The 72,089-nt window shown below is 45.7% G+C and overlaps 1 protein-coding gene across 1 annotated transcript; it reads right to left on the bottom strand.

Moving 5' to 3' along the window:
• Positions 1 to 21,879: 21,879 nt before the first annotated feature.
• On the bottom strand, positions 21,880 to 50,509 carry HAPSTR1 (HUWE1 associated protein modifying stress responses). The gene is made up of 4 exons (XM_002826106.5): positions 49,273 to 50,509; positions 48,551 to 48,631; positions 38,315 to 38,590; positions 21,880 to 24,920 (listed from the first exon to the last, which is right to left on the bottom strand). The coding sequence occupies exons 1-4, from the start codon at positions 49,496 to 49,498 to the stop codon at positions 24,676 to 24,678; spliced, it is 828 nt and encodes a 275-aa protein (XP_002826152.1). The 5' UTR covers positions 49,499 to 50,509; the 3' UTR covers positions 21,880 to 24,675.
• Between the last annotated feature and the right edge of the window lie 21,580 nt (positions 50,510 to 72,089).

Here is a 72,089-nt window from a genome sequence, read left to right as displayed (position 1 = left end):
CCGGCTAATTTTTGTATATTTATTAGAGACAGGGTTTCACCATGTTCACCAGGCTGGTCTTAAACTTCTGACCTCAGGTGATCCACTCACCTCAGCCTCCCAAAGTGCTGGGATTACAGGTATGAGCCACCGTGCCCAGCGAGTGGATGGTTTTCAGTAGCTAAACTTGACCTCATCTAGCCAAGGTCCTTCCGGCAACCTCTATCCCTCACTCTGTTCTTGCCATACTGCCTTCCATCCTCACCCTCAAACCATCAGCACATTCCTGTCCCGGGGCATTTGCACTTTCTGTGTCCTCACCCCATAACTTCCTCACTCCCTCGCCCCCTTCAGGACTTTGCAGAAGTGTCCTTTTATAAAATTACCACTTGCTGTTTCCCATTCTGCCTCTGAGGGACTGAATTTCCAACTCCCCATGGGATGGTATAAGGAGATGGGGACTTTGGGAGGTAACTAGGTTTAGAAGAGGCCATAAGGGGCTTGGCCTAGTGGCTCACACCTGTATTCCCAGCACTTTGGGAGGCCAAAACAGGAGGCTCACTTGAGCCCAGTAGTTCAAGACCAGCCTGGGTAACACAGGGAGATCCTGTCTCAAATCAAAATAATTAAATTTTTAAAAAATAAAAATAAGATAGAACAGGGCATGAAGGTGGGGCTCCCATGATGGCCTTAGTGCTCTCCTAAGAAGAGACACCAGAGTGGCCAGGCGCGGTGGCTCATCAGGAGTTCAAGACCAGCCTGACCAACATGGTGAAACCCCATCTCTACTAAAAATACAAAAATCAGCCAGGCATGGTGGAGCACACCTGTAATCCCAGCTACTTAGGAGGCTGAGGCAGGAGAATCGCTTGAACCAGGGAGGTGGAGGTTACAGTGAGCCAAGATCGCACCACTGCACTCCAGCTTGGGCAACAGAGCGAGACTCTCTCAAAAAAAAAAAAAAAAGAGACACCAGAGAACTTGCTGCCTCTCCTAGCCATGTGAGGACACAGCAAGAGAGCAGCCATCTGCAAGCCAAGAAGAGGGTCCTCACTAGAACCTGACCATGCTGGCAGCCTGATCTCAGACTTCTGGCCTCCAGAACTGTGAGAAAATTAATGTCCATTGTTTAAGCCACCCAGCTTATGCTGTGTGTGTGTGTGTGTGTGTATATGGAGAGAGAGAGAGAGAAACAGAGAAGGGCAAGGTCTCACTTTATCACCCAGGCTGGAGTGTGGTGGCACAATCATATCCTACTGCAGCCTCAACCTCCTGGGCTTAAGCGACCCTCCCACCTCAAAGTCGCAAGTAGCTGGAACTACAGGCACGTGCCACCATGCCCGGCTAATTTTTTTTTTTTTTTTTTTTTTTTTTTTGGTAGAAGGTGTCTTGCTATGTTGCCTAGGCTGTAAACTGAGTATCTTCAACTGCTATATAAGATAGCACCTCTTTCCCATTCTCTGCTTTTTCCCTATAGCACCTACATTCTTCCAATTTGCTAAATGATTCCCTAATTTTTTAATGTTTATCTGTAGACAGGCTCCTGATTCATGAAAGACAGAAAGAAATATTTGCTGGATGAATGAATGAATGAATGAATGAATAAGTGGTCTCTTTTTCTGAGAGAGATATGGGGAATCTCACTAAGTTGCCCATGCTGAACTTGAACTTCTGGGCTCAAGCAATCCTCCCGCCTCAGCCTCCTGAGTAGCTTGGACTACAAGTGTGCACCACTCTGCCTTGCTAGAAAGAATGATCTTTATGCCTCGATCTTTATGCCTCATGGTGACTCTATGATTAGTAATATCATTCACTCTATTTAAAGATGAGGAAACTGGACTGGGTATGGTAGCCCATGCGTATAATCCCAGCAGTTTGGGAGGCCGAGGCGGGTGGATCACCTGAGGTCAGGAGTTCAAGACCAGCCTGGTCAACATAGTAAAACCCCATCTCTACTAAAAGTACAGAAATTAGATGGGCGTGGTGACATGCACCTATAGTCCCAGCTTCTTGGGAGGCTGAGGCAGGATAATCGCTTGAACCTGGGAGGCAGAAGTTGCAGTGAGCTGAGATCACACCACTGCACTCCAGCCTGGGTGACAGAGCAAGACTTCCTTTCAAAAAGTAAAAAGATGGAGAAACTGAGGCTCAGACACCTGAAGTAAATTGCCCAGGATCACACATCCAGGAAGTGGGGAAGCCAGGATTCTTACTTGGGGGTGCCTGGCTGCAGAGTCCAAGCTCCCCCACGCCCACATCGAGGCGGGACTGCAGGACAAGCATCACCAGGGTGCAGTTTAGAGGAATGGCCTTGAAATGAGTGGCAAATCCTGCTCAGCCCTGAGACCCAAGAAGACCTTGGGCATGTTCCTTGTCCTCAGCCTGCTCACCTGGAAAGGGTACATCCTGGATTCATCCAAAGATGCTTTCCTGCACTAAACATCTCGGAAGATTCATGTACGATTCAACCATCACTAAGTGCCAAGCACAGCACTAAACACCCTAAACAAATTCCCTCTCCTAATCCTCAGGAGGCGGGTACCATTCATAGCAGTCTCACAGATGAGGAAACCAAGGCACTGAGCAGTCACATGACTTGCTCTAGGTCACACGTCCAGTGGGTTCCAAAGCCAGATTCCAGCAGGTGGCCCAGAGGCCTTCCCTCTCAACCTCATAGCTGTGCAGCCTCCAGGCAAAGCCTTTTCCCAAAGTCCTGCTCAGCCACCAGGTCCAGAGGACCTTGGACAGGTTCCTTGTTCTCAGCCTGCTCTCCCAGAAAGGGCACTGTCTGGATTCATTCAAAGAGCCTTTCCTGCACTCAACATTGCATAAAATTCATGCGCAATTAACTGGTGGCTCCCCTTCTATGTTAAGAAACACTAAACTCAAGCTGTTAAGGAGACACAGAGCGGGATACGAGAAAGTCAGAAAGAGTCAGGTTCGGCCCAACGCAGTGGCTCACGCCTGTAGTCCCAGCACTCTGGGAGGCCTAGGTGGGCAGATAACTTGAGGACAGGAGTTCGAGACCAGCCTGGCCAACATAGTGAAGTTCTGTCTCTACTAAAAATACAAAAATTAGCTGGGTGTAGTGATGCACGCCTGTAGTCCCAGCTACTTGGGAGGCTGAGGCAGGAGAATCACTTGCACTTGGGAGGTGGAGGTTGCAGTGAGCTGAGATCATAGCAATGCACTCCAGCCTGGGCAATACAGTGAATGAGACTCTGTCTCAAAAGATAATAATAAAATAAAAAATAAAATAACTGCTTTATCCCGGTATTAAAATATTAGTACTTACTGGTTTTTTAATCAATGTAGAGTAGTAACAGGCATTATATCTTCTTCCCAAATGTTATATTTAATATTGTTAAATGTTTGTGGTTATTAAATGTTAAAAGTAACGATATTGGCCGGGCACAGCGGCTCATGCCTATAATCCCAGCACTTTGGGAGGCTGAGGTGGGCAGATCACGAGGTCAGGAGATCGAGACCAGCCTGGCCAAGATGGTGAAACCCCATCTCTACTAAAAATACAAAAATGAAATGAACCCATCCATAGGTTACAAAGCACAAAGTTAAACTAGCACCATTGGCTCCTGAAAAAAAAAAATGCCCAGATATGTTTTTGGAAATGGAGAAAGACCTGGAAAAGAATGTGACTAAATTGTTTTGATCAGTCCTATCCTGTAAGACCTAGCAAAAAAAAAAAAAAAAAATTGTTTTGAAAGCTGGGTTTCAAATGTGGCACAATTAAGCTATGTATTTGTAAACACGGCTATTGAAAAGAATGTATGACTTTCCTCCCAATTAAAATACCATGCAAATGTGATGCAAATGTGTAAGGCTGAGCTTTGTCAGCTAAAACTAATTAACAGAACAATTCAAATGATATCATTTCTAGGTGAATTTGTTGTTTGTGATCAGACCATTTTCCTTTTTTTTTTTTAGACAGAGTCTAGCTCTGTCGCCAGGGTGCAGTGCAGTGGCGCAGTCTCAGCTCACTGCAACCTCCGCCTCCCGGGTTCAAGTGATTCTCCTGCCTCAGCCTCCCGAGAAGCTGGGACTACAGGCATGTGCCACCACGCCCAGCTAATTTTTTGTATTTTTAGTAGAGACGGGGCTTCACTGTTAGCCAGGATGGCCTGAATCTCCTGACCTCGTTATCTGCCTGTCTCGGCTTCCCAAAGTGTTGGGATTACAAGCGTGAGCCACTGCGCCCAGCCAGAATTTTTAAAAGAAGTTAACAACATGATCATTTGTTTGTTTGTTTGTTTGGTTTTGTTTTTTGAGACAGAGTCTCACTCTTGTTGCCAAGGCTGGAGTGCAATGGTGCGATCTTGGCTCACTGCAACCTCCACCTCCCTGGTTCAAGTGATTCTCCTGCCTCAGACTCCTGACTAGCTGGGATTACAGGCGCCTGCCACCACGCCCGGCTAATTTTTTGTATTTTTAGTAGAGATGGGGTTTCAGCATTTTGGCCAGGCTGGTCTCAAACTCCTGACTTCATGATCTGCCCGCCTCAGCCTCCCAAAGTGCTGGGATTACAGGCATGAGCCGCCGTGCCCAGCTACTTGATCTTTTCTTTTTTCCAGAACTCATCCCTAGAGTTTTCATTGGGACTAAGGGACAGTTATTATAACATGATGCTAGATAAGCTAAAGCTAATAATAAAAAGCTAGCTTTTACTGAGCGTTTACAATATGTCATGACTGCAATAGGCAAGTTGCACACAGTATCTCATTTAATCTTCCGGAGAAAGCTATTAGTGCATTATTAGGATTAAGTTCAACTATGGGTCACAGAGACCCAAAATGACAGTGGCCTAAAAAAAACATAAAAAAGATTCTATGAGCTGGGTGCAGTGGCTCACACCTGTAATCCCAGCACTTTAGATGGCCAAGGCAGGCAGATTACCCGAAGTCAGGAGTTCGAGACCAGCCTGGCCCACATGGTGAAACCCCGTCTTTACTAAAAATACAAAAAATTAGCCTGGCGTGGTGGCATGCACCTGTAGTTCCTGCTACTCGAGAGGCTGAGGCAGGAGAATCACTTGAACCCGGGAGGTGGAGGTTGCAGTGAGCCAAGATCACACCATTGGACTCCACCCTGGGTGACAAGAGTGAAACTCATTCTCAAAAAAAAAAAAAAAAGATTCTATGACATAAAAATCTGGTATGAGGTAGTGCAGGGCTGGTGTGATGGGTCCACAGTGTCAGGAAAACGACTTTCTTCTGTCTTGTTGCATGTTCTTCATTCTTCATTCCAAAAATGACGTCTTGTTCCAGATGGCTGCTCCATCTCCAGCCATTGCACCTGCAATCCAGATCAGTGGAAGGAGGAAAGAGGAGAAATAGGGCAACACTCTAAAGGACTGTCCCACGGTTTTACCCATATCCCATTGGCCAGAATGTACCACATGGCCACACATAGTTGCAAGGGAGGCTGGGAAATGTAGTCACTATTCAGTGTAGCCATTTGCCCCAGCTGAAAACCAAGGGGGAATGGGTCTTGAGGGATCATGAGTATGAAGTTTTTGCCACAGGTAGATCCTATCTTTAATCCCCTTTTACGAATGAGGAAACTCAGAAGTTAGTGACCTGATCAAAGTCACAGTGTGAATAGGTGATGAACTGTGAAATATTTTGTGACACTTTTCTTCATGCACCTTATATTAGTAAAGTCTTAGTTATTAACCCTTCAACATTGCCCAGGAGACAAAAACACCACGTTGGCTGGTCGCAGGGCTCACACCTGTAATCCTAGCACTTTGGGAGGCCTAGGCAGGTGGATCACTTGAGGTCAGGAGTTCGAGATGACCCCGTCTCTACTACAAATACAAAAATTAGCTGGGCATGGTGGCACTTGCCTGTAATCCCAGCTATATAGGAGGCTGAAGCAGGAGAAACGCTTGAACCCGGGAGGCAGAGGTTGCAGTGAGCTGAGTTCACGCCACTGCACTCCAGCCTGGGTGAGAGTGAGACTCCATCCCAAAAAAAAAAAAAAAAAAAAACCACGCACATTTAAAATTTTGCTCTTTATACTGAAGTCATTGCTTATTTTATCAAATAGAAATTTTTCAGGGCAGCTATTCCTGAGGCAGAGAATGTGTGCAGACTAACAAAAAGATGGGGTTTCTCTATCTCCAGGGAAAGGAGGGCAAAGGGGTCCACCCGGCTCATGCCCAAGGAGGGCTTAGGGGTCTGCCTTTCTCATGCCCAGGGATGGCTTGTGAGCTGCTCTGATGCTGCTTTCCCCCATCCAGGCAGGGCTCCCTGTGGCCATAGCTGCAGCATCACTGCCCTCTACAGGCCGCCTGGAACCCCGACGTGGGAGCTCAACCACAGCTGCGTCTACACCAGGGACAGGGGACAGAGCGATGGAGCCATGCTTGCTGGTGGCAAGCATGGGGAAACTTCAGTGGGAAGAGCGAAAAAGGACAGGGAGAGAAGTGGGGAGATCGATGAGGAAAGATCATGATTGCGAGAAGCGTGGGAGCAAACTGGGCAGCGGGTCAGGGAGGAACATGGGAATCAGGACTACGGGGCTCTGTGGAGTCACACGGGGGGCTACCTTCCCCCACATGCCAGAAAATCCAGAGTGCAGAAGCCCATTTAGGCACTGTCTCTCCTGCCCAGCCGGGCCTCACTCATTGCCAGCTCCACGTCAGCCCCTCTCTTGTATCAAGCGCTGTGCCAGGGATGAAGGATGCAATGGTTCAAGAGAGAGAGGGTCCCCACCCAACCCCTAAAAAGGGAGCAGGACAATGACACCTAGAATTCCATGAATAATGATAAGCTGGGACAAGCATGATGAAGGCAAAGAATGGGGGGAAGGTGGGAAAATTCGCAGGGGCCTGGGTGGGACCTGGTTTGAAACAAAAGCTGAAGATGGATGAGGACCCGACCAGGGGAAGATGGAGTGGGAGAGGGGCAAGGGGAGCCCCCAAGACCGAGGGACCAGCAGGTGCGAAGACTCCAGGTGAGCTAGGACTGAGCCTGCCCATGGAGAGGAAGTGGGGGCCAGGGTGGCAGGGGCAAAGCGGACACTCCAGAGAGCCACGGGCAGGGACGGTGTCCCAATCAGGTCTATTCTCAGGAAGGTTTAGATTTAGATTTCCATGGCTTCTGGGTGGAACACGGGTTGGGAGCAGGCAGGACAAGAACTTGTCAGGGGGCCATTGCAGATGTTGGGTGAGGGGGCACGTTGGCCCAAACCAGGTCAATTGTGGAGGGGTGAAGAGAGGCGGATGGACTTGAGGGCTATTAGGACAATGAAAGCCAGAGGACTGTGTGTACATGATGGGAGGCCCCACATGGGGGGATTAAGAGTGTGGGCTCAGGCAGGTGCCGTGGCTCACGCCTGTAATCCCAGTACTTTGGGAGGTGGAGTCAGGAGGATGGTTTGAGACCAGGACTTTTTTTTTGAGACAGAGTCTCACTCTGTTGTCCACGCTGGAGTGCAATGGTGCAATCTTGGCCCACTGCAACCTCAGCCTCCCAAGTAGCTGGGACTACAGGCGTGTGCCACCACACCAGGCTAATTTTTGTATTTTTAGTAGAGATGGGGTTTCACCATGTTGGCCAGGCTAGTCTTTAACTCCCAATCTCAAGTGATCTGCCCACCTCGGCCTCCCAAAGTGCTGGGATTACAGGCGTGAGCCACCACGCCGGGCAGAGACAAAGAGTTCGAGACCAGCCTGGGCAATAGGGTGAGCCCTCTTCCCTATAAAAATAATAATTTCTTTTTGTTTGTTTGTTTTGAGACAGAGTTCCACCCTTGTGGCCCAGGCTGGAGTGCAATGGCGCAATCTCGCCTCACTGCAACCTCCACCTCCCTGGTTCAAGTGATTTTCCTGCCTCAGCCTCCCAAGTGGCTGGGATTACAGGTGCCCGCCACCATGCCCAGATAATTTTTTTGTATTTTTGGTAGAGACGGGGCTTCACTATGTTTGCCAGGCTGGTCTCAAACTCCAGACCTCAGGTGATCCACCCACCTCCACCTCCCAAAGTGCTGGGATTACAGTTGTGAGCCACAGAGCCAAGCCCAATTTATATATTTTTTTAATTTAGCCGAGTGTGGTGGCACACGCCTGTAGTCCCAGCTACTCGGAGGCTGAGGTGCGAGAATCACTTGCGTGAATCACGGGAGGCGGAAGTTGCAGAGAGCCAAGACTGCACCACTGCACTCCAGCCTAGGCAACGACAGACAGAGTGAGACTCTGTCTCAAAAAACAGTAACAACAACAAAGACCAACTTAAAGAGGCTCCTACTAGCCAAAGATGGGACCATTTGGGCATCAATAAAGAAATAACTGCATACTAAATATGTTTCAATCCATGGGTTTATAACAATGTTAAAAATATTTTTTAAATGCTCACTGGTCCCCACTGGAAAATTCTAGTGAGCCAATTCATTTTTTTTTTAAGGGGGAAAGAATCAAGTATTTATCCTTCCTTTTCTTTGCAAACTGCACCGCTGAGTAATCAAATGGGAGATGAGGGAAAGTCTGTGTGCACAGAACTCCTCCATCTAATAAATGAAAAGGAATAATAGAATGAGAATACCATCACTTTGCAACCCCAGATGAATTCGTGGATCCAGGCACTGCACACCCACAGCTGCTGCCATCCTCCGAAGAGAGACAACCAGACATTATGCGCATCCTGACGGGACGACACTATACCTCCTATGAGGCAGTCTTGCCAGATCAGTCAAATTGGAACCCGAGCAAACCTCTGTACTCAAGGCCGGGCGCAGTGGCTCACATCTGTAATCCCAGCACTTTGGGGGGCCGAGGTGGGCAGATCACTTGAGGTCAGGGGTTCGAGACCAGCCTGGCCAACATGGGAAACCTTGTCTCTGCTAAAAATACAAAAACTAGCCAGGCGTGGTGGCGGGCGCCTGTAATCCCAGCTACTTGGGAGGCTGAAGCAGGAGAATTGCTTGAACCTAGGAGACGGAAGCTGCAGTGAGCCAAGATAGCTGCTACTGCCCTCCAGCCTGGGTGACAGATCAAGTCTCCATCTCAAAAAGAAAAAAAACACCACATAACCTTTTCAAGCCTCCTCTATGTTGCAGCACGTGTCAGTACTTCATTCCTTTTTATAACTCAATAATGTTCCATTATATGGATAGGCCACTTTTGTTATCCACTCATTCACTGGTGAACACATGAATTATTCCACTCTGGGGCTAATATGAAAAATACTTCTATGAACATTTTTCCATTCGTTTTTCTATGAACATATGTTTTCAATTCTCTTGGGTATATACTTAGCCCCAAAGTTGTCTGATAGCTTTTCATCGTTCTTAAAATGAAATCTGAGCTCTTTGTCCTGACCTGTGCTGTCTGGCATGGTCTGAGCCCTGCCTGCTCCTCCCTCCACTTCATCATCCACTCCCCTCCGGCTTCCCCAGGGGCTCCAGGCACTTCCTCCTGGTCACTGACCCAGGATCTTTGGCAGGGCTGTTCCTAACACCAGTATTTAGCTGTCTGCTATCATTAGCCTGTCAACAGCACAGAGCAGAAACCACATCCTGTCTGTTGCAGCGGGGCCCAGAGCCTGGCCGGTGATAAGAGGTAAATGAGTATTTGATCCTCAGTGTCCTCATCTAAACTTTGGGTTAAATCAGAGAGATTCGTAACCTCGGTCCATGGATACAGGAGTGAGCTTCAGAGTCAAGAAACCTACTGAAATGTCTGTGTATTTTTCCAGGGAGACGGTCTGCAGTTGTCGGCAGATTCTCAAAGGGTCGATGCCAAGCCCATCACCACCAAATCATAAGTATCCCGGGTCTAGGTCAATCATTTTCAAACTTCAGTGTGCATCAGAATAACCTGGGAAAAGGTCGGGGGCAGTGGCTCATGCCTGTAATCCCAGAACTTTGGGAGGCTGAGGCAGGCGGGTCACTTGAGGTCAGGAGTTCAAGACGAGCCTGGCCAACATGGCGTAACCCCGCCTCTACTAAAAATACAAAAACTAGCCGGGCGTGGTGGCAGGTGCCTGTAATCCCAGCTACTGGGGAGGCTGAGGCAGGAGAATCACTTGAACCTGGGAGGCGGAGGTTGCAGTGAGCCGAGATCACACCACTGCACTCCAGCCTGGGAGACAAAGTGAGACTCTGTCTCAAAATAATAATAATAACAACACGGGAAAGTCTTTAAATATTTAGATATTCAGCACCCTTCACCCCCCAGCATGGTCTGACTTGCGTGTTTGGGATAGGCCCTGAAATCTTTATTACTAACCGTCTCCTACCTTGGACGTCTGACGCAGGTCCAAGGACCATATTTTAAGAATGTTACCCCAAAGATTTCCTTGACCTACCTAAGAATCAGTATAAGGCATCTTGAAGTGTCTTTGTAGCACTGACACTCTCAGAGGCTTCCAGAAAACAAACGGCCCTTTCAAGGGTGGAGGGTGCAGTAATGAGAAAGGCTTCTCTGTCCCTGGGGCTGGAGCTCAGCACTGGGTGAGGGGCTCCAAGGGTCAGGTGCCCTGTGCTCCAGGAGCCTCTAGATGGCAGTGCCCAGCCAGAAATAGAGCCAGAGGGGGCGGATGCAGGAGGCTGTTGAGTCCTGAGGCTGCACATGGGACGGTGGGGAAAGCCCAGGGGCCAAAGCCCCCACAACCGGCCCCAACCAGCTCATAGACAGGTGCAGCCAGGCTGGAACCCCGGACCTCAGACACTTGTGAACTGAGTGGTGAATGGAAGGGAGGAAGATCATATGAGAGTTTCAATTATGAATGATAGTAGCTAACAAGTATTGAAAATCTGCTGCCAGTCACTGTTCTCTGGCCAAATTGAGACCATACTGTTTATATTTCTCATGATATTACAAGCATTTTTCCGTGTCTTGAAATATTTTTCAAGGCCAGGCGAGGTGGCTTATGTCTGTAATCCCAGCACTTTTGGAGGCCGAGGTGGGAGGATTGCTTGAGCCTAGAAGTCCGAGACCAGGCTGGACAACATAGGGAGACCCCCATCTCTACAAAAAAAAAAAAAAAATTTTTTAAATTAGCTGGGCATCGCGGGGCACCTCTGCGGGCCCAGCTACTTAGGAGGCTGAGGCAGGAGGATTGCCTGAGCCCAGAAGATGGAGGCTGAAGTGAGCCCTGATCATTCCATTGCACCCCAGGCTAGGTGACAGGGAGCAATCTTGTCTTAAAAAAAAAAAAAAAAAAAAAAAAAGTCTGGGCTTAGTGGCTCATACCTGTAATCCTAGCACTCTGGGAGGCTGAGGCAGGCAAACTGCCCGAGCCCAGGAGTTCAAGACCAACCTGGGCAACACAGCAAAACTCCATCTCTACTAAAAACACAAAAAATTAGCCAGGCATGGTGGTGCCTGCCTGTAACTCCCAGCTACTCAGGAGGCTGAGGTGAGGGTCACCTGAGCCTAGGAGGTCGAGGCTGCAGTGAGCCTCAAGGTTGGACCATTGCAGTCCAACCTGGGTGACAGAGTGAGACCCTGGCTCAAAAAAAAAAAATTCAAGAGTATGCTTTAGGCCAGGCGCAGTGTTTGACGCCTGTAATTCCAGCACTTTGAGAGGATGAGGCAGGCAGATCACAAGGTCAGGAGTTCCAGACCAGCCTGGCCAATATGGTGAAACCCCATCTCTACTGAAAATACAGAAAAAAACAAAATTAGCCGGGCGTGGTGGTGTACACCTATAATCCCAGCTACTCAGGAGGCTGAGGCAGAAGAATTGCTTGAACCCGGAAGGCGGAGGTTGCGGTGAGCCAAGATCGTGCCACTGTACTCCAGCCTGGGCAACAGAGGGAGACTCCATCTCAAAAAAACAAAGGGTATGCTTTATAAAGGCTCCATAATTTTCCATCTAATGAAACTAATAAGATGTGATGAACCAGTCCCTATTATTAGGGCTTTAAGTTATTCCTCACTGTCTTCCACTCCAAGTATCACACTTCATATTGTTGCATTAGAATCCTCTTTTGGCCAGACGCGGTGGCTCACGCCTGTAATCCCAGCACTTTGGGAGGCGGAGGCGGGGGATTCAACTGAGGTTCAAGACCAACCTGGCCAACAGGGAGAAACCCCGCCTCTACTAAAAATACAAAATTAGCCAGGCATGGTGGCACATGCCTGTAATCCTAACCATTCAGGAGGCTGAGGCAGGAGAATAACTTGAACCCAGGAGGTGGAGGTTGCAGTGAGCCGAGATCGCGCCATTGCACTCCAGCCTGGGCAACAAGAGTGAGACTCTGTCTCAGGGAAAAAAAAAAAAAAAAAAGAATCCTCTTTTAAGGCTGGGCGCAGTGTGGCTCACGCCTGTAATCCCAGCACTTTGGGAGGCTGAGGCGGATGGATCACCTGAGGTCAGGAGTTCAAGACCATCCTGGCCAACATGGTGAAACTCCATCTCCACTAAAAATACAAAAATTAGCTGGGCGTGGTGGCAGACGCCTATAATCCCAGCTACTGAAGAGGCTGACGCAGGAGAATCACTTGAACCTGGGAGGCAGAGGCTGCAGTGAGCCAAGATTGTGCCACTGTACTCCAGCCTGGGCAACAGAGCAAGACTCTGTCTCAAAAAAATTAAATTAAATTAAAATTTTTTTAAAGGCATAATTCAGTGGAAAAAGCATCATCAGGAAACTCTTCTCTCTCTCTGCTTAGACAGGGAACCACCACCATTTATCTGAAGTGAATAAAAAGCAAAGTTAAACACATAAAAGTGACCCCACATGTCATTCTCCTGGATCACATGCTCCACGGAAGCAAGGGTTGTGCTCTGATCGGATCAGGTAAAGAAATGTTGCACAGGGGAAGAGGGCCTGGACCTTATAGAGAGAAAATCCTAAGTGAGAGTCACAGCTGGGCATCTCAGACAAATCACTCCACCTTTCTGAGCATCAGCAGAACAGGCACAAACACGTCCCTTGGGGATGTGCACGGAAAGCACCCAGGAGCCGGCCGGGGAATGAGGTTATCAAGATGACTGGTGACTGGCCCCTCGCATCCCACTGTGGGCATTTCATGAATTTTTGCAGGATTGGTGGACTTCCTGTTTGTCTCATCCCCACCCTCCTGCCTGCAGAGAAGCCGGAGCCTGCTTTGCACACAGCCATAGGTTTGTCTGCTGCCAAAGGATAACAGGATTACAGCCACAACCAGGAGCCCTAGGGTCCTATAGAACACAGCCCCAAAGGGCAGGCCCAGGGCACCATCAGGACCCCATCTGGTAGTGTGGAAACGGGAAGATGTTTGGGGCGGGGGGAGCAGGTTCTAAACCCAGAGAATAAGCACCTGCGAGTACAGTTCACTGATTTCTGAGCATTCCAGCCCAGAACCCCAGATCCAGGACAGGCGAGGGAGCTCATTTTAGAGATGGGGAAAGTGAGGCCCAGAGAGCTGTTTCCAAAGGAGCATGGAAGCGTACCTGCCCATTTTCCCAGGTGTCCTGACCCAAGAGAAGCCAAAGCCAGCCCTGTCCACATATGTGCTTGGTGGGTCAACGTGGTCTGTTTTTAAACACACGGGTTTGAGGGTCCTTAAACAGATGTGCACTCTGCAAATCGCTGTGGTCTCGGGCTGCCAGCTCTGCTCACTTACCTAATGCTGCCAGCATCTGAATGCACCACCCCAAGCAAACACGATGCATTTTCACAATTAACTTGGGATTTTAACACCCAGTTTGAGACAAAAGGCAGCAGAGGCCCAGACAGGGCAGTGAGTTAAACAAGGTTAGCAAGTAAATGCCCAGCCCTACAGGTCCTTCTGGGCACAAATAGCTCAGTGAACCAGACTGGGCACTCGGAGACGGAGAGGTGGTTCCTCAGGGGAACTGAAAATCCGGGTGGGGAAAAGAGGAGGTGTCTGGGCTGTGGAATCTGGCAGCAGGCCCCCCTCGCTTCAAATCCTGACTCAAGAAGTTCTGGGCCCATTTGTCAGCACCCCATTTGCCACCAGGGGCCTCCCAGCACAAGCCCTGCCGTGGGAAAACTGTCGCTTTAAGGCTCTGGTGGGCGGGCCCAGCCATTTCCATGGAGCGGACTCTGAGCTGTTTCTGTCATTCAAAAACCAAGGCCCAAACAGGAAGTGAGTCACCACAGGAAAACGCAGGGCTCCCAGCCTTAGGGGGCTCGAGGCTGACCTCAGATGCCCCCGTGGGGGTCAGGCCTTTGTGGGTGCATGGCTCTGTGAGTGGGGAAAGATTATTTCGGCATTTGCTGACATCATTGAATGGTGTGTGACTGAGGGGAAGGTCTCTAAGTCAGCCCAGGTTCATCTGAGTCCACCAGGGTCAAACAGGTTTCATGGGCGTCTTTGGGTCACTGGCCAGGCAAAGCCAGGCCCTTAAAACAAGAGGTTGTTAGCTGGGCACTGTGGCTCACACCTGTAATCCCAGCACTTTGGGAGACCAAGGCAGGTGGATCACCTGAGGTCAGGAGTTCAAGACCAGCCTGGCCAACATGGTGAAACCCCGTCTCTACTAAAAAATACAAAAATTAGGGCCAGGCGCAGCGGCTCACGCCTGTAATCCCAGCATTTTGGGAGGCCAAGGTGGGTGGATCACCTGAGGTCAGGAGTTCGAGACCAGCCTGGCCAACATGGTGAAACCCCATCTCTACTAAAAATACAAAAAAAAATCAGATGGGCGTGGTGGCATGCACCTATAATCCCAGCTACTCTGGAGGCTGAAGTAGGAGAATCACTTGAACCCAGGAGGCGGAGGTTGCAGTGAACTGACATCACACCACCGCACTCCAGCCTGCTAAATAAAAATTAGCCGGGTGTAGTGGGGCACACCTGTCACCTGTAATCCCACCTACTTGGAGGGCTGAGGCAGGAGAATCGCTTGAGCCCAGGAGGCAGAGGTTGCAGTGAGCTGAGATTGTGCCAGATGCACTCCAGCCTGGGCGACAGTGAGACTTTGTCTCAAAAAAAAAAAAAAAAAAAAAAAGAGGTTGTTGAAAGCACACTCAGAACCAACCAAATGTGTGATGTGCTCGCAGTCCTGTGAGTTAGCTACCTTTCTCATGCCGACCTTCACAGATGAGAAAACTGAGGCTCAGATTAAGTTATCTGCCCAAGTTCCTACCAGCCCACACTCCCCAATCCCCTCCTGAATTTGAACCCAAGCTTGGGCTTGACAAGAAATGCTCATGAGTACCTTTCAGACAGGACAGAAGCCAGACAGATCTGTGCACCCCCCAAACCTTTCAGACAGGACAGAAGCCAGAAAGATCTGCGCACCCCCCAAACCTTTCAGTGCCTCAGCCCTCTCATCTGTAAGCTGGGAATCCCCTCATTCAGCTGGGTGCTGGTGTCTATTCAGTGCCAGGCCAACAGTGAATGCACACATGCAGACCCTGCCCTACAGCAATAGCAGACCTAAAACACCAGGAAACCAGCAAGGAAAATCTTCACAAGGTAGAATGAGAAACAAGGGGCCCAGAGACTCACACAGGAGGGGAGGGTGAAGACATGCCTGGGAGGACACGACATCAGATGAGCCAGAGTAAGGCGGATGGCCTTTCCAAAGAATGGGCAGAAGGACGTCCTGGGAGCAGATGTAAACCACAGTAGTTGTCAAACTTGCCGCTGAAGTGAATGCTAACAAGGGAGGCCTCTGGAGAAGGTTCCATTCGGCAGACCAGGCCCTGCTAGGTCACACCTCGGAAGGAAGGGAAATCGCCAATTGCTGGACCCACTGAAAGCCCTGGCCCTCCCCAGGGTCAGAAGGCCCAGCTCAGCCACCCGGGGCTTGGAAATAATCCACCCCGTCCCAGTCGGCTCCCCCAGCAGCCTATGCAAGGACAGCAACCACGCCCTCGGGACGTGCCGGCTGCCCAGGCTTCAGCAGCCGGCGCAAAGGCCCAGTGAAGGCTCCAGAAGCCAAGCTCGGCAAGTTGGTTTAACATGGGATTGCACTGGGCTGCATCGGTGTCCTGATGTCAGGTCACAACAGCTTCACAAGAGCCCACCTGTCGTTCTGCGCGTGGGTTAACGTTGACGACAGTGCAGAAACAGTTCCTTTCAGCTGGGTCTGTGACGAACCAAGGAATGAGTATCACCTAGGCCATTCCTGGCGACTGTCCACCAAGCTTCCTGCCGACCTCAGTGAACTCCCTCCTCCTCCAGAGCCCCTCTTCTCACCTGGGAATGGCCTCTTCTCATCTCGGGATGGTTCACAATTGCCCGACTGCTCCAAGTCACCCGTGGAGAAATGGAGAGAGAATGCCATCTTGTGGCCACATTGCCAGGATTAAAAACTTGTCGAGTGCCAGGTACCCTTCTAAAGTGTTTTGGGCAACACCTCATTTCATCCTCACAACTTTTATCATCCTCTTTATGGATGGGGAAACCAAGGCAGAGTAGCTAAAGAACTTGCCAAGATGGGCTAGTGACACAGCCTTTAAACCAACAGGCAGGCTGCACCCGGAAGCTCAGGGCACAGCTGCCATCACAGCCTGTGAGGGCTCCCCAAGGGCCCGCTGGGTGTCCCCAGGGCACAAGGCAGGGGTCCAATCAGTACCCAGCCTGGGGCCACGTAGGGGCGCCGTTGACTCACGCAGGCTGTCTCATTGCGTGAATGGAGATATCAGAACCTGCCCGATAGGGTTGGCATAGGCATTAAGCACTCGGTAATCCTTAGCTTTTTCACTGCAATATCCTTTACATAACAAAAGATGTAGTTCTGCATAGACTGGTAACAAGGCTCCCATCTACTTGAACAGGGAAAGAAGTGGAGTGTATAAGACCGTTTGGTATATGGTTTTCTAGGAATACAGTATACTCCCCGGACTGATATTTTGTAACGTATCACCAGTAGCTCCTGGCCGGGTGGGTAGATTTGGGGTCTGTAGGAATATGGGCAGAAAGCTGCTGCACATCACAGGATTCCAATTAATAAGACGGCTGACGTAGTGCTTGAGGATCAAGGGTCTTTTCATTTTCTGCCGCATCCAACTGCCTTGACCTTGGTCCAGCTTCCCTCGTAGTTGCAAGAGGCTGCGGCGACTCCAGGTTCACCTGCAGGTGACATCTGGGAACAGGAGACCCTCCAGAAGACTTCACCTGTACCTTCCTGTACCATTTCCCCCCTCCCTCAAGTAGTCCTAACCCCAAGTGTAAACAGAGGTAAAGAGGTAAACAAGTAGTAGGACTTAGAACTTTTTTTTTTTTTTTTGTATTTTTAGTAGCGATGAGGTTTCACCATGTTGGACAGGCAGGTCTTGAACTTCTGACCTCAAGTGATCCACCTGCCTCAGCCTCCCAAAGTGCTGGGATTACAGGCGTGAGCCACCACACCTGGCCAGAACCCATTTTTAATTCTTTAATTTGCTTTTTTTTTTTTTTTTTTTTTGAGATACCATGTCCTACCCAGACCTTTGGATTCAGCATGTGTGTCCAGGTGGGAAATCCAGAAATCTGTAAATTAAACCTCCCTCCAGGAGACAAAACCCCACCAGCTTCCAGGTTCAGGGAGTTGTCACCAAGGCACACCTGCTGGGTCATCTCTGGTGAGCCATGTGACTCACCACGCCCTGGGGCCCATAGGTGCCAACTTCCTCCTGCCAAGCCAGTCAAACACCCTGGCCCAGAGGAACGCACTGACTGTGCTGACTTCCCCAAAGCCCAAGGGACTGAGGGTGGGTGGCAGGCGGCCCAAGAGTAGGGAATGAGTCCTCTGACAGCCCCATCTGTCCTCAGCCGCAGGGCTGGCCCCAAGGAGCCCAGTGCCACTAGCCACCCGCCCAGTTAACAATCTGCAAAGGAGCAAAAGCAACATTCCCTCTGCAGAATGTGCCAAAGGTCCTCTACTGCTGAAGCATGGAAAATCTTGGTGCCTGGGCCCCACCCCAGAGTCCCATCTAGTTTTTCTGGGGTGCCACATGCCCAGTGGCAGATTCTAACATGAAGGAAGGATGAGAAACAAAACTAGAGAGCAAAGAGGAGACGGGGGAAACTGAGGCTGGAAGCCAGTGCAGAACCCAGGAGAGAGCCCTCGGACTCTGAGAAGGGAATCTTATCCAGCCATGCCACGACAAGCACATTTAAAGGCTAACATCTGAGTCCTCACTTCACGCCAGGCATGGTGCTAGGCATCTTCCACACCATAGCCTTGAGGCAGGGCCCCGGGAGGCAGGCCGCCAGTGGGACTGTCACCTACACCCTACTGACCCCAAAGTCCTTCTCTTAACCACCACCCTAGTTCTCGACAGACCTAAGGCCCAGGAAGAGGAAAAATAGGGAGTTTCTTGTGAAAACCTAGAAAACTTCAAGCCACCTTTTATGAACTCATTCAAGAAATGTCTATACCTACCCTGTGCTGCACGCTGAGGTCCAGAGAGCCCAGGTTTTCAAGCTGGCTGTGAAATCAACACAGTTGGTCACATACAGCATCCTGTTCTGTGAAACAGCAAGAAGCTATAAAGTGCATTTGACATAGAAAGCTAAGAACTGCTGAGACCTGTTTCATCAGTTCTGTGTGTGTTCATTCCCAAAAGGTGTGGCTGGGTAAAAGATCTTGATGGGAGAGGTATTTCTTAGCACAGATCATAGTCCAGCATGTCTGAGAAACACTGAGGATGGGCAAGAGGCGAGCCTTCCTGTGCCCAGTGCAATTGTGTACACAAACACAGTTCTATACAACACTCACATTAACCTAAGAGGCCCCAAACAGCAAGTAAGAACTTCTTGGTAGTTACAAATTTCTACATACACGCTGAAATCAACATGGCCACGGTGATCTTGAGACTCACCATGGGGAGAAGAGATTCGGAGTGGTTAAGCTCCTGCCCACTACACTCAAGGACAGTTTAGCAGGTGATCCCCTTTTCTCCAGGGAACTTCAGCCCTGACACCACCACTCCTGAAGAAGAGGTATGAATGGTCTGAGAATCCTTCCCTAAAGCTCTAAGTTATAGTGGCACATACCTTGGTGGGTTTATAGAGGGCATTCAGATTATGAGTCCACAAGCAAATAGTACTGAGTGTTGAGCCCACTGGACCCACAGGTGCCAAAAGCAGCCCAGTGGTAGCTGGCTGCCCCAGGCACCCCCAAACCCTTCTTCCAGGGTCAGGCTGCAAAACTCTTGTCAGCCAGCTGAGCCCTCCTTGTTGCTGAAGCTGGAGAAAATCCCAGGCCTTCTGAAGCTCCCAAAAGCAATTCCACTAAGTGATGAGAGCCCTAAACACTTCCAGCAGCAACTCAGAGAACACGCCCACCAGGCCTAAAAAACAAGCAAATGCTATAGCCCTCCCCAAAAGCGGCAGTGCACAGCAACCACACTAGCACCCCATACTCCCTCTACTTGGGCTAAAGAGGAGTAGCTTCCCCGCTTGAGGGTTAAGTACTAGTGAAGTGAGGCAGCCTGTACTTGCCGGCCTGTGGCATCTCCTAGGAGGGCATTCAACTTCAGTTCCAAAAATTAAAATCTCTCACATGTGAACAAGCCCCTTCCCTGAAAACTCACCACTTAGTTTGTTACCTATCGAGGCTGCAGTGAGCTATGATCGCGTCACTGCACTCCAGCCTAGGCAACAGAGTAAAACCTGTCTCAAAGAAAAAAGAAAGCGCGAATTTTTCTTTTTTTTAGAAGGAGTCTTGCTCTGTCGCCAGGCTGGAGTGCAGTGGTGCAATCTTTGCTCACAGCAACCTCTTCGCCTCCCGGGTTCAAGTGATTCTCCTGTCTCAGCCTCCCGAGGAGGTGGGACTACAGGTGCGCGCCACCACGCCCAGCTAATTTTTGTATTTTTAGTAGAGACAGGGTTTCACCATGTTGGCCAGGATGGTCTCAATCTCTTGACCTCGTGATCCGCCCGCCTCGGCCTCCCAGTGCTGAGATTACAGGCATGAGCTACCACGTCTAGCCAAAAAGGGCTACTTTTTCAATGGCATGTTAAGATATGCTATTAGCCACACTCCAGAGTTCTCCAGGGCTCTGCTGATGGGAGAATTATAAATGGAGATGTAAATGTATCCAACTTCCAAGGAACACAAGTCACTAACATTCACATTTTTTATTTTTCTATTTTTTCTATTTATTTCACAGCTGATAAAACTGAGCCCAGAGAGGCAAACTTACCTAGGTTCCCAGACCTGGTAGTAGAGTCAGCATTCAAACCCACGTGATATCAAGCAAAGAGTCTTCCTTCATACAAGCAGGTAAAAAACAGATTAAAACTGAAAGGTCACTTCTGCCAAAGGAAGTATAAATACCCAACACTGGCTACGATGTAAGAGAACAGGCGCTCTTACTTTCTGATGGAAGTATTAACTGGTACCTTGCAGAAAGTACTTTGGCAAGACCCATCAGTATTTTATAGATGAATTCCTTTGACCCAGATAGTTCATCTGCAGAAATTTGTCATAGAGAAACTTAAAAAATAGGCCGGGCGCAGTGTCTCATGCCTGTAATCCCAGCACTTGGGGAGGCCAAGGCGGGCAGATCACTTAAGGTCAGCAATTCAAGACTAGCCTGGCCAACATGGTGAAATCCCGTCTCTACTAAAAATTAAAAATTAAATTAGCTGGGCGTGGTGGCGCACACCTGTAGTTCTAGGCAGGAGAATCGCTTGAACCCGGGAGGCACAGGTTGCAGTGAGCTGGGATCGCACCACCGCACTCCAGCGACAGAGACTCCGTCTCAAAAAACAAGAAAAAGAAAAAACTTCACTGCTGCATTACTAATTATAAAAAATCTGTAACCTGCATCAAGGCTCATCTGTACAAAGGAATACTATTCTGTCATAAGATTTCACCATATTTGAAATCCAGTATCTAACAAAAATACAAAAATTAGCCAGGTGTGGTGGCGGGCTCCTGGAATACCAGCTACTCGGGAGGCTGAGGCATGAAAACTGCTTGAACCCAGGAGGCAGAGGTTGTGATGAGCCAAGATCGTGCCACTGCACTCCAGCCTGGGTGACAGAGTGAAACTCCATCACCAAAAAAAAAAGATTTCACCATATTAATTATAATATATAAAAGACCTGTATATACCATAAGCTGCTGTGTGGCTTGATTTTTGCTGTTTTAAATCTTTTTTTTAAGCACTAAATAAAAAAACATGAGAGGCCACTGAAAACTTGACTTGCCACATCACAGGCTACTGTCTACTGAACTTCACAAGGAGCCTGCAGGTCCCATTATAGGAAGTAAAACCCTGGATCTCAGCCCATCAAACCCAACAGTACAACACATGGTCTGACAGCCAGCCTGGGTGCTCGGGCCTGCTCCTCTCTCAAATGCTGCCCCCACTAAAACATCACACACCTCAAATATTCCAAAGGGAGGCTAGAAGCTGGCCTTATGGGGTAAGGTCATCTAAACCATCAAAGCCGACAACTTTCAAGAAAGGGTAGCAGGTACCATGAACACTTCTAACTTTAAACAAGGGGTTCCTCTGGAAGAACCTTTCTAGTCACTTCATTCCACAAGCCCAGATTGTATCTCTGAAGATTCCCATCCTCACCATAACTAAATACTTCAGTCATCAATCTAATGAATGAAGCGCCAGGTTATAACATACTACAATGAAGTAAAATGCAATGAGATTAATCTGCTAACGTAGTCAGCACTAGAGGTAGTAGCCAGGCCAAAAACTTTATCATTCTGTTCATAATTTTCTAAAATTATGGCCCCATTTCAAAATCATCTCTTGGCGTCTTGCACTGGCCTCTGAGGTTGACTAGCCCTCTGGGTCGGATGTTGGCCATCCCTCTCACTATAAAGGAAGTTAGCCAGTTTTCACTGTTGAATGGAAATCTTCAGGCCCAAAGCCACAATTATTCGAGTTTAATGAGTTCCAGTAGCCCTTAGAAAAAAAAATTTAGAAAGCTAACTCTTTTTTAAAAGCCTAAACTTCATTTGATTGCATCAAAAAGTTATTCAGATGTGATGACCAAAACAAAACTGCAGACAAGCCCCATGGTTTTTTTGTTTTTATTCATTTTATGATTAAGGTGTGTATCACTACTCCAGTTGGGTAAACCACATTGAAGAATCTGACTGCAGGTCTTTAGATTCAGCCAAATGCTTTCCATAAATTTTGCTCTATAAAATATTAAACATTATAATACTTCAGCCATGCTCAGAACGCTGCAGTCTAAGGATGAACTTCAACTTGCCCACGCCAAGTTAGGGCAACAGGAGCAGAACTAAGGAGCTATGACGTCTAAAAGAATCAGAGAATCTGGCTTAAGACGAAGACAGGTTCTGCTCCCCCAAACTAAACTGTCTAGTTTTTAAATCCACCCTTAACTGTTCAAGAAACTGAAAAAGTCAACTTGTTTTTAAAGTACCACACAGGTATGCAATCTTCCATGATTTGTTTTGCATCTAAACTAGCACAGGGAAACACTTGAAAAATCTAGCTGTCAGAAGTTTTTCCTAAGAGAAATCATTACGCTTCTACGGCTGAGCTTCATGTTTATTCTGTGCGTGGGGGAAAGGAGAGAGCAATGGGACGGAGAAGGGAAAAGTTGCGACTGGGTGACAAATGCATTAGGTGCATTTGAAAGTAAATGCAATGGAAAAAATTAACAAATGCTAAAGTTTTGTAAAAGTTTAATGAAGCCAATAAGGCATATAAATTGTGTTCTGGCAGACATTAAGACCTGCTTCTCTTACCAAAGAAAATGGCACATGTTTTATCAAAATTTGACAATTCAGAGTAAAGGGTACTGAGATTAAGCTTCAGAGCACCAACTTAAACAAAACAACCAAAAAATTGTTATCCAACGTGGAAAGAGGAATGAGAACCAAGGCATAAAGGGGAATTAAATATGTGTTCCTCCATCTCAAAATCCTTTTAGGAATAGGAGTTCTGGCCACTTGTGAGCAACATATTGCACCACCAAACCCCAATTCCAGAATCTAAATTTACAACGATAGAAAAACAAAGGTAACTCCAAATGCATGTCTTGTATATTCCAAAGGGAAGCTTGAAAGTATTCATAATACATAGGCTTGTCTGTTTCGGGTAAAAGGACAGATTGCTATAATTCTTCCTGCTATTATAGTCAAACAAAAAATGATCCACTTTTGCAAAAATTTAGAAATATCTCACTTTCATTCCTAGTTTTAGTATGGAATTCACTTTTTTAAATAAGGGCTACATCTATAATGAATACAGAACTTCAATTCACACAACATTTCTAACATTCCATTCACATCCCACCCAGTCAATGAATGAATATTTATGGTTAACTCAGCAAAGTTTCTTCACAGAAAGATATTATTAAATGGCTGAAGAAATTGCAAACTTTAACAAAGTGCTGTGAGTAATTACTGGAAAAACCCTTACACTGATTTGCAATGGTCTTTTAAGGATAAAAATAGGAAGTAACTGATACTGGACTACAAGTTTGCAAGGAAACATTTTTCACTGTCCTACTTGATATATAATATAATAATATGATAGAATAAATTACAGTACCTGGCAGGCTGACATCAGTTCTTCATCTAAAAAAACACTATCATTCAGTTCAGGATATTAAAAATGAAGATGAAACATGCTCTAAAACATTGTAGCTACAAGAGGTCTTATATTTACTCAAAAGAGGAATCTATTGAGAACTTTTATTTAGGTCTACCTAACAGCTAGAGAATCTCCATGCGATTCCATCTTTTCCAGAATGAGATTCCAAACTGAACTTTTTAGGAGAGGGATTGGAGGGACAGGGAGAGTTGGGTTTTGCTATTTTAAGTTGCAATCACATTATTAGTAGATAAAAGAGAGCTTTATCATCTTCCACCCATTCCAATGGAAACTGCACTAAGCAGGGACTCCATGAAAAATGTAAAATGATAGACTAGAAAACCTATCCCACCATCCATCTCCCTCTCCCTCTCACTAATACTGAACCAAAAAGGAAGCCCATTCTCAAAGTTCATGACCTCTCTACTTTAGGTCACCTTGAATGCAGTCTACATGTTTACATTTACCATAAGGAAAGTACCCCGCATGGGAAGTAGTGTTTGTCTTAAAACTGACTACTTTAGGCCTACAGGGTTAATCTGGGGGCAGTTTAATAATAATATTGCTACTTTAGAGCACTAACACACACAAAGTGAATCCAATAAAGCTCTGTGCATTGATTCAATATTTAGTATTAATTGCATGACCATCATAGCACCTCTTTACATCACACAATCACCAGAATTAGAAACTGCTTTGAAAACTAAAAACAGGGCACAGTCCAATAATTAGAATTGCACACTGTTACTATATAGAAACCAGGTGCATGGTACAGTGCAGCTGCAAAAATGGAAGCCAAATCATGTTTTTAGACAATTTTAGGAAACTGGCAATACTGTTGAAGCAAAATACTCAACACAGCAGGAAATGGACCCCAAAAAAAAAAAAAAAAAAAAAAGCATTCTATAACCAAATAAACATCTGATATTCCTTTCCCTTTGAGAATAAATACAGTTAAGGTCACTTTTAGCCTTGGAACGGATATATGTTTGCCTATGATGATCTTGCTAACGACTACACAATATCTGATGTCCTCTGCTAGGATTATAGTTTTAAGAAAGCCATAATTACAAGAGGCATCTACTATAAATACCTAGAACTTCCTTTTATGGCAACCACTATAGAATTCACTTGTCTTAAACAGTGAACAAGGGAAGATGGCCTCATGTTTCCTTTGCAATTATAGTATATGTTGAGGATCAAGTGGCTTTCAAGCAGCATGGTGGGTGTGAAAATGTTTGCAGTTTAGATCATTCTGTTGCGTTTATGGGTTGGTGAGTCTGTAATGACATCGCCACACTGGGCTGAGGTACGCTTTCTAGTTCCACCATTGTCCAAGTGGAGTGCCATTTCTTCTGATATGAAAGTGTTCAAATCGACATCATGGAGTCCATTTCTCCTTCGACTAGCATTCGATCCACTGCTTACATGTGTAGGAGAGCCTGGGGTACTCGAACGCACGCTTATACTAGCCATTGCACCACTAAGACCTAGGAAGAAGAAAAAAGGTTTTAGAGTTGCTCAATTATTTAACCCTTTTGAAAGCAACCCACTTACTTTCCATGTTGTCACAATGTCAAAGCATGTCTGCCTATTTTCTTTATAAGGGATTACTAGTAAGCAATTAAGTTTTATTCTGGAAAAACATCATATCATCTGGCCTTGACATATATTTTATTGGTAATACTACCAATATCTACAGTATTGGTAACTACCAATTACTAAAAGTTACTATGTGTCAACCACTGTGCTAGGTGTAAAAGTATCTCATGAAATTCTCCCATCTATGAGGTAGGTATTGCACAAAATTTACAGATAAGGACAGGAGACATTTGCTTTAAAGACAAGACATTTTTGGTTATCCAAAGTTACCATTCCAACAGACCCCTGTGATGAGTGTGTATGTGTGTGATGTATTCAGGAGAGCCAGAAATCACTTCCAGGCCTAGGTGGGCTTGTTCCAACATCCCCTCTAGATAAGGTGATCACATAACTTGCCATCCAAAACCGATTACTGTTGAACCCGGAAAGAGTCACTGTTAAAATTTCTACTGGGACATCAGGTACAAAGTCAGTCTGCCCTGGACAAATCAGGCTACGTGATCACCTAAGGTCTGGAATGTATTTGGTAGATATCCTTCAGGACAGCCTCAATCATGATCCTCTCTAATCCTTCAGGGAAGCGGGGAGGGGAGAGGGTTGTGAAGAATCCTGCTGCTTTGTTTTCAACATTAAGAGTTACTGAATCCAGGGTCAGGCGCAGTGGCTCACACCTGTAATCCCAGCACTTTGGGAGGCTGAGGCGGGCAGATCTCTTGAGGTCAGGAGTTCATGACCAGCCTGGCCAACATGGTGAAAACCGGTCTGTACTAAAAAATACAAAAATTAGCCGGGCGTGGTGGCAGGCGCCTGTAATCCCAGCTACTCGGGAGGCTGAGGAGGAGAATTGCTTGAACCCGGGAGGCGGTGGTTGCAAAGAACAGAGGTTGCACTCCAGCCTGGGTGACAAGAGCAAAACTCCGTCTCAAAAACAAAAGAAAGTTACTTTACTGAATCCAGAATATACCCAGCACTCATGGATACTCATTCCTTTCCTTAAACTCTTACACAGTTAAGGAGCCAAACTTACATTCCACCCCTAAATGTTCAGGATAAACCTGTGAAAGGCATGAGTCAGGCCAGGAAACATGAACCACAGTGTTGCATTTTTAAAAACCTACCGTCACTGGCAGTGATCTTCTGCCTTAGGAATTTCCCCTTCCACTATTCTCGCCTCACCTAGGGATCTGTTATTGCTTGACTATCAATTAATTTTCAAAGAATAGGACTTATAAGATTTTCAAGTAAGCTTAGAGGTTTCATTTGACAGGGCCCCATTCTTTCTAATCATGAACTCCCTAAATATGTAGTTTAAATTTGAATTTTAAGTTGAAAAGCCTCTGCCTCCTATCACATCAAATCTATTACATTCCCCTTGACGTTTCCCTCCACCAAATATTCTGTGAATGTTCTCAAATCCATGGCCTCCACTATCATCGCACATGCTGACAATGTCCTGCGGGCCACACCTCCCTTCTGAGGTGCTCAACTCCACACTCTAGGTGCCCCCATTACTTTCTGCACTGATTCAACCAATCCCCTGGCTGCACTCCCTGCAGAAGACACATCCTCCCTTCCCGCTGGTGGTCAGAGGAAATCACACTGTCCCTCTTTAGCCTCTCAACCTTTCCAAGGCTAACACCTATTAAAAAAAAAGAAGCATTAACATGAGAATACTCCCTGCATCAGGTACTATGTCAATTACTTCCTATGACACCTATAATATCTCCATTCTGCAGGTGAAAATCCAAGTTTAAAAGTTAATTCATCCAAGGTCAACAGGTAGTAAACAAGAGACTCCCACTCAAGTGCAATCTATATTCCTATTCAGTTATTCTGATCCTCTTCCAAGCCTAGAGTATTTTAGCAAAAAGGTGGCTTCAGGTTGGTCCTAGGGCCAGCCTGCCTCTTAAGCCTCATCTCTTTTGAACAGTTTCTCTCCCTTCCCTTCCTGCCCTCTTCACTTCACCCTTAGACCGAGTCCCCACTACCAACATCATGCAATTTGCAGCTCTCTGAAATAGTGAGGCCTGCAACTATCTGTCTCTTCCAACATTTGCAAATGTCTGTCTCTCCTAACATTCACTCCCTGAGTGAGCCCACCTGTTCCCCAGCACCTCCCTTCTGAGGCTCCTTCCCTGCTTCTCCTACCTCTCCATTTTAGTTTCCTGCTGGCTCCTCTTTCCTCCTCCTTGAAATTGAAACTCTCCGCTCCCTCCTCAGTCGCCTTGGTGGGGTTCCCTTCTGCCCCTGAAAGGCTGGTGTCACCCTGGGTGATATCCTCAACCCCTACCTTACCCACACACACATTTCCCAAAACTAGACTAATGAGCTCAACGGCCCTCCCAGATTTCTAACTGCCTACTGGACATCTCAAACTCAACACCATCAAAAAGGAACTTCACTTCCTCTTCCCCAACCGGCACAACCTTACTTTTAAAAAAGAAAATAAACCAAAAAAAAGTCTTGAGCTATCTTTCTACAGCATGGTACAATCAACCATCTCTTCCTATAGAAAATATCTTTTCATCTCCATCTAATGACCTAAGCACAGTGCCTGGCACTTATGAATTCTGAAAAAGAATAATACTTCAAAGTCCCACCCCCTCATGTTGAAATCCACTGAAATCAAAGGCTCAACTGTTGATGTTCATTCACCTCTCCAACACCAGGAAATAAACCCAGGTGGTTCTCTTCACTTAAATCATTTCCATCAAGTTTAAAACTCAATTATCCCTATTGTTGGCTTTTTTTAAAGTTCTACAGCAAGACTAAACTTGAGGGGAGAACTGTGCCTTCTTTCATCCTAGTGTCTCAGCCTGTAACATATTACAAGGTGCCCATGTTCTTCAAAGATAACCTTTCATACTTGTTTCATAATCCAAAAGGTAATTATAATGGCAAAATATGGGCACATTCAGCAATAAACTGGGCTACTTCAATAATTAAAATCAAGATCCCCTTTATCATTTCAAATGATTAAAAGAATTCAACAAACCCCACCCCAATGCCCTTGTTAACACAGGAGTCTCATGGCAGCATGTTTAATACCTAACAATATGGAAGGCTCAAAACACTGTATCAGAAGTGGACTAGGGATTTCAAGCAAATGTTCCTTATTGTTTCAGTTGCCATTCTCCATGAAAAAGAAGATGTGTTAAACATCAATTTGGTCAATCTGAAAATTCTAGCAGCTTCTGGGAGATCATCTTTTTCTACTAGGTGTATGACCTGGGTGTTTAGCTTGATAACTTTAATGTGCAATATGATCTATGACTGACTCTCATAGCAGTGAAAATATTTTCAAAGTTTGCCTACCTAATCTTCCCCAAAAAGACTTTTCACAAGGGTCAAAAATAATTAAGATTAACAACCAAAAAATGTGCATTTTGACAGCCCAAATTTTATTTTACAAACCAATGACAGCTACTAGAAGATGCTTTAGGAAACCTTAGCTAAGCCACATAAACAATGAGACCTATACAAGTACAGAAAAATCTAAACATGCTTCAGAACTAAAAAAAACAAAAAAACAAAAAACAAAAAACAAACAAACAAAAAAAAACCCAAGTTGTACGTCCTGAGGGCATACAACTTAATTTCTACCAAAAACATACTTTTTCAAAAGGGCTACGGGAGTTATCAATTGACAAAAGCAGAACAAGTAGCATGATTAGACAGAGAAGTCTTAATTGCTTAACACAAGATAAACTCAGCAGTTTTAAAGTTTCTGTATCCATTTTAAATGATTAGTCCAGGGGTGGAAAAGATGAGGATGGTTTCATCATACTTTGAAAAGGAAACTCCCACTGGAGCTAAAACAAATTTACAGTCCAGGTTATAAGAATCCAAGTTACATGGTAAATTATTAACTATTATTTTCATACCAAGTTCATGCTTAGGCAATAAGAAAATCCTGTTTGCAGCATTAATTACATGTAATTCAGTTTCCAGGCACATAGAGGTCACACACAGGCAGAGAAAGAACAAATGCCAGCCCAGTCATCTCACTGCCTCAGTCCAGCAGCCAGGGGCCCAGGACTTCATCTACACTGTCTATCTGCTTCCCAGCCACTTAAGCCCCATGAGGGAAGGCAAGGCAGCTAGCCCTCGAGGTGAGAAGACACCGTTGATCCACCAGCGCAGGTGCAGGGCCCTCTGCAGATTTGTTCCACCAGTGTTACCTCCCATAGAAAACGGGATTTGAAATCACAACTTAAACAAAGTGGGTAATATCCTGACCCGGGGCCCTAAGAAACTGGCATTCTTGCATTGGAAATGAATTGCACTGTTCAGATGCACAGCACTCCTTTTGCACAAAGTTGTGTTCTGAGGTGCCAGGACATCCAAGCACTTGCAGTGTCAATGTCGTGTTTAAGATGTACCAGGGGAGTTCAAACATTTAAAAAGGAATTCTACTAGGAAGATTTCAGTAATTTGAAGTAGATACCACTCCCCACCCCAAGCTGTAAATTATAATACTGAATTTTTATTGAAATAAAGCACACTAAATCAAACCAATTACAAAGATACATGTGTCACACCAAGAAAACATTTTCAGTTATGCTGACAGCCCCAAATGTTTTCCATTTTTCAAAGACAGTTTGTAATGTCATGGGAAAATTGCTCACGACGTTAAAATGAAAAAAGCAAGATACAGTATCATATATGCAGTATGATCTCAACTATGAAATAACTTTTAATATTTATACATTGAAAAAAAGACTAGAAGAAAATGCACCAAACATTGAACTGCAGTTAATCTCCATATAGTGGGATAACAAGATATTAATTTTTTTCTTCTTGAAAACTTTCAAATTTTCCAAGAAATTAATCATAAAATCAGTGAGAAAATTGAACTTGAATGAATATCAAAACTGCTTAAACAAGGACTATGCTGAGTAACCTGGCTTTGAGGCATGCTACATGGCCCTTTTCACTGCAATGAAAAAAAAGTCCAACAAAATTTTATCGCAGGTTCAAGACAATTTTGCATTACTGATGTTGGAAGCTTTATGTCCTACCTCCACAAACTTCAGCAGCTAACATCTAATCTTAATACACAGAAAATGCCAACTTCATTGAAAACTTTAATGCTATCTTAATTGCCTTAATTGTTCTTTTCAGGGGCTGGTTTGAACAAAGGGACGTAATTTACAAATTCCAGACTGCACAGAAAATTCAATTAAAGAAGATTCTTTGAAATAATTCATTTTAAGTAATTAAGAGATTGCTTTGGTGCATTAATCCCTTACATCTTAATTTCCAAATGTTTTTTAGACACATTTTACTTTTAAACAGCTATCAACAGTTCTGTTATTTCAAGAAGATGCAGATTGCAACATTCAACAAGCATTCCTTAAGAATCTACTGTGTTCCACACACTGCTGAGAGTGTTGGTTTCCACAGAGAAGAAAGGATTCTGAAAGGTGAATGGGTATAATCCAACAGGCTGGTTCTAATTAATTCTCTGCAACAGAAAACTGCAAGACGTTTCTTTCGTATTATACCATCAGGTTTTTTGTTTTGTTTTTTGAGACTGAGTTTTGCTCTTGTTGCCCAGGCTGGAGAGCAATGGCACGATCTCGGCTCACTGCAACCTCTGCCTCCTGGGTTCAGGCAATTCTCCTGCCTCAGCCTCCTGAGTAGCCAGGATTACAGACATGGGCCACCACCCCTGGCTAATTTTTGTATTTTTAGTAGAGACGGGGTTTCTCCATGTTGGTCAGGCCGGTCTCAAACTCCTGACCTCAGGTGATCCACCCGCCTTGGCCTCCCAAAGTCCAAAGTGCTGGGATTACAGGCGTGAGTCACGGTGCCCAGCCATACCATCCATCAGTTTTAAGATACTTAACTGAAACATTTGTGCTAGGTGTCAAGACATACTTCTAAATATTTAGCTATAGTGATGGAAGAGGTAGAAGAGTGACACCAAAGGGGCGAGACACAGAGCTAAATACAATTAAATTTTTTCTTAAAATGATTATCAATTGTCTAAGAAATTTTATCAGGAGTGATTTGTTCTCAAAAAAATGTGGTAACTTCCTTTCTATATCATTCTGGCATGCGTAGGGCCAAAGAATGTTTTGACAAACAAAGGGTACAAAAATCTGCACTTGGAGGAGGAAGAAAATCTTACTGGTTTAGGCTGCCTAAAATGAGCTTTCCTTTTCTAGGGAAAAAGTAGCAGTTTTATACTTTGGATGTGACAAATTAGTTATTTGCCTTACATTCTTCTTTGTAAAACATTCCTATCCAACCTTATACCCCTAAATCTGATTCCAAATGATTTTTTCATATGGCCCTACATCCAGTTTCTCCAAATCCAAGAATATTGTCAAGCAACTTAATGATTTAAGAGAATAAGAAGTTCCATGTTAAGTCCACAGAAAGACTCAGTTGGGAAAAAAAACAGGAGAACCCAGAAATGCAGCCTATTAATTCTCAAAGCGATGGACACAGTGCCTCAATCTGATTCCCTGGGTTTAGATACTTCACTGTCTACTATAATTCTATTAGGCCAGAAACTACTTGAGGAGATTATTAGCTTTTCTGTTTCTTTAATCACCTGCCCCTACTCCTAGCCTCTAATAAACAGTGCTTGGTATTCACTGTGTTCAGTAAATAAAGGACAATAGTAAAGGCTGCAAAATAACAATAAGAACTCCTAACACCAAATTCACAAAGGAAGCAGAGTTTTCAAACCAAAAAGGCCTCAGCAATCAACACTAAGGAGCTGCTGCTGTCTTGTAACTCACAAAGTACTGCTTAAAAAAAAGTTTTTTTCCTTTATGTTTTGAAATTCTTATATTAAAGGCTAGACCACCTGAGCTTGCCTAAGTCCCCGTCTTTTAAATTTGTTTTAAACATGAAAGGAACTTACAATTGGGAAGATTAAAGCCAAAAAAGCCAATAACAGTAATGGTTCCCATCGGTGCCTATTATGACACCAGACTGAGTCTGAAATGATGTGTAACTTCACAGAGGGACAACTCAGGCCCAGTGGGGTTAACTCCAAGCCCTGCAGTCAAGAATGTCATCAAAATCAGTTTGGGAACTAAAACCAAGTGTCTGATTTTTATGGAACAGTCTGAATCAGGGTCAGCAACTTGCAGAGACCACTTATGATATGCTACGAGTGAAAGTGGGGTTTTGAATAAAGCTACCGAGTGAAGTCTGACTTGGCATCGGGCTCCCCACCCTAGGACCCATGCCATCTTCTTACTCGGGACCCTTTCACCTAACCCCCATGATGATAGCTCAGAATGAAGGGAGACCAGATTTCAATCCCTTTCCAGAGATAGCACTTGGGTTGGACACGGCAACTCTGAATCTCTCCCTCCATTGAGGAGAGAGACAATGTAACCAACTTCACTAGTCAACATGAAACAAGCTCAAGATCTTATCAAGTAATATTTAAGTAGTCAAAGTTCTAAATGATCTGACCCCCTCCCAGTGTGATAGCTGCAATTTAAAATGTGACCCTTACTACTAAACAGGGAGGCAAAAAAGTATCCCAGAAGGCAAAAGCCACTGGGCCTTGAGATCCTTGGTCTATTTTTATAGTAAAATTGCCCAGGGGAAAAGAGGGTACCCACAGGACCTGGAACCAACCAGCAATTCTCCTTTTCTTAAAGCAAAGAATACTTCCAGTGTCATGGTAGGGTAGGTAACCTGCCTGGATTCTCATTTAATATATCGTCTTGTAAGTATATCACCTTTCACAAAGGAGACTGGCTTGGAGAAGTTGAGCATGTTGCCCAAGGTTACCAAGGAAAATAGCCTATACACAAAGACTATGTACTTTTCCTAACCAGTGAACTGGGGATACAGTTGGTCATTCACCTTTAAGTCTACTAATCCAGATTAGCTTATGGGGGAAAACCCCAGAAAGAGATATAAAATTCACATTGTTTCTGATTAATTTTGAGAAGAAAAGCCTCAAGATCTTTCCCACCTCAACACCTAAGCCCTAGGTCTTAGTGGGGGCGATGGGTAGACAGAAATCCCACATCCAAAAATGTAAGGGCATAGTGGTTAAGGGTATGCATTTTGAGGCCAAGCACCATGGCTCATGCCAGTATTCCCAACACTTTGGGAGGTCGAGGTTGGGGTATGGCTTGCACCCATGAGTTCGAGACCAGCCTGGACAACGTGGCAAAACTCCAACTCTACAGAAAATAAAAAATCAAAAATAAGAAATACATTGAAAATTAAAAATTTTTTAAATTAAAAAAAAATATGCATTTTGGAGACAGGACTGGAGTATCTATTCTACCACTTACTAACTTGCTCCGTATCTTAGCCAAGTAAGGCTTTCTTCATCAACAGTGTTAATAACCCAGGGTAGGTGTGAGGATTAAATGACACCCTCCTCAGTGTGATGCTTTTACAAAGTAAACACTGAAAGAGTAGGTTTAATGGTTATCACCCTAAGGTCCCATGGAAGTCTCAGTTGCTCTAATTCAAGATTACCATGTAGCACCCCAGGCAAACAGGTTACATTATTCCCTGATTGTAGCTATCTGGGGATTGTAATCCTCAACCATTTCTAGAGGTTCTGGGTCCCCACTGTGTTGTATTCACTTAGCAGATCTCTGTGATAACCCCAGTGGTAAACTCAGAATACACCTATGTCAGGTTCTTTGCTGTGTTCGTTAAAGCCAAAAAAAAAAAAAAGGACCAAGACAAGGTCCCTGCTATGTGTCCCGAGGAGAATGGGACAGTCACAGAAACAAATCAAGCAGCAGAGCAAATGCATAGTTCAGGGAGGCTACAGAGATTGGGAGCCCTGAAGGCAGGCTGTGTCACAGAAGTGAGGTATGAACACGTAGGAGCTGGACTTGTCAAAGAGCATAGAGGCATTTAAGAGATAAACAGTATGGCTAGGATACCTAACCAATGGTTAAGACTGGATCTTAAGGGTCTTGTGATACCATGCTGAATTTGGACTTCACTGTGTAGGCCCAGGGAAACTTTAAACCATGAAGTGACAGGACCAGAAAGATCACTCCAATGGTCTCATGAAAGATGGACTGGCGACAACAGCTCAGGACTGGAAAGTGAGAGCTGAAACATTAGCCCAAGAGCCCAGGCTCACCCTCCTCCAGAGGGCCTGCCCTGAGCGCCACACAGCCGGGCTGTGCTGTGAAACATCCCTTTCTGCTCTCAGAATACCTTCCACATACCACATTCATGACGTGAATAGAAATTATCCAAATCCATATTTGCCTCAACAGAAAAAGGAATCGCTCTATATTTACGTATTTCCAGAGACAGCACCGAATCTGCCATACAGAGAATGTGCTGAATGGCTCAATGAGTCATTCTGCTGTTGGGGCAGAAGAATGAGTCCAACCTGAAACTTCATCTGAGATAAATGCCTGTGGGACACTTTGGAGATGTACACCGGAGGACAGCGGGACATGCCGTCTGGCAATCAGGAGAGAAGGTCTAAACGAGAGGTCCAGATTTGGAAGTGAAGAGGTGGGAAATGTAATCTAGGGCAGTGACAGGGCCTGAGGACAGGTCAGACAGGCCTATGTGGCAGAAGAGAAGCCAAGGTAAGGAGAAGCTCTAGAAAAGAAGGGATGAACAGAGGACCAATGAGAATGGCAGGCAGACATCCACCAAGCGGTCCAGAAGATTTCTGGTCTCAAGTAGGCTGTTTACATAAAAATGAGTTACCAGTTGTTAGTATTAATTCAACTCTTGGGAAATTTATAATAATGTTATTTTTAAGACATAGGATAACAAAGCAAGACAGAAATCAATTTAGCACATGCATGTTTATCTCTTTAATTCCTCTGTGAGTCTAACATACAGATGACTAGGTCCCATAGGACACAGGAAAAAAAGCAACATGTTGCAGACAAGTGTCAAAATAAAGCAATGAATTAGTCTTTAAGCCTTGCTAACCACTAATTGAAGTAGCTTTGATAAAAACTATTTGAGGCCAGCACAGTGGCTCACACCTGCAATCCCAGCACTTAGGGGCAAAGCAGTGAGGCTGAGGCAGATCACCTGAGGTCAGGAGTTCAAGACCAGCTTGGCCAACATGGTGAAACCCTGTCTCTACTACAAATACAAAAATTAGCTGGGCGTGGTGGCAGCCACCTATAATCTCAGCTACTCGGGAGACTGAGGCACGAGAATCACTTGAACCCAGGAGGCGGAAGTCACAGTGAGCACTGCACTCCAGCCTGGGCTACAGAGCGAGACGCAGTCTCAAAAAAAAAAAAAAAAAAAAAACAAAAAAACCTATTTGATAACCATAAATTGATATGCCTTACTTTTTTTTCTTTAAATATGGAGAGGGTTTCACCATGTTGGCCAGCGTGGTCTCAAACTCCTGACCTCAAGTGATCCACCCACCTTGGCCTCCCGAAGTGCAGGCATTATAGGTGTGAGCCACAGCACCCGGCCAATTGATATACTTTTGATTAAAGCTGTTTACATTAGTCTCTCCCACTAAACTGGGTTCCGAGGCTTACAAGGGCAATGACTGGGGATCTCATTCATTGCCATACTCTGTCTACACGAAATATTCAGCAGGTATCAAGTCTGCCATTTTCCTTTAAATTAAGAACACAGTTATTTGGTTGGGCTGTATTTGATGGCGGTAGGGGTAAGGAAGGGGAAAAAAACTGAGGGAAAACTGTCCTCTCTTAAATACATAGGACATGAAGAAGAACTGAGTTTGCTTTGATTATAAACTCAAGCCTGCCTCAATATACCAAATTCTTTTCCCATGTCCTTGTGCTCACCAAACACACGAATTTAGACTCACCCCCAATGTAAAACTCCAAAACCTTCAATTTGGCCTAACTTAGACTTCATAAATTTGGCTAAGCAAATAATATGCAAGACTGTATTCTGACACTGTATTTACCCTAACTATGGTGTTTCCAAATACATTTTAAAAGAGCACCTGTTTTAACAGTTTTCACTTCAGACAAATCAGATAACAAGGACACCCAGTTAAAGTCACTAATCTATGTTACTAGTTAATAATGGCCCTAGTACTAGAACCATTCAAATTACTTTCTTTAAATATTCAAATTAAACTACCAATCTCCTTAATACACTGATGTTCTCACAAACCAGTAGAGTACAACTCAGTAAAATTTATGTTTCTGTAGATTCTTTCAAGGGGCCCTATTACTTCACCACAACACTGTTTTAACCACATGAATTAGAGGTATGAATCCTAAGAGTAAGAAAGCATTCAGTCTCCAATCTATACTGGATTAGTGCTACATTATAAATTTATTGAAGGTAAAGATCATTTTTTTCCTGCACAAAGCCTTATATTTAAGTTTTAAATCCTCACAACTTAAAAATGTGAAAATTATAAACAGTCCCTTCAACTGTATCATTACTTAAAACTCCCAAAGTTCAGGAAAACAATAAATCACAGGTGGAACAGATTCAATATGAGAAAATGTAGTGGGAGTGGGAGGATACAGTTTTTCAAGGGCAGAGGGGGCTGGCTTGCCCTTTTTACTATTATGTACACTACTACTACATTAAGATAACAAGCATGGTTTTTATGTTTCTTAAAACTATCTTCTAAAATATAACAATAAAATAGAGTAAAAAGATACCTTAAGAGAAGCATGGAATGAGCTACAACCCTCTTAATTAAGGAAGAAAATCACAATACTTAAGGAGAGACAACTGCATCAAATATTACCATGCACTAAAATTAATCTAACAAACTATGTACACCTCTAGTTAATTGTTTTCCCAAACATTAGGGGGAAAGATGTGAAATTCTCTAATTCAGCATCAACAGATCAATCCCATTTTTGCCTGAGCTTCCAAAGTTCTGACAGCCTAACTACTCCACTGTGTCATGAACAGCGTGCAGTCTTAAAGTACTGCATCCACACAACCTGAACTTTCCTGCAATTCATGTTTTTGTTTTTAATTGTCCTAAACACTACCAAGGGAAAAAACAACATTGGGGTTTCAGGAAAGAACTACAGTTTGCCAGAGAGAACAAGATCTCTACAGTTACTATAAAGTTTCAATGATTCAACGTCAATAAAGTTTCTTTATATCCCACTATTTCTTAGTACTTTACCAGGTTACTTTGTTTTAGATGACCTGTACTACGGCCCAAAAATGTTAACTTTCAACAAGACTCATGGCCAGGCGCAGTGGCTCACACCTGTAATCCCAACACTTTGGGAGGCCGAGGTGGGCAGATCATCTGAGGTTGGGAGTTCGAGACCAGCCTGACCAACATGGTGAAACCCTGTCTCTAAAAAATTAGCCGGGCGTGGTGGCACATGCCTGTAATCCCAGCTACTCGGGAGGCTGAGGCAGGAGAATCGCTTGAACCCAGAGGCGGAGGTCGCGGTGAGCCAATATCACGCCACTGTACTCCAGCCTGGGCCACAAGAATGAAACTCCGTCTCGAAAAAGAAAAAAAGGATTCATGACCTAATTACTTCTACCTGCTTAGCCACCTTCATGATCCATGTTTTCATCATGGTTTCAAGCAAGTCTTATTATTCTGTTGCTTTTTTTCCTACAGCAGTATTAAATGCTGTCACACAGGTTAACTCTCCCAGCTCTATTTGGAAGTCTGTATTAGAGAGCAACAAGCAACAACAGACTTATCACTGACTACATTCCCCGGGCTTCTCCAGCAATACTAAAATCCCTTAGCCAAGAGTGCCTTCTTATGACAGGTCTGGCCTGGGGAGATAGTGATCCACCTGTCCAGTGGCTGCACTCTGCTGGTCCCGCCTCTTAAAATGCAAGGGACTGAGGGACGACAGGCAGAAGGTCGAGTCTTACATCCATCCTCTCCCACCATCTACAGCAAACCAAGTAAGAAAGGTGTCAAGGGAGGTCCCAGGTCCCACGAGAACTAACCCAACAATTTCCCACCTTACTTGCCTGTCATGGACCATTAGAAATATAACAGAATTCTTAAGACACAAGAAGTTCCTCTTTGACTTCAGAAGAGGAAAAAAACACGTACAACACATAAGTGTAAAGCGATAAATTCTAATCAACGCTGCAGAAAGATATGTCATTTTAACACCAATAAGCTCAAACTAACTTTCTAAAAAAACATTTTCTAGGATGGGTTAGCTGACAGAAATTGCCCATATAAGTTCTTAGCTTACATTCTATTAAACATTTCTAGAGCAAGCTGTTTACTGTAAGACAAAAAACAGTATATCTAGACCTAAACCTAAACGTGAAAAATGGGTCCACAGGCACCCTCTTAACCATTTTTCCAAAGAAATATGTTAAACGGCTTTACCATGCAGAGCTATGGCTTCCCGGAAGGGTTGCAAATCAGTCTCTACAGATGAGCTAGTTTCCGTTGAAGTAGCTCGGTTAGGGGACACTACAGTCAGTCTTGGGGGAGCTCTAGAGTTTCGTGGTGGAGGAACTTTTCCACACAGGAAGCTGATCAAATCTTCTCGACGAATAGTTCTTCTGCGTTTTTTAACCCAAGCCAACACATCCTTATTGCGTCGCTGATAGCCAATCTGAATTCCAATATCAAAACTTCGTTGATGGGTATCCACGCTTTCTGTTAGAAAAAAAGAAAAAGAGAAAACATGTATCATGATCATTAGAGCCATATTGTATTCCCTTCTAAAGAAAACCATTTTACAAGTTAACCAAAGTGAATACCATGATGTGGCCTCTGAGCCCATCAGTAATATAAACTGAAATGATTTCAGTCATAATGAAAATGTCATATGTAACATTTAATCTTAATGGTCTAAATTCAGTGTTTACTTATCACAATCCTAGAGCTTGTCTTGTTAAAAAAAATTTAACAGAAACAGACAGATTAGTTATCTTTAATGAAACTACCTAAAACAACTTGCATCACATCATTCAACAGATGTCTAAATATTGCACATGCCTCAGGCCACGCTCATCTGCATTTACCACGTCATTGTGGAGATGCATTCCTACTGACAGATTCAGCACCAAAAATCAGGAACAAGCTGAAGGCACCAGCAAATGTTTTAGAAGGAAAAATTAATTCTGACTGATGGCTCAACACTAAAACCAAATAGCATGGTGGAAAACAAAAGCTTTATTCATTTCCCTGGGTATGTTCATTCTGCTTCCAGTTCCCAACGTAACTCAACCATTCCCAATAGATCTCCCAGACTAGATTCTCTGTATATACTCCACCTGGGTTTTAGTAAAACCATCTCTACCTTTTAGTAGTTTCATCTAGTTGAAAAAAATATTTGAAAATTTAAGTGACTACTATTTATTTTTAATTGAGCTGCTGTGCCAGCAGAAAATCACCAGTATGTCTTTAATGGCATTAACCAACATCGTTACTTTATCCTTGAACTTTCTGTAAAAGCAACAATACTGTGTACATTTCTCTATTACTTTTCCCGGCTTTGATTATTTCATTTTACTTTTTGAGAAAGAGTCTCTCTGCCGCCCAGGCTGTAGTGCGGTGGCTCGATCTCAGCTCACTGCAACCTCCGCCTCCCGGGTTCTCCTGCCTCAGCCTCCCGAGTAGCTGGGATTACAGGCTCACGCCACCATGCCTGGCTAATTTTTGTATTTTTAGTAGAGACCGGGTTTCACCATATTGGTCAGGCTGGTCTTCAACTCCTGACCTCGTGATCCGCCTGCCTCGGCCTCCCAAAGTGCTGGGGATTACAGGCATGAGCCACTGCACCCGGCGGCTTTAATTTCTTGTCTGCTACATCTACAGCAGACTCTGAAAGGATGGGCAATAGTCAAAAAATGTAAAGCTGTGTTCCAGAAAAAAAAAATCATCCAGACATCACAGAGGATCCCAAGCTGAATTTGCATTATTAAAGAAAATGGCAAGAAGGAAGCACAACAACCAGAATTTTATAATAAGGCCTACTCTTTAGCAGATGACAGTCTTTATTGCTAAAGACAAAGAAAAACAAGGATTTTGTCCACAGATCTTTTCTCTTAAAAAAACAATCAAAGTAGGACCTGGGATGTTAGAAAAAAAAATACTTTAAAATAAAAAGGACCAGGACTAGAATTCAACATCAATTTGGAAACCTGATATGCTATAGAGTGCATTCATATCTTCTCCATCACAACTTTGAGAAGGTGGATTATTCTAATTTTACAAATATAAAAAGCAGCTCAAGAGTGAATTAACTTCTCCAGTGTCTCACTACTGGTATAACGTGAATCAATAATTTTCATTTCTCACTTCTTCATAAACAAAGCATGAACTCCATTTTGAATGTAAATAGCAGTAGAGAGGGTCACCACTTTCTCCATCTCTTTAGGAAAAGATTTGGATGAGCCAACCCTAAAGGGGTGGACAAACCTAAAGATGACCTTGTAATGCTGTACCTAAAACTTACATGATTCTGAAAGAGCTGGAGGCATTAAGAGAAATCAAGTCATTGAGCAACTAAATTTATCAGACCACAGAAAGGATAAATGTAAAATGTGTTAACCTAGAAGCTATCAGGTTTTTAAACCTATCCTACCTAGAAGAATTGCTTTTAATCAAGCTTGTAAATGAAGAAGTTTCTGTTTCTGAAGAGAATGAGGATATTTTATTCTTCAAAAGCCAAATGGAGGTAAGCCCAGACCTGGAGAAACAGGAAAAAAAGTCTGAAGCATAGTAAAAGGGATACAAGAAACAAGTCTGAAGCAGCCTCGGAAAGCACAAAGAAAGATGGCCGGGCGTGGTGGCTCATGCCTGTAATCCTAGCACTTTGGGAGGCCAAGGTGGGTGGATCACCTGAAGTCAGGAGTTCGAGACCAGCCTGGCCAAGATGGCAAAACCCCGCCTCTACTAAAAAGACAAAAATTAGCCAGGCATGGTGGCAGGCGCCTGTAATCCCAGCTACTCGGGAGGCTGAGGCAGGAGGATCACTTGAACCTGGGAAGCAGAGGTGGCAGTGAGCCAAGAATGCGCCACTTCACTCCAGCCTGGGCAAAAGAGTAAGACTCTCTCTCAAAAAAAAAAGAAAGAAAGATGAAGCAGGCACGTAAACATACATCTGGCAAACCAGACAGCAAAAAAAAGAGACGCTAAACTTGATATAAAACTCAAGGGCCAAACGGAAGGGGCCACGTGAGGTGGTTTAAAAAAAAAAAAACTATCCTGTGAAGAGCTTGGCCAAGTTTTGGTTTGTTTTGACTGAAGACACAAGAAGTCCAACAGTCAGATCTGCAAGGGACTAATGCTTTCATCATAGATTTGAATATCGGGAAAACTCAGTAATCACTAGTGGCCTGGCTTAGATGTAAGACAGTTATGTAACAAGTTGTGAACCTCTTTTAAAAAATTATGCAACTGACCAATTATTTCACCTCAAAAATTCTGAGATGACCAAGTCTCAACGTCAGAACTAACTATGAGTACACTAAAAGTCATGCACTTTGCAAACACTACCCTTGCAGACTAGAAGGTCCTAGAGGAGAAAAGCAGAAACAACATTTAAGGTTTTAGGTATGTTTTTGCACCACCGGGGCATAATGTAGTTTGCACTGTTAACAGTATATATTCTGAAAACCAAGTCCAATTGCCTTACCACTCAAACCCAACCTGTTATTTCCCAAAATACAAAGTCCCATGTAGATGGTGAAGTATTTAAAATAGTCCTTTTTTAAATAGTTACCTGACTGAAAATAAACCCTTCTCATACCTTGAGCTAATTAGGAGAACTGCATGCTTACTGCAGAATCTTAGGCATGACTACATTTTAACATAATCCCAGGACAAACTAGCATCCAGTGGATAATCTCATCCACACACACACAGCCTCTTGAAGGCTCTCAGCCAAACACTGCTCTAAGCACACCCCAATTCTGGAGGCGTGGACTTTCGGGTACCTATCCCAGAAAAACAGCACAGAAGCTGTGGCCAGTCTTGAGTCCAACACTATTTTACCGAAACCAAAGTCACTGTGGAAAAGAGCCACACACTTGAAGGTTAGGCAAACCCCAAGGGCACCAAAATGTCAATCTAACCTTTAACCACAACACATTCATTTCCTTATTCAAAAAAGGAACTGGACGGGCGTGGCATGGTGGCTTATCCATGTAATCCCAGAACTTTGGGAGGTCAAGGTGGGTGGATCACTTGAAGCCAGGAGTTCGAGATCAGCGAGGCCAACATGGTGAAACCTCATCTCTACTCAAAATATAAAAATTAGCCAGGCATGGTGGCAGGCACCTGTAATCCCAGCTACTTGGGAGGCTGAGGCAGAAGAATCAATTGAGCCTGGGAGGCGGAGGTTGCAGTGAACCAAGATTGCACTACGGCACTCCAGGCTGGGTGACACGCAAGACTCCATCTCAAAAAAAAGAAAATGAACTGATTCATACACCAGTCATAACAGGTATCCCATATTTCCCTTTTTTTTTTTTAATGCTTTTATATAAGCATATGAAACTGAATCCAAGAGATTTTAGAAGACAAATTCTCCCACCACAACGGGCTGGGGTGGGGGCAGAGGGCAAAGAATTATATTGCTTCTGAAGACCAAATCATAACTTTCTTACATAACTGCATAAAATTAATCAGATTATACTACTTATAGCTTTTTGATACATTGATTCATGTGAATTAGAGCAGGTATCGCAAGTTTGTAACAAGGAACTGAAGTTCAAAGGGCCTCGTGTCCAAAGTTCAGTGACAGAGTTCCTTCTATGACCTATCTCTTCCTCAAATGAGAAGACATCTCTCAATTGCAGACAATCTACAAACCATAAGCACAACGCTACATCAAAGCAACACTTCTAAAGAAATACTACTGACTACGTGATTTTTAAACTTAATTAAATTTGCACTAGCCAGTCCACCACACAGAAAAATATTTTATTCTTTTTTGGGAAGAAGGGTAGAGGCAGGGTCTGACTATGTTGCCCAGGCTGCTCTCAAACTCCTAGCCTCAAGAGTTCCTCTCCCCTCAGCCTCAAGTGCTGGACTACAGGCGTGAGCCCTGGCACTCCAACCAGTAAAGAAAATGTACTGTTTCTTTAGGAATGTAACAATCTAAGTCACAGCCAAAATAAAGCTGTTTCCAATCGTATTCCCTAAGGAAGTGGTATCCAAAAATAAGCATACCTCCTAGCTACTTATGTATTTACTTAATCTTCACCTAGCACACAAAACAAAGGACCAGGAACCAGGGGGATAATTTTTTTTTTTTTTTGATGGAGTTTCGCTCTTGTTGCCCAGGCTGGAGTGCAATGGCATGATTTCGGCTCACCACAACCTCCGCCTTCCAGGTTCAAGCGATTCTTCTGCCTCAGCCTCCCTTACAGACACGCACCACAATGCCCAGTTAATTTTGTATTTTTAGTAGAGATAGGGTTTCTCCATGTTGGTCAGGCTGGTCTCCAACTCCCCACCTCAGGTGATCCATCCACCTCGGCCTCCCAAAGTGCTAGGATTACAGGCATGAGCCCCCGTGCCCAGCCCTGGGGGAGAATCTTAAAAACCACTGTTTGTTGCCTGCCTGGCATCCAATCCTTGTTCTCCCCTTCCTAAAAGCACTCCAAGTTTTTGTTTAGATAGCAACCATGTTCTGAGAGAAGCTCCCTCCACATTTGCTCAAGGGGTTGTGGCTTACCCCTCAACTCATGTGCATAACCCTATGTACCCCTATTAATGGTTGAGACCATTATGGCCAAGTGACCCCGTTATGGCCAAGAGATGACAGAAGTCATTTTTAGGCTCTTCTAAGCTTCACTGGGTGGCCCTAAGATGTGAGCCACAAGCCATTCTGCCAACATAATGAAGCCAGCCTGATGACAAAGTGTGCGAGTGCACACAGGGGAGAACAGAGCAGGGGAGCCTGGGCTGCTAAATTAAGTCAATCCTACTGTGGCCTTTAAAGTCAGAGGAGCCAATACATGCCCATACAGCTAAAGCCAGCCCAGCTTGTGCTTTCTGATACTTGCAACCAACATATCCTTTCACAGAAAAACTACACACAGGCTGGGTATGGTGGCTCACAGTTGTAATCCCAGCACTTTGGCAGGCTGAGGCAGGTGGATCACCCGAGCTCAGGAGACCAGCCTGGGCAACATGGCAAAACCTCATCTCTACCAAAAATACAAAAACTTAGCTGGGCATGGTGATGGGTGCCTGTGGTCCCAGCTACTCAGTGGCTGAGGTGGGAGGATCACTTGAGCCTGGAAGGTGGAAGTTGCAGTGAGCTGAGACAGCACCACCGCGCTCCCACCTGGGTGACAGAATGAGACCCTGTCTCAAAAAAAAAAAAAAAAAAAAAAAAAAAAAAGAGCCAGGCACGGTGGCTCACGCCTGTAATCCCAGCATTATGGGAGGCCAAGGCAGGCGGATCACCTGAGGTCAGGAGTTCAAGACCAGCCTGGCCAACATGGTGAAACCCCGTCTCTACTAAAAATACAAAAAGTAGCCTGGTGTGGTGGCAGGAGCCTGTAATTCCAGCTACTGGGGAGGCTGAGGCAGGAGAATCGCTTGAACCCGGGAGGCGGAAGTTGCAGTGGGCCGAGATCACGCCACTACACTCCAGCCTGGGGGACAAAAGCGAGACTTCGTCTCCAAATAAGGAAAAAAATAAGAGCTACACACAAAAAAAGCAGTCTTCTACAAAAATCTACAATCTACAAACAGTATTATGAATAACTGAGGCTACTGCTTCTGACAAAGCTAAAATTTTTTAATTAAAAAAATTTTAAGACACGGGATCTCATTACATTGCCCCAAGCAATCCTCCTGCCTCAGCCTCCCAAAGTGCTGGGATTACAGGCATGAAAAGTTAAACACAATTTAATGCTTAGGGTTTCTCACTGTATTCCACACTAAGGGATTTTGAACAAAGTCTTAAACTCAGTAATAATTTTTTGCAGCCAAGTGAGTCACAAACCAGCTCCACCAGTCTCCAGGTAGAATATGATTTCTGGCCATTTGTTTCTAAGTCACCTGCCACTTGGCCCACACATTTACAGTTATGCTCAGTTCTCCTTTAGTTTATGAGTCCAAAATGGCCACACTGAAGTGAGACATATAGAGAGGGCTTGGCATCAAGATGTATCAAAAATGAGGACTTAAGGGCATCAGACTATTTTTCCCACCTGTCAATTCTACTGACATTTACTCCAATTAGGGAAAGAAAATGAAGAAGGAAGTACTCACCAGAGTTTATTCCAACACAAGAAAAAATTTTTAAAAAGACAGAAAATAAACTATTATTACTTCCCTTCATTTTAAGCACTGCCCACATTGAGAAAAATCCAAAAAATACTTAAAACTTGACCACCAACACAATGAATGCCAGAGCACTCACTATGCCAGGCACAAAGCTAAGAGCTTGTACTAGAATCTGTCGTAGTTCTCCCTATTTAAGTTAATTAAATTAAGGAGCACAATGGTGAATTAACACCTGGCTTCACCGTCTCCAGGACCATAAAGGTAAGAAGTAACAGAGCCAAGATCTGAACTCAGGCAATGTGGCAGTAGACTCCAACTCACAATGACACTAGGTAAACATCAACCCTAGCCAGATTAAAATGATTTTTTACTCCCCTTCTTTAATTCCACGTATCAAAAAATATACTGATCTAACGATACTACTGAATTTTGAAGAAACACCATCCTCTCTGCATTCATCAAATCAAAAACCAGCAATCAGTATTTTGGCTTCCTTCCTTTTTCAGAAAGGGGAAGACAAGTCTGACCCTACTATTTACAGTAGAAGGAACCACCCACTCCATTTTATTGAATTCTGTCCTTGCTGAAGTTCAACATACATTTACATTATCTTCTAAATCCTTCTAGCCACATTCCAACCAAACCAATTAACTCAATTTTCAACTTTTCAAAAGCTCACTGACAACTAAAAGGGACCCTCTGCTGGGTTTTTAATCTCAATCCTGACCCTCTTAATGAAGGTCAGGATTGAGATAAACACCTAATGAACTTCTTGGTAGTTATCAAGAAGCTGGTAGGAGTGCCAAATTGTCCCCAGGCTGCACAAGAAGCCATTTTTACCTTGTCAGATATTATACAAAATACAGGAATGCTGCCTGCTGCCCACTTAGAAGTATCCACCAAATTTTTCCCCCCTTAAATTATATTTAAATATTTAATCAGAACTATAACCAATATCATTTAAATTTAGTACTACTTACTGCTGCATGCACTTGTGACACCACCTTGCTAATTTTATTGGTTCTATTTAAGGTAACCAATTATTCCTACAGCTGTATGCCTGTTCTCTAAAGACCACACCCTGAAAAGAAAAAGTGTGAGCCTATCCAGAGTATTATCCACACACTCCTTGAATCAAATAACAAAACGTGACTACACTATCAAATTCCATAAGACACAACTTACCATTTCTATTAGGCAACGGATGTATTTTCATTGTACAGAAACAAGGTACAAAATAAAACTAGTTCAGACTAACAATCTGGCATTTACAATAATCCAAGAATCATGTGATGTTTTCTAAAACTAAAATTAATGTTCCTCCTTAAGTTTTCTGAGCAGGAAAACTAACAAACTGTAAACATTTTTAAATGAAGTAATCAAATTAAGGATTATTTCAGAGTTCAACTGCTGAACCCATCTTCTCACATGAAAAGTTAGCACTAAAGAAAACTGCTAGGTTAGTCCTAAAGGGACACATTCTACAAGCACCCAACAGCACCAAAGCCAGAGGACACTCACATTTTATACGGCCTAAGCTAAGAACCTGGCACACAAGAACACTAAAAATGTGCTGCCTTCCCCTTCAAGCACAAAGCAATACCAACAAGAGCAAAAGAATAAACCATGCATGGTACTGCCACACCACAGAGTAAGACTCGCCAATCAAAAGGCACTGAACTATGCACACCTGCAATGCGAACTCGATGGGTGAATCTTATCATAGTAACTGGAACAAGCAAGACACAATAGGCTACAAGGACTGCACGGTTCTATTTAGGACATGACGGAGAAGAAAAAACAGCAATCAAATCAGTGACTGCCAGGGACTGGGGTGGGGGTGATAGATACATTCTACTTGTTAAAAAAAAAAATCAAAGTATATATCCTAAAACAGTGATTTTACTGTATGTAAATTACATTCCCAGAAACCTTTTTTTAATTAAGTATTATTTCACAATTCCCTTTTTGGACAAAACCAAGAGCCATTCCAAAATGTTCAAGACCGTCAGCACTGATAGATGTTGAAGCAATTTACTCAGTCACAATTTAAGAAACAGCTATATAAAATCAAAGCTAACCACTGGGGCACTATTTAACCATGTTTCCCTTTTTTCAGTAAGGCTGGACTATTATTATTATAGTTCCTCATTCCCTAAAGTTAGCGTTTCTTTTCACCACTTTGTTACCAGTTCTCAAATTACTGTCCCAAAAAACTGTAGTCTACTCAAGAAATCTCATAATAAGAGATATTTTTTCCTACAAGACACTGCGGCCATTTGCACATTCTTATGCAAAAATTAACAACTTGAGAGTCAAGCAGCACCTCCATATCCCGTTTCAACCTATATATGGCCTAAATATATATGACAAAAATACCAACAATGATATTTTTGAAATGCACAAAATTCCATTACTGTTCTGAGCAACTCTTATAAGTCTGAAAACCTTTAATTACATATTTCTTAAGATTAACAAAGTCAAATTCTTTTTCCATAAAAACCTTGCCAAAAAAAAAAAATCAACCCCAAATTTCTCAATCTTCAAGACCACGTAAGGTACAAAATCTAAACCCACCGTTACCAAGAAAGCACAATGGGCAAGAACGTTTACTTACACATTTTCATGTCATCACAAAGGCAGGGGGATTAACTCCAAAAAAGAACCACCATAAAACACAAACCTATCGACTCAAAACTCTCAATAGAATTCCTGCCAGCAACTTATAATCAGATACAGGATCGTTTTGACAGAAAACACTTGATCAAATTGCTAGAGAAGAGCAGCACATTAACATGCGCGCAGATCACTCCGACTAGCAAGCTTTCAAGCACTTCAAAACTATATAGACTGCCACGCTCTCAAATGCCTAACTCAAGAATCTTTTCCATAAAGTTCGTCCCACTTCCGACTGTAGTACACAAAACATCAACTCTTTTCTTTCCTCAATGTCTTTTCCACTGAGAAGCAAGGCTCAGCCGTCTTCCAGCTCAAGGCTTCTCAACCTGAACACTACTGACTTTAGGGGCAGGATAATTCTTCGCTGAGAGGGGGCCGGGGGGGGTATCTTGGGCACTGCAGGACCTTCAGCAGCCTCTATCCACTGGGTGCCAACAACAGCCCCATCTAGGAGAAGCCAACCAAAAACGTCCCCAGGCGTTGCCATCTGTCCCGGGGGGCGGAGGGAGGTGTCAAAATCGCCTCCGGTGGATCTAGCAAGAGCACCGCCGGGATTCTCAAGTTGCAAGGTATTCAAGGTTAGCAGCTGGGCTGGGGAGCAGAAAACACACTTGGAACGCAAGGCAGACACCCTGACGCAGGCGGCCCTTCCCTGAATCGGCAATGCAGCAAGGTTATCTTTACCTTTGTAGAGGTTGGTGACGGCGGTGGCTGCGTTTTGGAAGGGGACCCAGAGAGAAAGTCCTGGCTGCTGACACACTCGGTCTGAAAAGCAAGCCAAAAAAACAAAAAACAAAAAGAAAAAAGAAACACACATAGAAAGAGAAAGAAACAGAACAAGAATGTTATTTGGGCGTCAATCATTCCGGAACGGCCATATTAGGTTTCGCCATTTTGTTCAAGGGTTTCGGGATCCCAAACCCAGTGTGAGGACCGGGCGGCAGGGGGGTCGCGGCGGGGAGAAGGGGATGCCGCGGAGCTCAGGGGCACGGATCAGGGACGAGCCGCGGCGCAGGGAGGCGCCCCCCGGTAGTCCCCGCCCCGAGGCCGGCTCAGGGCACAATGGGGCCGCCCCGCCGTCTCCCTTCGCCATTTTGTGACGGGGGCTCCTCCCCTCCCCTCTCCGGGCCGAGCGGGACACCGGGTGGCCGGGCCCGGAGAGCGGGGACCCTCGGACCACCCCAAAGCCGGGCTCCCCCAACGCCGGCTCTGGCCTGCCCCCCCCAACCCCGGGCCTCCCTCCCGCGGCGCCATCTTGCGGGGAGGGGGCAGCAGGGCCGCGGAGCCACCGGCCGGGATCCCCGAGGCCACCGCCGTCGTGGCCCCCCGAAGCGGCAGCTGAGCCGACAGGGCCGGGCCCGGGCGGGGACGGCCAAGCGGTACCAAGATGGCGGCGGCGGCCTCACCTTTGTAGAGCTGGGCCACTGCGGTGGCCGAGTTCTGGAAGAGATGCCACAGCTTCTGCTGCTTGTGCTCGGGCTGCGCGGCGGCCGCCGCCTCCTCCTGCAGCTCGGGGGGCAGCTGCTCGTCCTGCTCGGCCTCGGCCAAGCACTGTCGCTCCCACTTGGAGAACCAGTGCTCGGGCCCGTGCTCCTGGATCTCGGCCTCGCCCTCCTCCTTCCGCTCCTCCATCCTCCGCGGCCTCCCGCGGCCTCGCCGCCACCGCCGCCGCGTCCTCCTCAGGCGGGGCCCCCGCGGGAGCGTCGTCGTCAAGCGGCCCGGCGGCAGGGCCTGGCGGCCGGTGGCGCCTCCTCCTTTCAGCAGCCCAGGCCTCCTACACCCCGACGGCCGGCGAGCCCCGCCCCGCGGCCCCGTGCAACCAGGGACGACCCCCGCCCCAGGCCTTCCCACCCCAGGGCCCGGCCGAAGGTCGCCGCGGACCAGATGACCGCTGCCGCCCCTCGCCTAGCCCGCCACAGCCTGTCTAACGCCCCCCCATGGCGCTGCGGCCTCCCCACTGCCGCCGCTGCCGCTGACCGCCGAGACCTCCGCGCAGCTCGGCCCGCACCGCCGAGCCCACCCCAAGACTGAGCAACGTCGTCGTCGTCGCCGCCGCCGAGGACGGCTCTGCGGCTGCTGGTCCCCGCCCTACCCCGCCCACATGCTGACTGGAGAAGCACCGCCCACTAGGCCCGAGCTCCCTTGCCAGGTTGAGGCGTGGCCGCTCCAAGGGCCCCTATTAGTCGGATCCGACCGGTTTCGCGTGGCGGCTTCTGAGCACAGCGTCGTGATTGGTTCTTCGGCCTGTCTGCCTGACGTAACCAATTGGCTGGGGGAAGGGAGTGAATGTCAGGAAGGATGAAGAAGGAGGAGGGGGAGGAGCTGACAGTGGTTGCGTCCGAGCCAATAGGGCGGGTGGGGGGTGGAGGGGAAGAGCTAGAAGGGAAGCGCATGCGCACTTGCTCGCTGCTCCCCCCGCTCAGGGGCGCTGAGTGGGGATCACGTGACCAGGCCCAGCGACCGCACCCCGCGGAAGCTTTTCCGGCGTTTACAGGCCCTGGGGGATGCAAAATCGAATGTGGCTCCTGTGCCGCGGGCACTGAGAGGTATAGTGGGTGGTAGCGTGCTTACTCCAGCCCCTGGGGCTCCCGAAGGGAAGAGGATAGTAGAGAAAGTGAATAAAACGCCCAACTCGTGTCCAAGTTTGCAAAGCACTTTCCTATTGTTTTGAGTACCGCCACTTTCTTTTTTTTTTTTTTTTTTTGAGACGGGGTCTTGCTACGTTGTCGAGGTCTAGACTCCTGGCCTCAAGCGATCCTCCAGCCTCGGCCTCCCAAAGCGCTGGGATTACAGGCTTGAGCCACCGCGCCCGGCCCAGAGTCCCATTTCTTAGACGGGCAAATCGAGCATCACAGCCAAAGAAAAACTTCCGAGTTGCCAAGTCGGCTCAGCTGCCCCTGCGCCCTGGCGTCCCACCTTCCCGGTGGACAGGACCTCGGCGGCCGCCCGCGGAGCCAAGGATAACCCGACGGCCGACGCTGCCCGGCGCCCGCACGCGTCTGCGCCTTCGCGCGCGCGGCGGCCCCCGCACCTGTCCCGAAAAGCACACTCCCAGTCCACGTGCACGCCCCGTGTCACGCACCGGCCCCTGCCTCCCCCGGCCGGAACCCGCGTGGCGGTGCGGAGCGCTGCGCCCGCCCCTGCTCCCCAGCAGTGCGCGAAAGCTGGACGCCCCTGCGGCTGCGCGCCCCCCTCCCCTGTCGGGGCTTTCTCCAGGGTCTGAGGCCCGGGAGAAGGCAGCAATGCAGACAGGCGGTCACCGCACAGAGGCGAAACCCACCATCCCCACCTACATGCCCACGGCAGGCACCAGCCGACCTGGAGCGGCGGAGGGCGCCGGCCAGGGGCAGCGTCGCCCGCAGCCTGCGATAGTGCGCTTGCACAGAGCAAGGCGGCTTTGGAAGAAAATCTGACCCCCTCACCGTGGCCTGCAAACCGCTGCAGGATCTGGCCCTGGCGCCTGTCACACAGTCCCCTACTTGGCTTGTACCTTGCGCACTCCCCCTCTTTCCCCCCCTCTTTCCCCCCCTCGCCTGGATGCTCACACACAGGCCTGCCTTATTTCCCTGGGACACTAGGCTCTTTCCTGCCCCCGTCTGCTCTCTCTGGAAGCTCTTCCTCCTCCTCTTTTCCTCAGATAGCTCCTGTTTAGGAAGCCTACTAGGACAAGCCTAAAGTAGCAGCCTTCACACTCTCTCGTATTGCCTGGTTATATTATTTCATAACATCAGTCACTATCTAAAATGCTAAATTAGGCCTGGCGCGGTGGCTAAAAAACAGATTTCCAATTGTAGGGAAAAATATAAAGAGAAAAGCAAACAAAAATCATTCTACCTACCTCATTCTACATCCTCCCAATCCTATTCCCAGGAAATAACTTGTGACCTTTGAAAACGGAGTTATGTGTACGTCGAGTGTGTGTGTGTGTGTACCTATATACAAGTATGTCCCTTTTTAAGGAAAAAAAAAGTTGATTTTATGTGTACTATCCTACAAGCCTTTTTTCCTTAACATAATTTGGATGTCTCCACATTGGGACCTAAAGACTTATTTATTCTTTTAAAATATTGCAAAGAATTTCATTGTATGGATTCACTATAAAGTATTTAACAGGGCCCCTGTTGATACAAATTTAGGTTGTGACCAGTCTTTGGCTATTATAAACAATGCCATAATGAACATCTTGTACATATGTACTACAGTGAACATCCTTGCATGTATACATATGTGTATTGAACATATATCCTCAGAAATAGTATCTTAGAGTCACAAGCTATATGAGTTAAATATTTTATGAGGCTAGGCATGGTGGCTTACACCTATAATCTCAACAATTTAGGAGGCCAAGACGCAAGGATTGCTTGAGCTCAAGAGTTCAAGACCAGCCTAGGCGACATAGTGAAACCCAGTCTCTACAAAAAAATACAAAATACAGCCAGGCATGGCGGCACACACGTGTAGTTCCAGCTACTCAGGAGGCTGAGGCGGGAGGATTGTTTGAGCCCAGAAGGCGTAGGTTGCAGTGAGCCGAGATAGTGCCACTACACTCCAGCCTGGGTGACAGTGAGACCCCATCTCAATCAATCAATAAAACTGCCTGCCGAGTGTAGGACCAATGGTTGTTGATATGTCAATTTCTGCATTTCTGCATTTGCGGTAGCACGTGGGAAGTCCAGGCCTGCACATGTAGGTATGACAAAGGAGAGAACACAGCTGGACCATTTCGCTGCCTGCAGGCCGTGCTTCAAAAGCCACACACCACTTTGGACAGTCCAAAGGTTTCGAGTTTTTACAGAATGAAAGCTGCTCTTCTTCTCTTTCATGTAACTCAGACGCTGTTCCAGAAGCCTCTAGCCTTTTCTTGTAAGAGCATAATATTTCAGCCATAGATACAAAAAGGAATGATATTGAATTGCATAAAGTCTGGCTCTATAATAAATATTTGTCAGTTAGCAAAGACAGTCTAAAGAAAAAGGAATAAATATTGAAAAGCATCACCTATCTGCTTGATTTCCATGACCCTGAGCTTTATTTTAACCTAAAGAGTTTCTTTTTTGTTGTTGTTTCGAGACGAAATCTCGCTCTGTCGCCCAGGCTGGAGTGCAGTGGCATGATCTCAGCTCACTGCAACCTCCGCCTCCTGGGTACCAGCCATTCTCCTGCCTCAGCCTTCTGAGTAGCTGGGACTAGAGGTGTGCACCACCATGCCCAGATAATTTTTTGTATTTTTTGTAGAGATAGTTTTGCAGTGTTGCCCAGGTTGGTCTCCAATTCCTGGGCTTAAGCAGTTCTCCCACCTCAGCCTCCCAGGTAGCTGGGACTACAGGCACGTGCTACCATGCCTGGCTAAATGTTGTATTTTTTGTAAAGATGGGGTTTTGCAGTGTTGCCCAGGCTGGTTTCCAACTCCTGGGCTAAAGCAATCCTCCTGCCTCAGCCTCCCAAAGTGCTGGAATTATAGGTGTGAACTACTGCACCCAACCCACCTCGAAGAGTTTCTGAATTCTGAATCGATAGTCTTAGAGCACTTGAGCTATTATTCAAATACTTATTATCTTCTTATTTATATGTACCTTATAATCAATGCCACTTGGAATGGAGGAATGTCAAATGACAATGCACGGTACATATTATGACCAGCAGTCAGCAAATAGAAGACCTTGTCAATGTGGAGATTCTCTCCAATGCCGCCTACTCCTCAGTTTAAAGATCAAACCTCATAAGCCGGGCGTGGTGGCTCACACCTGTAATCCCAGCACTTTTGGGAGGCCAAGGCAGGCAGATCACCTGAGGTCAGGAATTCGAGACCAGCCTGGCCAACATGGAGAAACCCCATCTCTACTAATAAAAAATTAGTGGGGCATGGTGGTGCACGTCTGTAATCCCAGCTACTCAGGTGGCAGAGGCAGGAGAATCGCTTGAACCTGGGAGGCAGAGGTTGCAGTGAGCCGAGATCGCGCCACTGCACTCCAGCCTGGGCAACAGAGCAAGAATCTGTCTCATTTGAAAAAAAAAAAAAAGGCCGGGCTCGGTGGCTCACGCCTGTAATCCCAGCTCTTTGGGAGGCTAAGGCGGGCGAATCACCTGAGGCCAGGCATTCGAGACTAGCCTAGCCAACATGGTGAAACTCCGTATCTACTAAAAATATAAAAATTAGCTGGGTGTGGTGGTGCATGTCTGTAATCCCAGCTACTTGGAAGGCTGAGGCAGGGGAATTGCTTGAACCCAGGAGGCGGAGGTTGCAGTGAGCCGAGATCATGTCACTTAATTCCAGCCTGGGCAACAGAGTGAGACTTCGTCTCAAAAAAAGAAAGATCAAACCTCATGAGATTCTGAATCAAGTGAACTATCTGCCCTTAATGATATTAGAATTATTCACGTTTCAAACAGCAGATGTTTATATAATTGTAAGAATAGCCACTTACATTAAAAAGTTAAAAATACTCTCGCCGGGCGCGGTGGTTCACGCCTGTAATCCCAGCAATTTGGGAGGCCGAGGCGGGCGGATCACGAGGTCAGGAGATCAAGACAATCCTGGCTAACACCGTGAAACTTCGTCTCTACTAAAAATACAAAAAATTAGCAGGGCGTGCCAGCAGGCGCCTGTAGTCCCATCTACTCGGGAGGCTGAGGCAGGAGAATGGCACGAACCCGGGAGGCAGAGCTTGCAGTGAGCCAAGATCGTGCCACTGCACTCCGGCCTGGGCGACAAAGCGAGACTCTGTCTCAAAATAAAATAAAATAAAATAAAAATAGACCAGGAACGGTTGCTCGGGCCTGTAATTTCCGCATTTTGGGAGGCTGAGGCAGGAGGATCACTTGCATCCAGAAGTTTGAGACCAGCCTGGGAAATATAGGGAGACCCAGTCGCTACACAAAAATAAAAAATTAGCTGGGCGCGGTGGTGCTCACCTGTACTCCCAGCTACTTGAGAGGCTGAGGCAGGAGAATCACTTGAGCCCAGGAATTCAAAGCTAGCCTGGGCAACATAGCAAGACCCCATCTCAAATAAATAAATAAATAAATAAAAAGACTATGGCAAGGCACGGTGGCTCACGCCTGTAATCCCAGCACTTTGGGAGGCTAAGATGGGCAGATATTGAGGTCAAGAGATTGAGACCATCCTGGCCAACATGGTGAAACCCCGTCTCTACTAAAAATACAAAAATTAGCTGGGCATGGTGGCACGCGCCTGTAGTCCCAGCTACTTAGCAGGCTGAGACAGGAGACTTGCTTGAACCGGGAAGCAGAGGTTGCAGTGAGCTGATATCACGCCACTGCACTCCAGCCTGGCAACAGAGCTAAACTCTGTTTCAAAATAAAATAAAATAAAATAAAGACTATAACAATGAAGGAACCATGGGAATTCGAATGTCCTTACTTTAAAACAGATTCTCTTCGCATACATTTATTGATATGTAATTCACATAGCCTACAGTTCGTAGATTAAAGTATATGATTCAGTGGTTTTTAGTATATTCACAGAGTTATGCAATCATTACCACTATCTAATTACAGAACACTTTCATCACCCTTAAAAGAACCACCTCACTAGGCCGGGCGCGGTGGCTCAGGCCTGTAATCCCAGCACTTTAGGAGGCCGAGGCGAGTGGATCACGAGGTCAGCAGATCGAGACCATCCTGGCTAAAATGGTGAATCCCCATCTCTGCTAAAAAATACAAAAAATTAGCCGGGTGTCATGGTGGGCGCCTCTAGTCCCAGCTACTCCGGTGGCTGAGGCAGGAGAATGGCGTGAACCCAGGAGACAGATCTTGCAGTGAGCCGAGATTGCGCCACTGCACTCCAGCCTGGGAGACAGAGCGAGACTCCATCTCAAAAAAAAAAAAAAAAAAGAACCCCCACCCCCTCATCATTAGCAGTCACTCCCCATTACCCTCCCCTGAGCCCTTGACAAGCGCTAATTACTTTCTCTCTGTTTGGATTTGCCTATACTGGACATTTAATATAAATTAGATTATAAAATATTTGGCCTTTTGTGTCTGGCTTCTTTCACCTAACGTAGTTTTTCCAAGGTTCTTCCTTGACATAACATATATCAGTACTTTATTCTTTTTGTGGCCAAAAAGTATTATAAATATTTCATATTTCATTGCATATATACATACACATACCACAATTTATCTAATCATCAGTTGATGAACACTTAGATTACTTCCAGTTTTTGACTATTATGAATAATGTGGTTATGCATATTCACATACAAGTTTTGCGTGGACATATGTTTCCATTTCTCCTGGCTCTACACCTAGAAGCGGAATTGCTGGGTCACAGCGTAACTATATTTAACTCATTGAAAAACTGCCAACCTGTTATGCAAAATAGCTGCACTATTTTACATTTCCACTAGCAGTGCACAGAGGTTCCAATTTTTTCACATCCTCGCCAACACTTGTTACTGTGTCTTTTTTTTTTTTTTTTTTTTTTAAGATGGAGTCTCGCTCTATCACCCAGGCTGGAGTGCAATGGCCAGATCTCAGCTCACTACAACTTCTGCCTCCCTGGTTCAAGCAATTCTCCTGCCTGAGGCTCCCAAGTAGCTGGGATTACAGACACATGCCACCATGCCTGGCTAATTTTTGTATTTTTTCAGTAGAGACTGGGTTTCACCATGTTGGCCAGGCTGGTCTCAAACTCCTGACCTCAGGTGATCTGCCTGTCTCGCTCTCCCAAAGTGCTGGGATTAGAGGCATAAGCCACCGTGCCCAGTATCTTTTTTTTGTTTTTTTTTTTTTTTTGGAGACAAGGTCTTCCTCTATTTCGAAGGCTGGAGTGCAGTGGCTATTCACAGGAGCGATCCCACTACTCATCAGCATGGGAGCTTTGACCACTCTGTTTCTGACCTGGGCACCCCCATTCTTAGGCACAGCCCATCCTCCTGCCTCAGAATCCTGAGTAGCTGGGACCACAGACACACGCCACCACAACCAGCGCCTGTCCTTTTTATTATAGCTATCCTAGTGAGTGTGATGTAGTATCTCACTGTGGTTTTAATTTGCAATTCCCTGTTGCCTAATGATGTTGATCATTTCTTCATGTGCTGTGGCATTTGTTTATCTTCTTTGAAGAAATGTCTATTCAGGCCGGGCATGGTGGCTCATGCCTGTAATCCCAGCAATTTGGGAGGCCGAGGTGAGAGGATAACTTGAGGTCAGGAGTTTGAGACCAGCCTGGCCAACATGTTGAAACCCCATCTCTACTAAAAATACAAAAAAGAGCTGGGGTTTGTGGTGTGTGCCTGTCATCCCAGCTACTAAGGAGGCTGAGGCAAGAGAATCACTTGAACCCAGGAGATAGAGGTTGCAGTGAGCCGAGATTGTGCCACTACACTCCAGCCTGGGCAACAGTGCAAGACTCTATCTCAAAAAAAAAAAAAAAACAACGAAATGTCTATTCATGTATTTCAGTCATTTTTAATTGGGTTGTCTTTTTATTATAGAGTTGTCAGAGTTTTTATGTATTCTACATAATAGTCTCTTATCAGATAAATGATTTGCGAATATATTCTCCCATCCTGCAAATTGTCTTTTCACTGTATTGATGCTGTCCTTTGAAGCACAAAATGTTTTTAATTTTCATGCAGTACAATTTATCTATTTTGTCTTACGCTGCTTATCATCACAGTTTTTTAAATTGAGGTAAAATGCACATAACATGAAATTAACTATTTCACAAACATTTGAAAAAATGTATGAGCCGGGTGCAGTGCCTCACACCTGTAATTCCAGCACGTTGGGAGGCTGAGGATGGACGACTTGAGGCCAGGAGTTCAAGACCAGCCTGACAAACATGGTGAAACCCTGTCTCTACTAAAAACACAAAAATGAACCAAGCATGGTGGCACACACTTGTAGTCCCAGCTACTCAGGAGGCTGAGGCATGAGAATCACTTGAGTCCAGCAAGCAGAGATTGCAGTGAGCGAGATCACCCCACTGCTACACTCCAGGCTCAGTGGCAGAACGAGACTTTGTCTCAAAAAAAAAAAAGTTAATTTTTTTTTTTTTTTTTTTTTTGAGATAGAGTCTCGCTCTGTCACCAGGGCTGGAGTGCAGTGGCATGATCTTGGCCCACTGCAACCTCCGCCTCCCTAGTTCAAGCGATTCTCCTGCCTCAGCTTCCCGAATAGCTGGGACTACAGGCGCTCGCCACCACGCCCAACTAATTTTTATATTTTTAGTAGAGACAGAGTTTCACCATGTTGGCCAGGATGGTCTCCATCTCTTGACCTCGTGATCCACCTGCCTCGACCTCCCAAAGTGCTGGGATTACAGGCGTGAGCCACCGCACCAGGCCAAGTTAATTTTTTTTTTTTTTAATGCAAGTAACATTTTTTTAAAAAAGAATGCCTAGGAAAGTATTATCAAAATATTATATTATTGCAATCTAAAGAGAGGAAAAATGAACACAATTATCGTTTATTGAATACTAACTAAGCACCTTGCACCAAATTAGGTCATCTGTATCAGGGGTTTTCTTTCTTTTTTTTTTTTTTTGAGATGGAGTTTTACTCTTGTTGCCCAGGCTGGAGTGCAATGGTGCGATCTCGGCTCACCACAACCTCCGCCTCCCAGGTTCAAGCAATTCTCCTGCCTCAGCCTCCCGAGTAGTTGGGATTACAGGCATGCACCACCACGCCCGGCTAATTTTGTATTTTTAGTAGAGATGGGGTTTCTCCACGTTAAAGCTGGTCTCGAACTCCTGAGCTCAGATGATCCGCCCGCCTTGGCCTCCCAAAGTGCTGGGATTACAGGCGTGAGCCACCACGCCCGGCCTATATCAGGGGTTTTCAACTGAGTGCAATTTTGCTCCCTCAGGGAGCTTTGGTAAAGAATGTCTGGAGGGCCAGGTATGGTGGTTGACGCCTGTAATCCCAGCACTTTGGGAGGCCAAGGCGGATGGATCACCTGAGGTCAGGAGTTCGAGAGCAGCCTGACCAACATGGAGAAACCCCATTTCTACTAAAAATACAAAATTAGCCAGGCATGGTGGCAAATGCCTGTAATCCCAGCTACTTGGGAGGCTGAGGCAGGAGAATCGCTTGAACCTGGGAGGCGGAGGTTGTGGTGAGCCCATATCGCGCCATTGCACTCCAGCTTGGGCAACAAGAGTGAAACTCCGTCTCAAAAAAAAAAAAGAATGTCTGGAGACATTTTGATAGCCATAACTTGGGAGTTGGGTGTTGCTACCACATCTAGTGGGTAGAAGCCAGGGAGGCTGCTAAACATTCAACAATGTGCATAACAGCCCCCCACAACAAAGAATTGTCTGGTGCAATGCGTCACCAGTGCTGAGGGTGAGAAACCATGATCTATGCGCATTATCTCATTTTTCTTCACACCTGCCTAGTGGCACAGTTACTGTCAATTGTCACCCTTTGTAGGTGAGGAGACTGAGGCTTAGAGGGGGTAAATAACTCATGCAAAACCCCACAGCTGGGCCGGGCATGGTGGCTGACGCCTGTAATCCCAACACTTTGGGAGGCCGAGGCAGGCGGATCACCTGAGGTCAGGAGTTCAAGACCAGCCTGGGCAACATGGTGAAACCCCGTCTCTACTAAAAAATACAAAAATTAGCCGGGCATGGTGGCGCACACCTATAGTCCCAGCTACTTGGGAGGCTGAGGCAGGAGAATCACTTGAACCCGGGAGACGGAGGTTGCGGTGAGCCGAGGTCACGCTACTGCACTCCTGCCTGAACGACAGAGTGAGACTCTGTCTCAAAAAAAAAAAAAAAAAAAAATTGGGGTATCTGGGCCCCATTCAGGGCTCTGGAACAGAATCATCTCCAGGAATGAGGCTCTGGGGTTGTATTTTTGAAAGACCTCTGGTTTGTTGGCTGCCTACCAAGTGCAATACCCATGTGATAAACACATCATGGGGTTGTTAAGGCTGGTTTCAGACGTGCCCGAATGAAGTGTGACTTTTTTTCTCTAGCCTAGACCATGCTTTTGATTATTTTATTTTATTTTATATTATTTGTTTTGCTTTGTTTTGTTTTGTTTTTGAGACAGAGTCTTGCTCTGTCACCTAGGCTGGAGTAGAGTAGCAGCGATCTCGGCTCACTGAAACCTCCGCCTCCTGGGTTAAGCAGTCCTCTCGCCTCAGCCTCCCAAGTAGCTGGGATTATAAGCATGCGCCACCATGCCTGGCTACATTTTTTTTGTATTTTTAGTAGAGACAGTGTTTCACCATGTTGGCCAGGCTGGTCTCAAACTCCCGACCTCAAGTGATCTGCCCACCTTGGCCTCCCAAAGTGCTGCGATTACAGCGGGGAGCCACCGCGCCTGGCCCTTGATTATTTTAATTACAAATGAGAAGCTTCAAGAAACTCAGAGACAGAAACCAGCTAGGGAGTATCTCCATTTATTTCCTCTCAGATAATATTTAGTAATTGTCTTAGTCCATTTTGTATTGCTATGAAAGAATACCTCAGACTTGGTAATGTATAAAGAAAAGCAGTTATTTAGCTCATGGTCCTACAAGCGGAGAAGGCCAAGGGCATGGCCCTGACCTCTGGGGAGGGCTTCTGTGCTGTGTCACAACATGGCAGAGAAAGTCAAAAGGGAAGTGGACATATGTGAAGAGAGGAAAACCTAAGAGGCTTCCTGGCTTTATAACAAACCACTCTCAGAGGGACTAATCCATTCCCACAGAAATCAATTCAGTTCTCACTACTGCAGAAACAGCACCAAGTCATTCATGAAGGATCTGTCTCTATAACCCAACATCTCTTATTTGGCTCCACCTCCCAACACTGCCACATTGAGGATCAAATATCTTTTCTTTTTTTTTTTTTTTTTTGAGACGGAGCCTCACTCTGTCGCCCAGACTGGAGTGCAGTGGCACAATCCTGGCTCACTGCAAGCTCTGCCTCCCAGGTTCAAGCAATTCTCCCTGCCTTAGCCTCCTAACTGGGATTATAGGCACCCATCACCATGCCCAGCTAATATTTGTATTTTTAGTGGAGATGGGGTTTCTCCATGTTGGCCATGGTTTGTCTCGAACTCCTAACTTCGAGTGATCCACCTGCCTCGGCCTTCCAAAGTGCTGGGATTACAGCCTTGAGCCACTGCACCCGGGCCAGGATCTACCTTTTGAAGGTAGGAATGTCATAGAATTGGGGAACCTGGTTAGGCATGGTGGCTCACACCTGTAATCCCAGCACTTTGAGAGGCCAAGGCGGGTGGATTACCTCAGGTCAGGAGTTCGAGACCAGCCTGATGAGCATGGTGAAACCCCGTCTCTACTAAAATACAAAATTAGCCAGGCGTGGTGGCGCATGACTGTAATCCCAGCTACTCAGTTGGCTTTGGAAGGAGAATTGCTTGAACCCGGGAGGCGGAAGTTGCAATGAGCCGGGAGATTTTTAGTAGAGACGGGGTTTCTCCATGTTGGTCAGGCTGGTCTCCAACTCCTGACCTCAGGTGATCTGCCCGCCTCGGCCTCCCAAAGTGCTGGGATTACAGGCATGAGCTACCGAGCCCAGCCTAGGGCCCCTTTTTAAATATCTCCCCTGGGGCAGAAATGGCAAGCTCATAATTGAATCTAGTCACAACTCATTTCATTTGTTCTTCTGATCGAACTTGTTTCTTTCTAAAGTCTTGTTTTATTTATTTTTATGACTTTTTAATGTTTTATTTATTTATTTATTTTTTTTTTTTTTTTTGAGACGGAGTCCTGCTGTGTTGCTCAGGCTGGAGTGCGGTGGCATGATCTTGGCTCACTGCAACCTCTGCCTCCCGGGTTCAAGCGATTCTCCTGCCTCAGCCTCCCGAGTAGCTGGGATTACAGGCACACACCACCATGGCCGGCTAATTTTTTTGTACTTTTAATAGAGATGGGGTTTCGCCATGTTTAGGCTGGTCTCGAGCTCCTGACCTCAGGTACTCTGCCCTGGGATTACAGGCATGAGCCACTGTGCCTGGCCCAATGTTTTTTTATTTTATAGAGGTGGGGTTGCACTGTGTTGCCCAAGCCTGGTCTCCAACTCCTAGGTTCAAGCAGTCCTCCAACCTTGGCCTCCCAAAGTGCTGGGATTACAGGTGTGAGCCACCACGCCAGGCCCTAAACTCTTCTTTTGAATAAAAGCACAGATAGCAAACAAAGTTAAATTTTAAATAAAGAGGTTTTTTTTTAACAGAAATCAAAAGGCTTATATGTTCTCCTCCCCTTGTTATGAAATGCACCTTACCTTGGGCAAGCAAATTCTACCTGTCTTAAAAAAGTAATAGGAAATACTGCTAGTCTCTTCTCCATGAGACAGAAAAACTTTTACCCAGAAGTGTTAAGTAGGCCAGACATGGTGGCTCATGCCTATAATCCCACTGCTTTGGGAGGCCAAGGTGGTAGGATCACTTGAGCCCAAGAGTTAAAGACCAGCCTGGGCAACATGGTGAGACCACCACCTGTATAAAAAAATGTTAAAATTTTTTTTTTTAATTTAGTTTTTTTCTTTAAATTTTTAATCTAATGGAGAATAGTATATTTTCCTAATGGAGGAAATACTAGATTTTCCTAAGGGTGTCTCAAAGGTGAGCATGTAATGAGATAATATATACATAATGGAGTCCACTAGCTCCCTTACTAATATCCATTCCCACATTATTCTTTGCTACAGAGTCTGAATTTTATTTAAGTGAGCAATGTGCCCATCTTAAGGACTACATTTCCCAGCCTCCCTTGCAGCTAAGGGAGGATGATGAAATAATAAGAGGAAGTCATTGGGTGGGGCTTCCAGGAAAGCTATTTAAAGGGAAATGACTTAGCTTGCCTCTGGCTCTTGCTACTTCCTTCTTCCTGCTGCCGGGAACACAAGCAAAACATTGAGGGCTGCAGCAGCCATCTTTGACCATGAAGTAACCTTAAGAAAGGAAGCCATGTGCTAAGAATGGCGGAGAAGAAAGGGGGAAGTGCGTGATGAATTTGTCAACATTCCTGGACTACCTATTTCTAGACTTTTTTAAGTAGAGAAAAATAAACCTCTAGTTTATATAAGCAACTGTGGTCATGTCTCTGTACGAACTAAACACAATTTATTCATCCTTATAATATGTAAAGCTTGAGAACTAAATTCTGATTTTTTTTTTATCTTGCCCAAATTCCTACCTAAGGGGTCTGGGGAGTCATGCCCTACAAACCGTAAATTCTCATCAGATGGGTTTTATTTAACCCTATATATGTCTTGACTTATTTTTCAACCTGACTCTGGCATAACATGAGGAGACAAGGAAGAAAATCAAAATATTTTACCCCCAAAACATGTTTATTTGTCACATTTTGAAATGGCCCTGCAACCCATCCTTTATCGGGGGAAAATTCACATCTGTAAAGAATCCCTATTAACATAGCTAGACCTTTTCCTCCCAGGCCCCTCCAGTTCTGAATAGAGTAAGTGAGAGTCTAGCACCTTTTAAAGTTTCTGAAAAGGAAACATGTGTCATCTATTGTTTCTAAGGGCAGCTGCTGTGAGACTTGAAAAGAACCTTGGTCTCCACTATCTGTTTTTATTTTATTTTATTTTATTTTTTCCTTTGATGTAGAGTCTTACTTTGTTGCCCAGGCTGGAGTGCAGTGACTCAATCTCGGCTCACTGCAACCTCTGCCTCCAGGGTTCAAGCAATGCTCCCTCCTCAGACTTCCAAGTAGCTGGGAGTACAGGCACACACAACCACGCCTGGCTAATTTTTGTATTTTTGGTAGAGATGGGGTTTCATCATGTTGGCCAGACTGGTCTCAAACTCCTGACCTCAGGTTATCCGCCTGCCTCAGCCTCCCAAAATGCTGGGATTACAGGCATGAGCCAATGTGCCCAGCCCGCAATCTTTTATCTTAAGCTGAACGTCTCCTTTCTATTGATACCAGGTCCTTAGACAAAAACTCAACCAGTTGTCAACCAGAAAATGTTTAAATTTACCTATAGCCTGAAAGCTCCCCCACCAACTTCAAATTGTCCCACCTTTCTGGAACAACTCAATGTATTCCTTAAATGTATTTGATTGATGTCTCATTCCTCCCTAAAATATATAAAACCAAGCTGCAGCCCAACCACCTTGAGCACATGTTCTCATGACCTCCTGAGGGCTGTGTCAAGGGCCATGGTCACTCATATTTGGCTCAGATAAATCTCTTTAAGTATTTTATGGAGTTTAACTCTATTAATCGACAAGCTCTTGGTAATTTGCAGATTTCTCAATACATGTGATGTTTCGTAGTTTGAGATCTGCGGTTGTTCCTCATTTTTGCTTTCGTCTTGCTTTTACCCACTGTGTTTATGCACCTTTTCTCCATTACAGCCTTGTGTCCCTTCTGAAGCTAGTTCTCAGCCTAAAACAGTAGCTGCAAGTTGCTGCCGGTTATCAGATAGTACTCAGGATAAGAATGTGATCCCTCATCCTGACTCTGCTATCTGAGGGCTGAATCACAGGCAATTAAATGCATTTTCAGAAAGACTGCCTGTGGCCTTGCCCGACTTGCGGCCACTCTGTGGGTGGTTCTGTGAGCCTGGATTGGAGGCAGACCCTGGGCTGGAGATGTGCTTCATTCAGCACGATGACAGTGCCATGGAGGGAGGTGTCTCAGGTCTCTTGCTTCTGATGACTAAACAGTTCCCCAATTTTCCTGAAACTGTGTTCTAAAAGTGGCATGGCTCTGAAAACAAAAAGGCTCAGATTCATGGGCCAAGCCAAGTATCACATGAGGATCAGCTTCTTGACGAGCCAAGACATCTATATGATAGAGCTACCCTCTCTGACCACAACCCGTATACAAAAATAGCAGTAACACAGGCTCTCGTATTCAAATACAGACTTTGGTTCTGGAGGTCTGGGAGTCTGCATTAATTAATTAATTTAATTTATTTGTTTATTTTTGAGACAGGGTCTCACTGTGTCACCCAGGCTGTAGTGCAGTGGAGCAATCATAGCTCACTGCAGCCTTGAACCCTCGGGGTCAAGCAATCCTCCTGCCTTAGCCTCCAGAGTCTTAGGACGACAGACTTGCATGAGCCACTGCCCCTGGCCACCTTTCAGTCTTTTATATTAACAGAAGTATTTCCAGTGCTGTGCTAGCGCCAGCCCCCATGGGCTTGGATGGGCAGCTGTGCATGTCTCTATTCTGCTCCTCCTTCGGTGACATCACAAGGTAGCTTGAAATCAGCCTGGTGGGAGTATTTACACCACAGAAATTGGCAAATGCTACTCTATAAATCAGGGATTTTCTTTGCACAGAGTCAGTTGTTCAACATTTACCAGCACTTCACTGATTTTATTATCATCACGTTTACCCTGTCATTCCACTCTCCCCTATTTCACTTCTCCAACTATTTCATTTTCCCCTACAGTATACCAGGAGTTTCATCCTAGTAAATGAAGATATACGATACATAAGTAAACATGGAAACAAACAAGATCGTTGTAAGTAGCAATATAAAGTAGGGAGAAAATTAAAACAGGTGATATGTTGAATAGACTCCTCTTACCCTTTTGTCCCCCACCTCATGTCATAAACATTTCCCTAAGTTCTAAAAAGGTCTTAGCTGGGTGCAGTGGCTTGTGCCTGTAATCCCAACACTTCAGGAGGCCAAGGTGAGAGGATCACTTGAGCCTAGGAGTTCAAGACCAGCCTGGGCAACATAGCAAGATCCCATCTCTATAAATAAACAAACAAATAGATAAATAAATAGAAATGTTAAAAAGTTTTAAGGCACATTCTTCTCAATGACTACATAATATTTATTCCTTGTAAGAATGTTCTACTTTATTTAAGCAGTCCCCTGGAGTTCAGAATTGCCCAACCTCAGCACTATTGATATTTTGGACCAAAATAATTATATGTTGTTGGGGGTTGGGCTAAGCACTGTAAGCTGTTTAGCAGCATCCCTGGCTTCTTCCCACTAGATGCTGGTAATACCCACCCCACCCAGCTTCTTGCAGTAATGACAACCAAAAATGTCTTCTGGGGCAACAAGATCACCCCAGTTGAAGATCACTGCTATAATTGGACATTTACCACTTTTTTTTGTTGCTGTTGTTTGTTTTTTGTTTTTGTTTTGAGACAGGGTCTCATTCTGTTGTCCATGCTGGAGTGCAGTGGTGCCATCTCAGCTTACTGCAACCTTCGCCTCCCAGGCTCAAGTGATCCTCCAGCCTCAGCCTTCTGCGTGGCTGGGACTATGGGCACCCACCACCACGCCCAGCCAATTTTAGCATTTTTTTGTAGAGATGGGGTCTCACTATGTCACCCAGGCTGGTCTCAAACTCCTGGGCTCAAGTGCTTCGCCTGCCTTAGCCTCCAAAAGTGCTAGGATTACAGACATGAGCCGTGGCACCCAGCCCATTTACCACTTTGTTACTTATTATTATTATTATTATTGAGATGGAGCCTCACTCTGTCACCAAGGTTGGAGTGCGATGGCCTGGTCTCAGCTCACTGCAACCTCTGCCTCCCAGCTCAAGCGATTCTCCTGCCTCATCCTCCTGAGTAGCTGGGACTACAGGTGCGTACCACCACACCTGGCTAATTTTTGTATTTTTAGTAGAGACGGGGTTTCACTATGTTGGCCAGGCTGGTCTAGAACTCCTGACCTCATGATCCGCCCGCCTTGGCCACCCAAAGTGCTGGGATTACAGGCGTGAGCCACCATGCCCGGCCTCATTTACCACTTTAAACTGGCAAAAATAGGCCAGGCATGGTGACTCATGCCTGTAATCCCAGCACTTTGGGAGGCTGAGGCAGGAGGATTGCTTGAGATCAGGAGTTCAAGACCAGTCTGAGTGACACAGTGAGAGCCCCATCTCTCCAAAAAGTTAAAAAATTAGCCAGGCGTACTGGCTCACACCTGTAGGCCCCGTTACTTGGCAAGCTGAGGCAGGAGGGTCGCTTGAGTCCAGGAGTTCTAGCTGCAGTGAGCTATGATGGCGACAACGCACTCCAGCCTGGGCAATAGAGTGAGACCACATCTCTTTAAAAAATAAATAAATAAACTGGGCCGGGCACATTGGCTCACACCTGTAATCCCCATCTCTACTAAAAATACAAAAATTAGCAGGGCGTGGTCGTGCGTGCCTGTAATCCCAGCTACCCAGGAGGCTGAGGCAGGAGAATCGCTGGAACCCGGGAGGCAGAAACTGCAGTGAGCCAAGATCTCACCACTGTACTCCAGCCTGGGTGACGACAGTGAGACTCTGTCTCGAAAAAATAAAAAATAAAATAAACTGGCAAAAATAAGGTTCTGATAGGAAACCTTGTTTTGTATGGGAAATGAGGGTCTCAGAATGTGTCCCCAGGACCAGCAGCTTCAGGGCCATCTGAGATCTTGTTAGAAATAAAAATACTCAGGGCCAGATATGGTGGTTCATGGCTGTAATCCCAGCACTTTGGGAAGCCAAGGCGGGTGGATCATCTGAGGGCAGGGGTTCAAGACCAGGCTCGCCAACATGGTGAAACCCTGTCTCTACTAAAAATACAAAATTTAGCAGGGCGTGCTGGTGGGCGCCTGTAATCCCAGCTACTCTGGAGCCTGAGGCAGGAAAATCACTTGAACCCCGAGGGCGGAGGTTGCAGTGGGCCAAGATCGCGCCACTGGACTCCATCCTGGGTGACAGACCAAGACTCCATCTCAAAAAAAAAAGAAAGAAAAGAAAAAAGAAAAAACAAGAAAATACTCAGGACTTCTCCAGCTACCTGGAATCAGAATCTCCAGGGTTGGGACCCAGCAATCTTGTAACACACCCTCCAGGGGATTCTGATGCAGGCTCCCGTTTGATAACCACTACATGAGGGGGCTTAGAAGTCGGTTTCAGAAATGAAAATCATGTTCGAGGTTGGTTAGGTCCTGCAATACCTGGTTGTGGTTGCATCATAATGACGTTTTCCCCTCTGGCTGATTCATGGCAGATCTAGGTGATTAGTGCAAATTAGCTGTCTTCAGGTGTGCTTTTGACTTAAGTACCACCTTTCAGCTCAGGATTACCAAACACCACTTATTTTTATCCAGGGAGGTTCTAAGTGGCCCTGGGGCCAACGAGAAAGTTAAGAATAGAAAGCAAATGGACCGTCTGACTGGGCTCTAACCACCACGTTGTGATTCACCATGGCATGTAAACCTTGGTTCTTTAAATAAAGAACATTTGGGTCTTTTCAAAAACTGAAAACCACAGACTACAAAGCCAAGCCAAAATGTACTGCTCATAGCTACATCTCATGCTTGTTGCCATCTTGTGAAATGTGCTACCATGAATTCAGCTGAGAATATGAACTGTTTTCCTTGTTGGGGCTCGGGACATGCTACCCCAAAATATGGTAACTTGGCATTTGAAAAAAAAGCAGAAGCAGGAAGGTCCCTCTCATCTTCCCTTTGCCTTCTCCCTTCAAGCAAAAAAGCCATAAAACAAAAAGGATTCTCTGATCTTCCTTTAGAGCAGACCGTAAGACCTGTCAGAGGTACGCACCCTGTACCTGGAGGAAAGAAACATCCTTGTCTCTGAAGACACAGGGAACGACCTAAACAAAAAGGCCTTGCTAACTTCCAGCCAGTTTATCCCCATTAGGTCATAGCCCCGGTGTCCAGTTATCCTTCTCCATGACTGTCCAATCTTCATCAAACCTAAGCATGAAATAGACAGGTTTCTGACCAGGTGTGGTGGTTAATGGCTATAATCCTAGCAGTTTGGGAAGGCAAGCTGGGTAGATCTCTTGAGTCAAGAGCTGGAGACCAGCCTGGCCAACATGGTGAAACTTCATCTCTACAAAAAGTACAAAAATTGGCCAGGCATGGTGGCTCATGCCTGTAATCCTGGCACTTTGGGAGGCCGAGGCGGGCAGATCACTTGAGGTCAGGACTTCGAGACTACCCTGGACAACATGGCAAAATCCCGTCTCTACTAAAAACACAAAAATTAGCCAGGCATGGTTGCATGCACATGTAATCCTAGCTACTAGGGAGGCTGAGGCAGAAGAATTGCTTGAACCCAGGAGATGGAGGCTGCAGTGAGCCGAGATCGTGCCATTGCACTCCAGCCTGGGCGACAGAGTGAGATTCTGTCTCGGAAAAAAAAAAAAAAAAAGGACAAAAATTAGCCAGGCGTGATGGCGCACACTTGTGGTCCCAGCTACTTGGGAGTCTGAGGTGAGAGGATTACTTGAGCTCGGGAGGCAGAGGTTGCAGTCAGCCGAGATTGCACCATTGCACTCCAGCCTGGGGGACAAAACGAGACTGTCAAACACACACACACACACACACACACACACACACACACACACACGTCTTCCTTTTTCTAGATCTTCATTTCTGAAGGTTCTCATGTCACATTAAACTTATATTAAATGCGTGTGTTAATCTGTCTTTCACTGTGGAGACTCAGCCATGGACCTAGCAATGGGTGAGGAAAGATCTTTCCTTCCCTACATCTCCCATGGTTCCTCAATGGGGTTTGTCAAAACAAAACGAACACTGGTCTAGTGGTTCTCCGTGGTGGCATCACTGTCCCATTCAAGCTGACGTTTGTAAACAGAGAGTGGGTGTTGGGTTGTCACAGTGATGTGATCTCTGGCATCCAGTGGGTGGCTGCCAGCATTGCTCGCCATCTTATAGGGTGCAGGTGATAATGTAAAATGGTACAATCACTTTCAAAAATAATTTGAGTTGGCCGGGTGCGGTGGCTCATGCCGGTAATCCTAGCACTTTGGGAGGCAGAGGCAGGCAGATCACCTGAGGTCAGGAGTTCAAGACTAGCCTGGCCAACATGGTGAAACCCCATCTCTACTAAAACTGAACGTTCATATCTGCCCTATGCATAATCACCAAAAACTGGAAATGACCCAAATGTCCAGATGAATAGATAAACAGGCTGTGATGCATTCACACAGTGGACAACTTACTCCTCATCCATCAAAAGGAATAAACTATGAGTACACAATACAACATAGATGAGGCCGGGTGCGGTGGCTCACACCTGTAATCCCAGCACTTTGGGAGGCCAAGGCAGGTGGATCACCTGAGGTCAGGAGTTCGAGACCAGCCTGGCCAACATGGTGAAATCCCGTCTCTACTAAAAATACAAAAACTAGCCAGGTGTGGTGGTGGGCACCTGTAATCCCAGCTACTCAGGAGGCTGAGGCAGGAGAATCGCTTGAACGCGAGAGGCAGAAGTTATAGAGAGCTGAGATTGTGTCACTGCACTGCAGCCTGGGCCATAGGGCACACAAAGAGAGACACCATCTAAAAAAAAAATAAAAAAAAAATAAATAAATATATATATATACACAGAGAGAGAGAGAGAGAGAGAGAGATGAAACTCAAAATAATTATGCTGGGTGAAAAAGCCAGACACAAAAGAATACATGCATTATAATTCATTCCCTTCACATAAAATTATAGAAAATGCAAACTAATCAGTCTATAGTCACAGAAAAAAAACAGATCAAACCATTTGCCTGGGGATGTGTGGAAGGGCCAGGGGGAAGTGAAGGAGGGATTCAGTTCCATTTGAATTCCCCTTGGGGTGACAAGGAAACAGGTGGGGTGATAGCCGTGTTAATTAGCCCTCCGAAGGGCAGCTCACAACCTGGCAGCTGGCTCCTTAGGGCAGAGGGAGAGTGCAAAAGAGAGTGTCCGAGAGATGGAAACTACCGTTGTTCATAATCCACTCTCAGGGGTGACATCCATCATTTCTGCTGTATCCTATTCATTTGAGATAAGTCAGTCAATCCAATGCACACTTGAGGGCTGGGTGTTACACAACGGAATGAATTCCAAGAGGTGTTGGATCTTTGGGAGCTCTCTTAGTGGCTGCCCACCTCAAGTAACAAATGGGAACATGCAGAAGTATGAAAGCAGACACATACAGTGTTATCCCGCTCTGCCCAAATGAGGGCACATTAATAGGGGCCTGGCAGGTCAGAACCACTTCACAAGGACATTTTCTTTCCTTCTTAAAAAAAATACGGGCCGGGCGTGGTGGCTCACGCCTGTAATCCCAGGACTTTGGGAGGCTGAGGCGGGCGGATCACGAGGTCAGGAGATCGAGACCATCCTGGCTAACACGGTGAAACCCTGTCTCTACTAAAAATACAAAAAATTAGCTGGGCGTGGTGGTGGGCGCCTGTAGTCCCAGCTACTCAGGAGGCTGAGGCAGGAGAATGGCGTGAATCCAGGAGGCGGAGCTTGCAGTGAGCCGAGATCGCACCACTGCACTCCAGCCTGGGCGACAGAGCGAGACTCCATCTCAAAAAAAAAAAACAAAAAAAACATCAACCACGCAAGGTGGCTTATGCCTGTAATCCCAGCACTTTAAGAGGCCAAGGTGGGCGGATCACCTGAGGCCAGGAGTTCGAGACCACACTGACCAACATGGTGAAACTCCATCTCTACTAAAAATACAAAACTTAGCCACCCGTAGTGGTGGGCTCCTGTAATCCCAGCTACTTGGGAGGCAGAGACAGGAGAATCGCTTGAACCCAGGAGGCAGAGGTTGCAGTGAGCCGAGATTGTACCACTGCACTCCAGCCTGGACAACAGCGCAAGACTCCCTCTAAAAAAATAAAAATAAAAATAAAAAATAGCATCGACCGGGTGCTGTGCCTCACGCCTGTAATCCTAGCACTTTGGGAGGCCGAGGCGGGCAGATCACTTGAGTTCAGGAGTTTGAAACCAGGCTGACCAACATAGTGAAACCCTGTCTCTACTAAAAATATTTTAAAAACTAGCCGGGCGGCTGGGTACAGTGGCTCACGCTTGTAATCCCAGCACTTTGGGAGGCCAAGGTGGGCAGATCACCTGAGGTCAGGAGTTTGAGAGCAGCCTGACCAATATGGAGAAACCCCGTCTCTACTAAAAATGCAAAATTAGCCAGGCGTGGTGGCACATGCCTGTAATCCCAGCTACTCGGGAGGCTGAGGCAGGAGAATCGCTTGAACCCGGAAGGCAGAGGTTGCGGTGAGCTGAGATCGTGCCATTGCACTCCAGCCTGGGCAACAAGAGTGAAACTCTGTCTCAAAAAAAAAAAAAGAAAAAGAAAAAAAAAATTTAGCAGGGTGTGGTGGCGGGCATCTGTAATCCCAGCTACTTGGGAAGTTGAGGCAGGAGAATTGTTTGAACCCAGGAGGCGGAGGTTGCAGTGAGCCAAGATCACATCATTGCACTCCAGCCTGGGCAACAGAGTGAGACTCTATTTCCAAAAAAAAAAAAAAAAATAGCATCATTGGTCC

Source organism: Pongo abelii, chromosome 18 (genome assembly GCF_028885655.2).
Source record: "Pongo abelii isolate AG06213 chromosome 18, NHGRI_mPonAbe1-v2.0_pri, whole genome shotgun sequence".
Lineage (NCBI taxonomy): Eukaryota > Metazoa > Chordata > Mammalia > Primates > Hominidae > Pongo > Pongo abelii.
Note: the sequence above shows the minus strand (reverse complement) of the source record. Positions and strands in the feature narration are given on the sequence as shown.

What these genes read in the sequence shown, in the direction of transcription:
- HAPSTR1 (XM_002826106.5), bottom strand. Translation starts at nt 49,498, where the DNA reads ATGGAGGAGCGGAAGGAGGAGGGCGAGGCCGAGATCCAGGAGCACGGG. An exon ending in CGTCACCAACCTCTACAAAG is followed by an intron (nt 38,591 to 48,550) that starts GTAAAGATAACC and finishes TTTTTCTAACAG; the next exon opens with AAAGCGTGGATACCCATCAA. An exon ending in GGAAGCCATAGCTCTGCATG is followed by an intron (nt 24,921 to 38,314) that starts GTAAAGCCGTTT and finishes TCTTCTTCCTAG; the next exon opens with GTCTTAGTGGTGCAATGGCT.